The sequence below is a fragment of the Citrus sinensis genome, chromosome 8 (assembly GCF_022201045.2).
Source record: "Citrus sinensis cultivar Valencia sweet orange chromosome 8, DVS_A1.0, whole genome shotgun sequence".
NCBI classification, from domain to species: domain Eukaryota; kingdom Viridiplantae; phylum Streptophyta; class Magnoliopsida; order Sapindales; family Rutaceae; genus Citrus; species Citrus sinensis.
The window spans coordinates 8,832,517-8,891,256 of record NC_068563.1 but is presented as its reverse complement, the minus strand read 5'-3'; the positions used below and the strand labels follow the sequence as shown (position 1 = coordinate 8,891,256).

Here is a 58,740-nt window from a genome sequence, read left to right as displayed (position 1 = left end):
ATTGGGATATGGATGTACGATAAAAATTTTGGGAGAATATGGTTTGGTTGTCATAGTTTTTTACATGAATTCTATATCTAGTTGCTCATGATGGTCATATTTTTTCTTTAATAGAGAAGTTTTCATGTAAAATTTGTGTTGTATAACTAATGTTATTTTCTACGTTTATTTTATTTATATACTAGTTTGACATATTTTGCGGAGAACTTTGTGGGAACCAAAGGTTCCCAACATTATTCCTTTAAGACTTTTTATGAGTGAGATATTTTATTTTGTGCTTTTAGTTGGGATTTGGATCTAAGATAAAAATTATGGAAGAATGTCACTTGGTTGAAATAATTTTTGGCACAGTAAATTTTATTTGGTCATTTTTTATAGCCGTGCTTTTTTATGATGGAAAAGTTTTACCCTACAAATTTATTTCGTATGAATTATGTTATTCTCCACCTTTATTTTGTTTATAGAATTGTTTGACATATTTTTTAGAGAATATGGATGGGACCCAAAACTTCTTAGCATTATTCCTTTCAGAATCTAAGTAAGATATTTTTGTGCATGAAATTGGAATTTGATCTAAGATAAATATTTTGGAAGAATGTGATTTGATTGAGATAAATTTTCACACAGTAAATTTTATCTAGTTGTTCTTGATGATTGTATTTTTTCTCTGATAGAGAAGTTTTTTAGGTAAATTTATTTGGTTTGAATAGTGTTATTCTCCACCTTTATTTTATTTATATAATTATGTGAAGGATTTCTCTATGATATTATATGTATTTTTATAGTATTGATGGTGGGACTGTTGTAGACTCTTGAATATAAGTGTTTCAATTGTGCCATTCATTTAATGTAATTTAATATATGAAAAAAAAATAATTAATTGATTAAAAAGTTTTAATTTATTTAAGCAAAATTATCGATGCACAACCATTCTTTTGTCATATGTACATCTAACCACCTCAAAATTTTGACAGGTTCTTTGCACTACTTTTATTTTTAAGTTTGTATTAATAAACTACTTTGACACTAAAAACAATAACCATTTTACCCCGAAATTAATTGAACGACTATTTAATTCTACAAAATTTAGGAAAACAAAAAATTATAATTACAAGAATACTCCTAAATTTAATAAAATAAGTAAATCTCAAATCAATATGTTATTTTTTTATGATTATAATTTCATTTAAAATTATCATGTTAATTTTTTTAATTTTAATTTCGTTTAATTTATATAGGGAAGTTTCTTAATATTTATTATATGGAAGTTTACAATAATTATAGGGAGATTTTCTCTCCATGTTAATATTTGTAAACTTCTTAATACTTAATTTAATTACCAAAATTAAATAAAATTATAATTACAAGATGTTAATGTTTTATAATTCTAATTTCATTTAAAAATTATCAGCTTAGATTTTGAGATTTAATTTTTTATTGAATTAGGGGTATTCTTGTAATTATGATGCAGTGGAAGTTTAATGTTTAGAATACCAGAATAAAATAACAAATTAAATTCAAGTTGATTTAAAAGAATGCCACGAATTTAGGGGCTTAAGACTTATTGATTCCGTAGATTATTGATAATTAGCTAAACTCAAATACTCACACAAAGATTTGAAAATCTAAAAATATTATTAAACTCGAATCTCGAGTTTATTTCAAGAAATAATCAATAGCAAGTAATCAAGACCTGTTTGTAGAAGCTACAAAAGACACGTATTTATACTAGTTATGATTTATCCTAATTTGACTAGAAAAATCTATTTTAGTAAGACTCATACCTAGATTAGGAATATAACTCAAATAAGTTATGCCTAATTAATGAAACTCTATAGGAAACCTAATTAAACTAGAATACAAATTAATTAAATCATTCCTAAATATTATAAATTTCAATCTAATTAGGATTTTTTTTTAATTTCTTGCTCTGAATCATTCCCACCAGGATGGAGAAAATTCATCCTCAAATTTTGCATGTTGTAGTCTCTAAGAACATCTTCATGTGTATAAGGATTAAATTTCAAAACAAAGCTTCAATGTAGATAGCGAACTTTAAATTTTCCAACTTTTGTAATGATGTCCATCCAATCAATCCAATAGCGTAAAATAAAATCTTCTATCAACAATTTCTCAATAATACCTTGTCGTATTGTTCACGTCAAACTTCAACATAGTTGAGGAAAAATGATTTTTTTCTCATAATCCACTAACTGTTGAGAAATATCAAATTTTGTTTTGTCATCTTTTGGCAAATCTAGAGAACAAAAAGAGATTGTATCAGCAACTACCTCTTTTTGCTCCACAAGATCAAAAGATGTATGAACAATTACATGTTATTGTTCCATAATACCAAAATAGTCATTGAATTTCGGTAGATGATCCAAATCAATGTTTGTGTGTGGAGAATTTGTTGTAGACATGAATGACCAATTAATACTCTTCTTGGAAGGAATAATATTGTCAAGTGAAACAAACAAGTTCACAGTCTTCCTCATTTTCCTCACAGCATGCATCATCACGAACAATTTCGTCAAATCCATATATGTGCGTTATGTGTAAAGATTTTCTATTTCAAAATTTCTCTAAATCTTGAATAATTGAATGCAAAATCTTCAACATTCTAGTTAAAACATCTTCTTTCAAGATGAAAACGTCATGACAACGTTGTAGTTTCATGATTCAAATTTTTCTTTCTTTTATCTATTTTCTCTTTGTCTCCCTCTCACTCTGTTTTTTTTATCTTTTTTTTGGTGTTTGGGTGTTTTGATAAAATCATAAAATCAAAAGGCAATACTAAAATAGAAGAAAGTAATAGGCCAAAAGTATAAATAAGTAAAAGATGGGGTTTTCTGTGACAGTGGTCAAAAAATTGGATAAGGATAGACGGATCTGAAAGATTTAGGGTTGGTGAGTATGATTGTGGTGGTAGTTTGTCCGAAAAGGTGGTGTTTTGGCCAGAACTTGGAAAGAAAGGCGACGATTTAGTCTTGCTTTGATTTTGGTGATCGGTTCGTCAATCGGCAGTGGGGAATGGTGAGAAAGGTTGAACTCATGGAGGGGAGTTGATTGATGGTGGTCGTGCTGGCTAAATCGTTGTAGAAAAAGGTGAACAATAGTAGCAGCTTTCGTGGTTGTTTTGGCTACTTTCTGATGATATGTGGTCGATTAGCGATAGCCTTTGCTTAGGGTTTGATGGCCAGTTCTTTCTAGTTCAAATGGTGGTGGTTGAGACCGGATAGGTGATGGAAAATAAAAGTCGGCAGCCTTGGACGGTGGCCGACACAAGGCTGACATTTTTGTTTAAGTTTCTTTTTTATAAAGCTAAACGAAAAAATCACAAAGGAAAAAAAAAGGTTGATGGTAGATGGGGTTAGATTGGTAATACTGGGTTTTTACCTCTGATATCAAATTGATGCAGTGGAAGTTTAATGTTCAAAATATTCTGTTGATTATAGAGAATACCGAAATAAAAGAACAAACTAAATTCTTGTTGATTCAAAAGGATACAGCGAATTTAGGGGCTCAAGACTCATTGATTCTATAGAATACCGAAAATTAGTTCAACTCAAATACTTGCAAAGAGATTTGAACATCTAAAAATATTATTGAACTCGAATCTCGAGTTTATTTCAAGAAATAATCAATAACAAATAATCAAGGCCTGTTTGTAGAAGTTACAAAAGACACATATTTATACTAGTTATGGTTTATCCTAATTTGACTAGGAAAACCTATTTTAATAAGACTTGTACCTAAATTAGGAATATAACTCAAATAAGCTATGCCTAATTAATGAAACTCTATAGGAAATCTAATTAAACTAGAATATAAATTAATTAAATCATTCCTAAACATTATAAATTTCAATTTAATTAGGATTTCTTCAATTTCTTGCTCTGCATCAAATTATATTTTTTTTAACTTTTGTAGAATAAAATAGTCTTTTAATTTATTTAGGGATAAAATAGTTATTTTTAGTGTCAAAATGATTGATTGATACAAGTTAGAAACAAAAGTGGTGGAAAGAACATGTCAAAATTTTGTGATGTTTAGATGTACATATCACAAACAAAGGTGGTGTAGAAATAATTTCCCTTTATTTAACTAATCTGTATACGTCCACATTTTATTAGTAACATTTAATCAATTTAAAAATCCCTTACCAACTAGCAAATATGTAACCAAATAATTGCAAATATAAGTATTATTAATCCAAAGAAAATTAACTAATTACATCCAATCAATATCTAGCAATGCATTCAGAGTAATACACAAGTAAATTACTTAAACTTCAACAATTGAGAGAGCAAATACTAAGGTATTATGACAATGATATTGACACAAAATATTTTTTTTCTTAGTGGAATCAAATCCATTGCTCCTCTTCAATTGCTAGAATAGACCTCTTATTGTGCAAACCTTGATATAGGTCTTCTATTGATGTGCTAGTATGACACATGATTAATTACAGCTTCTAACTTTTAAAAACTAGTTTATTTTTCAATTATATATGAATATAACATCTTTATCCGAAAGAAGATGATGCATAAGCATTATGCAATGAAGCTTACTTGCTTAATGTCTCAAGAATTCAGTTTGAAATAAAAGAACTTGAGACATTGTATTTTATCGTATCTCTTATTATTTTTATTTTTAAAGTCAAAATCACTCTTTAATTGGTTTGTTAACTAACTATATTATTTTAAAAATAAATAAATTTTTTGATTAATAGATATAATATATTCTATTGATTCAATCTAATGGTACATATTTCTTACATTATTGATGGTGTAAAAAAATTACAGCATTGTAGAGGGACACTTATTTGACATATTTAGCAGAGAATTTGGGTGGGAAACTTCCTAATATTATTGAGACTTTTCTACATCAAAGAGTCTCACTTATACAAAAAAAAACAAAACATTGGGGAAATTCCACGAGCTCCTTCAAAACACTCTGACTCATGTCCTTCTAGAAGGAGGTCCAAGACTTTTTGAGCGAAAACATTTCAAAAATATTATACTTTCCTGGATTTTCTTATGAACCAAAGACTAATTTGAGCATCTCAGTGTTTTCAAGCAGATGACAGATAAATGGGTGGAGCTTAGAGCAAAAAAACAAAGGAGGACGAATTCCTGATTTCTAAAAATGAAAATTTCAGATTCCATCTTTAAGCATGAAAAGTGGTAATCTCCCAAGATAACCGTATATTAAGTTGAGCACCCTTCGTGGCCTAGCTCTACGTAAATCCTATCAAATTTATGTTCTCAAAGTGGAATAGAAAGTAAGTGAAAACAAACAGAGATGCTTCAAATAGAGCTAGGAATATTCCATTCTACTATTGATGTTTTGAATAAAGAGATTTCTATGCTACTTTGAATCTTAAAATTATTGAATCTTTACTCCAGTATTGTTGGATCCCAACGTTGGGCTTATATGTGAATAATTATATATTGTAAACTGTCATATAAGGTTAAGCTCAATTACAAGTGATCTATTAAGATTTCGATAATATGAGTTTTAATGCATCTGATAGGATGTGAGCCTTTAATGTGTAGAGGATTAAGGGTAATTTCTGTTTCTATGATGGGCTGAAATAGGAATACGTAAGACAACTGGAAAAGTTGTATATATAAGTGGTTATGATCCCAAATCACATGTATAATCTTATTCTTTCTAACGTCCCATCATCAGAAAAGAAGGATAGAGAAAGTTGAAGAATTCTCTAGGAGAACGTATTGATTTGGAATGCCAACCACACAACTTTAGAGAGAAATTTTAAATATTGCAATTTAGATACACTTTCACACATTTTGTTATTGATTCTTGGTGATATAACATAAATGTTCCTAACTTATAGGTGATGGTTTTCACCAAAGGATTTATTGTTCTAACAAAAATTAGAAGAAAACTTTGTTCCGATGACATCATCTCAGATGGCACAGATTCTTTGAATGAAATGTAGACAAACTCACATGGTACTAAAAGCAAAAATTAATTGTTCATAATTAATATCCTGGCCGGTTCTAACAATAACAAAGAAAGTTCAAACATCAAATTTTTCAGTAAGAACTAGCCCGTAGACCAAGCTCGCACTAAACTGCATCAGGTTCCAGAGATCTCACCCCAAGAGTAATTTTAGATCCTGAGTGAACCCTTAGTTGGTTGTCTAGTCAATTATGTACAACAAAAGTCAGATGGGCATCAACTTTCTTTGTCAAGAAACCACCTCTATTTCTTATAAGCTGAGCCGAGCAGGCCACTCAACTCTTGGCCTGTGGCCACTCTACGATATGAAAAATGCATTGATAACATAAGTTCACTTCTTCAGATCTGTCATCACGAAATGTTATAGAAATAAATTAACATGAAAATCTGTTAAGTTTATCTGACTTTATACTAACATCTCATAATTCTCCAGATAGTGAATGAAGCACCTATATATCATTCAATTCATTCATGTGTACCTTTAAATAAGAAAATCGTGTACGACTTGATACCAAGGTGAGGTCTTCTCCTTTTCCTTTTATCGAGTCCTCTCCGCATGTCTTGACATGCTCCAGTATCAGTCATTCTATTAAAAATCCATCAATTCTATGGCTTCAATCCAAAATACTTCAATTTTTCGAAAGCATCTATTGCTTCATTAACCTTCCCAGCTCTAAGCTCTGGCATATCTCCTAGAAATCACACCCATCGTATCTTTATTTAGCAACCCATTTAGCTTCATTACACTCACTACTTCCCAAAACATTTTAAATTAAGAAAAGTTGAATTAATTACAAGGCTATTTGTTTTTTTAACTTAATGACTTAATTGAATTAATTTTAATCAATTAAGTTATTAAGTCGGTCTATTTTTTCAACTTAATGAAAATTTTCTGTCATTAAGTTATTACGCCAATTTTTTTAGCTTTTAACTTAATTTAAAAAGTCTGAATGATATCATTAAATGATATTTTCTAAAATATCATTATCTAATTAATTAATTGTAATCCTTACTTAAATGAAATTTAATAATTGGCATTATTATCCATCTCTATAACTTGTGATAATATAATGGTGACTATTATTATTTTTATCTTTCTATTTTTTTCAAATTAGTATTATTTAACTTCATATCATAAACTACTATAAAATTAATTAATATAAACTAATTTAGAATATTAAAGAGTTGTATTCAATTGAACATGATTTATGTTATGATAATATATTATATTATTATGTTCTTTGAGATATTTATTATTTGTTTAACATTTATAATTTCTAAGGGCACAAATGTAAAAATACTAGTTTTTCGTATTTTTTAAGTTAAAAGAAAAACTTAATATTTATTTTTAACCATTCAAAAAAAAATAATTTGGATTAAAATATTTAGCTCTATTCAGATGTCATACTAATTCAAATCCATTCAAATTTTAAATAAAAAAAACAAATGCCACGATAAAAATTTGATTAAAAGTAAGCTTAAGCCAAGAATTTAGAAACACAGATGCAAAATTTCATTTAAATTTTGTTGGTACGTTACATGAAAGCCATCATACCCATTCGGAAGACTAATAAGTGATTAAATTACAAATAAATAAAAAAACTTAATGGATTGAACGAAAATATTAAAAAATAAATTAGAGAATTCAAAATAGACAAAAAAGAATAATAAATAAATAATTGATAAGGCGTTAGTTTATAATAGTGAATTTTCTTAAGAATTAAATTAATTATTAAAAAAAACCTTTAACTTGCAGAGAAAGAGAAGGCAAAAAAATATTAATTATAGAAGGGTAAAATTTTGAAATTGAAGGAAATAGACCGTTAACTTAGAGAGAACAGTCTTCGCGCGTGGCACTAACGGCTACCCGTATCTCTCCATTAAGGATTTAACCGCCTTCCTTTTGCTCTCAATTCCCACTCTTCACTCAGGAAAAAAGAATTATCAAGATCTATCTCTCAGCTCTCAATTGTTTATCTTTCAGTTTTCCTTCAACAAAAGCTCTTTCAATTCTTTCTGGTTGAAATCCAAGTAAACGATTTCTTTCGACATCCATCCAGTCGTTTAAGGCTTCAAGAGAAAAGGGTTTTGATTGAAAAAAAAAAAAGAAAAAAAACCTACCATTCTGTAGCCTTTGGATCTCAATTACCTACTCTGTTCTTAATCTTTCTGCAAGTTCTCGAAACCCTTTTCATATAATCAAAACTCACAAACTGTTCACCCCATTTTCTGAAATATTTCTTGCCTTCCACTTTCAAAATCAAAATGCCAACAATTGGTATGAAACGGACCTAAGGTGTGTTGTGCGCGGAATACGAAATCAAGCGCACCAAAAAATTACAGAAAAATAAAGGACACAAGAATTACGTGGTTCGGTAATTAAACCTACATTCACGGAAGCAAGAAAGAATAATTGTTTATTTAACAATTAATAGAGTACAAATATTTGAGTAACGAATCTCACTTCCCAAAAACCCAAATATACCCAATATTCTCACACTCTGCATGAAAGATAAATTCCCCAGACACACTTCTCTCACTTCTCTCAAAAGCTTAGAAACTCATAAGCTTAACAATTTTGGGATACAAAAGAATGGAAGAAGTGACATCTATTTATAGGGAAAATAATGGCACTATTGCACCAACCCCTTTACCATTCCACCTAACCTAAGCAAATAGTCAATGGTGTCCATTTGGCAAATTTGACAAATTTGCCAACTTTCCATTTTTCCTTCAAATGTTTGGTAGCTCTTTGAAAAATTGCCACATGCATGACTTTTCAACAATTCTCCACCTCGGCGAAAATTTATCCAAATCTGAGCCGACTACTAACCAATCATCATCCCCAAAGTGGTTGCATCTCTGTGACTGCCTACGTACCCAAAATTTTGGATCAAGCCAACCGTAGTTCAAAATTCCCGAAGGGCATAACTTAACACAATCAAAGGATTTGAATTAGTTTCAAGAAATGTAGAAACTTAACTCCAGAAACTACCTTCGTCAATATATCTGATGGATTATCTTTGGTATCGATCTTTCTCAACAACACAACACCGCTCTCGATAATCTCCCTCACATAATGATATTTCACATCTATGTGCTTCGTCGGAGCGTGATATGTTTGATTCTTCGCAAAGAATATCGCACTTTGATTATCACAGAAGACCGCAATGTTCTCCTAGATTACTCTCAAATCACCTAACAAGCCTTTCAACTAGATAGCTTCTTTTACAGCTTCAGTTGCTGCCATATACTCTGCTTCCATAGTGGACAGAGCAATTGTCGATTGTAGAATCGACCTCCAGCTAACCGGACCTCCACCCAACGTGAATATGTAGCCCGTTGTTGATCTTCACTTGTCAAGGTCTGCAGCGAAATCAGAATCACAATACCCAACACATTGTTGACCACAATCCTTCTTGAACAATAACCCAACATCAACTGTCCCATACAAATATCGGAGAATCTACTTTACCTCAAGCCATTAATTTTTACCCGGATTGTGCATGTATCTACTAACCATGCTCACTGCTTGAGATATATTGGGCCTTGTGCATAGCATAGCATATATAAGACTACCCACAGCACTAGCATATGGAACACGAGCCATGTAATCGCGCTCCTCTTGAGATCTAGGACATAAAGAAGGGCTTAATTTGAAATGAGGAGCTAGAGGTGTACATACCGGTTTAGTTTTGTCATCCATACCGAATCTTTCTAGCACTTTCTTCAAATAAGACTTTTGAGTCAACCATACGCTCTCATTCTTCTTGTCTATACGAATCTCCATCCCAAGTATTCTCTGTGCATCACCCAAGTCTTTCATCTCAAACTCAGAATCCAGTTGCTTCTTTAATCTTTCGATCTCATCTCTATTCTTTGAAGCTATAAGCATATCATCGACATAGAGTAACAAATAGATGAAAGCTCCATCTGGTAGTCTTCTAAAGTAAACACAATGATCGTGTTCACTTCTGGTGAATTTCTGCCCTTATATAAATTGATCAAATCTTTTATACCACTGCCTTGGCGATTGCTTCAATCCGTACAAAGATTTAATCAACCTACACACATGATTCTCCTTTCCAGCAACTCTGAAACCACAAGGCTGAATCATATAGATTTCCTCCTCCAAATCTCCATGTAAGAACGCCGTCTTAACATCCAACTAAGCCAACTCTAACTCATTTTCTACAACTAAGGCAAGTAGGATACAAATGGAAGTATGTTTTACAACTGGAGAGAAAACTTCATTGTAGTCAATACCTTCCTTTTGAGCAAAACCTTTTGCCACGAGCCTTGCCTTGTATTGAGGAGTTGTTTGATTCGGAGATCCTTGCTTTTTGGTGTAGACCCATTTATTGTCAATAGTCCTTTTCCCCTTTGGTAACTTTACAAGTTCCCAAGTCTCGTTTTGATGGAGAGATTTCATCTCTTCCTCCATGGCTAGCTTCCACTGATTACTTTCACTGCTGCGTAATGCTTCACCGAAAGTGTTGGGGATGTCATCATTAATAACTGGAAGTGCATAGGCTACCACCATATCTTTAGTAAGCCATCTGGGTTTCTTTATCTCTCTTCTTGGCCTCCTTGTTGCTATAAAATCATCATTATCTACATCATCAATTGTTTCTTCATTTTGTAGGACATCAGAAGAAACAACTTCTTCTTCAACTCTAGGTGTCACCTCCATAGTTGAACCCTTCTTTGATGTAAAACTAACTGGTACATATGGAGTTGCATCAAACTCCACCCGCTGCAATACCTCTTTGGTCTTGTTCTCCAACTGCTGAGAACTTAAAGCTTTCATCATTGAAGCTTCATCAAATGTGACATTTCTGCTACACACAAACTTTTTATCTTCGAGATCCCAAAGCTTGAATCAATTTACTCCACCTTTGAATCCTACAAAAATAGTTTTTTTAGCACGAGGATCCAGTTTACCATCTTTGACATGATAATAAGCTGGACACCCAAATATACGAAGGGAATCATAGTTTTGTGCATGCTTTCCAAACCACATTTCCATAGGTGTTTTACCTCCAATTGCAGCAGAAGGCAACCGGTTTACCAAGTGACTTGCGTAGCTCACAGCTTCAGCCCAAAACTTTTTATCTAAACCAGCATTAGATAACATACACCGTACCTTCTCCAATAAAGTACGATTCATACGCTCAGCCACACCGTTCTGTTGCGGAGTATGTCTCATCGTAAAATGTCTTTTAATACCCTCGTTCTGGCATACTTGCAAGAATGGATCAGAAGTATATTCACCCCCATTATCAGATCGTAATACTTTGATCTTTCTGCCAGTTTGAGTCTCCACCAATTTATTCCATTTCACGAAAATCTCTAGACCCTCATCATTTGCTCGCATGGTGTACACCCACACACGTCTAGAGAAATCATCAACAAATATAATAAAATAATGGCTTCCACCAATTGATGCAGTCTTGGTTGGTCCACATACATCACTATGAACATATTCAAGGATCTCACGAGTATCGTGATTAGTTGTACCAAACTTGACCCTTATTTTCTTGCCTACTACACAATGCTCACAGAAATTTAATTTACTGGTTTTGGTACCTTTTAAGAGTCCATGCCTCATCAGAGTTTGCAAAGACTTCTCTCCAGCATGTCCCAATCGTACATGTCATAGCTTGGTGGTGTCACTGTGCGCCTCAACAACATTTGTTTCATCAGTTGTACCTCCCTTCAAATAGTACAGATTGTGACGCCGAACCCCTTGCAGAATCACCATAACCCCATGTGTAAACTTCATTGTGCCATCTTCAATGGTAACCTTGTAGCCTTTAGCTTCCAAAGCACCCACAGAAATTAGATTTTTCTTTAAAGCTGGAACAAATCTAACCTTTTTGAGTTCTCTGACCATTCCATCAAACACTTTGAACCGAATTGCTCCTATCCCCATTGTGCGACAAGGTTGATCATTCTCCATCACAACTGCACCGGATTCCAGATTACGAAAATCCATAAACCATTCCTTAATAGGACACAAATGATAGGTTGCTCCAGTATCAAGTATCCACTCGCTCGAACTAGCCACGTATGCTGCAGGAGTAATACTTAGTGAATAATCAGAGCCCTCATCTTTCCGTGCCATGTTTGCTGCTGCTGATTTTTTCCCATCTCTTTTTTGAGCCTTTGGACAATCTTTCCTCCAATGGCCTTTTTTATGACAAAAGGCACACTCATCTCAAGCTATATTTCTGCTTCTCGATTTGAATCGAGAATTCTTTCCACCACGCTTCTTCTATTTCTCCATCGCCCAATCTCTGCTCACCAAAGCTTCAGACGATGCTCGTTCAGAATTTTTATCATTATTTCGAATCTCTAAGCTAGTCAATGTTGTGCAAACATCTTTAAAGATGATCACACTCTTCCCATATATCAAAGTAGTCACAAAATGGCTATATTCCTCTGGTAGTGAGTGTAACAGAATCATAGCCTTGACTTCATCCTTAATATCTTCATCAAGATTCTTCAAATCAGCAAGTAACTTTTCAAATCTTGAAACATGATCGTGCATTGACATCCCAGGCTTCATTCGAAAACCATATACTTGGCTCATTGCATGAAGACGATTTTCAGGACTTTTCACCAGGTACTTCTCCTCCAATGTACGCCACAAAGTCACCGCACACTCCTCATCTTTCACCAAGTATTTCACCTCCTTGGTCAAACAAGATCTGATATGACCACAAGCTTTCTCGTTCATACGATCCCAAATATCTTCATCATACAAGTGTCTTTTATTTTTCAAAACAACATCAAGATCGATTTGAATAAGGGCATCCATAACTTCGCGCCTCCACATGCTGAAGTTGATTTTCCTATCAAACTTTTCAACATCGATCTTCTGGCCTCCTATAACAGGTGTTGAATAGCGATTTAACAAATCTCGCCTCCCACCTGAAGTGTCTCCTAAAATAGTCTCGGTAGATCTCTCCCCAATTCTGGAAGTTTCACCTTCTACCAGTTTCTCAATGAACTATTTCCACTTGAAAAACAGTCTCTATGATGTTAATTTCGCGTGAATAAATGCACCAGGAAAGTTTTCAGGAAATTGGACGGAACTCGGTCCCAATTAAAAACCAGAAACCTTAGACTCTTATTGCCTTTGTTGACAGAACTTTCCTAGACATGCAAAAATAATCACTACTTACAACAGACTGTCTCCCAAGTACAAATAGCCGTCTCCACCGTATTCGTGAACAGTACCGTATGTGAACAGTACCGTATATGTGAATAATACCATATACAGGAATAGTACCGTATGCGTGAACAGTACCGTATCCCCCAAGTACGAACCGTCGGCTCTGATACCACTTGTTGTGCGCGGAATGAGGAATCAAGCGCACCAAATAATTACAGAAAAATAAAGGACACAAGAATTACGTGGTTCGGTAATTAAACCTACATCCACGGAGGCATGAAAGAATAATTGTTTATTTAACAATTAATAGAGTACAAATATTTGAGTAACGAATCTCACTTCTCAGAAACCCAAATATACCCAATACTCTTACACTCTACAGGAAAGATAAATTCCCCATACACACTTCTCTCACTTCTCTCAAAAGCTTAGAAACTCATAAGCTTAACAATTTTGTGATTCAAAAGAATGGAAGAAGTGACATTTATTTATAGGAAAAATAATGGCACTATTGCACCAACTCTTTTACTATTCCACCTAACCTAAGCAAATAGTCAATGGTGTCCATTTGGCAAATTTGTCAAATTTGCCAACTTTCCATTTTTTCTTCAAATGTTTGGTAGCTCTTTGAAAAATTGCCACATGCATGACTTTTCAACAAGGTGTCCTTGAAGTTGCTAGTCAAAATACTCCAAATCTCAAGAAGCAGAAAACATTGGGAGAAATTTCTTCAAATTCTGGTTCGAAAATGTCGGCTCAGTCAGAAACAAGATTCCGGACTGCAATGATCGGAACCAGGTATGCTGAGACTATCTTGAAATCCCAACAAAATATGATCCTGAATGAAAGCAACAAAACTGAGAAGGAAAGATTGAGAAAGAAAAAAGCTAATACTGAAGTTGAAATCAGAGCTGCTAAGATGGAGTTGAAGAAGATGCAAAGGCTGAAAGAAATGCAAATTGCTAGGCTTGAAATAGACAAGATTCAAAGAACTGTTGAATGGAACGACGCTTTGTATGTTACACGGGAATTTGAGATGCTTATTGGCGTTCGTACATGTCCTGTCAGATCATTTACGATTGTTTTCCGTGATAGCACTTGGGCAAATAGTGTTAGGGTTTTCTAGGCTGTGGAAAAATTTTGTTGATGATATTCTAATCTGTAAACACTTATAGTTTTCGTGTAAAGTTAACGTTCACAGTTTTCTAGGCTGTTGGAAATTTTGTTGATCAACAAGAGTTGATCCTTGACTTATGATCCTAGTAAAGTAAATCCCTTCTTTATTCATAAAATCAGAATCAAGGTAGTTTCATATCACTCGATAATGCGTTTCTCGAATTTTACTTATAATAGGCTCATTTAGTTCAATTCTTGCATATTTCATCAATCCATCTGTCGTTTGTCTGATGCACGTCTAATTGTTATGCTTCTACAGGGAGCTTCTGATAGAAAAATTAACATGCCACTGTCAAGAACAATGTCCAGAGCCTAATTTGTAAGTACCCTGACTGGAACCAAACTCAAGGTGCTGATCTTTCTTCTCTCACTAGCCATGGTTTTGGTGTGAGTGCTACAACCGTAATTCCTTTGCACGTAAAGAATTCAATTCGATTTCATGTGTTCACCACATTATTGTTCTGGTTTGGATCTATGCCGCAGAAGGATGTAGCACTCCCTCAATTTCTGCAGCTATTTGTTCTTTGAAGAAGATTCACACTTGGTACTAACTCAATATCTAAATTGACCTAGGCTCTATTTGGTATTAAGATGTAGTACCTTTTAAACCTCAACTGCTGTGGAAAAAAATTATAATTATGAAACAAAAGTTGATCATGTATAATAAATATAACTTTTAATTAAGGATCTCCCTAAGTTACATGCATGTAACTTAGCATTAGCCTTTAATTAATACTTTTACAAAAAATAACAAATATATTATAAGTTCTTAATCATATAATGTCCAATCAAATCAACTTAACTTACAAGTTACAACAGTTAGTTTTACCAAACACTTTAATATTATAGTTTAAAAGCTATAAGCTGCCTAACCTCAATGCCAAACAAACCATTGGAAATATTCATTGGCATAAAAAGAACTGATAAAATATTCTTTACTTACTTGTAGATACATTTCAACTACAATTTTTATTTTTCAAAAATAAAAAAAGGCGATAAAACATTAAAAAATTAATAATTAACATCCTATTTATAAAAGTAAGATATCTTAAACTATTAAAGAAATCAAAAAAAAGAAAATAAGCTTTTACTTGCAAAGAAAGAAAATAGACCGTTAGGGTAAGAAGCGGTAAGAAAGGGAAGGATAACAGTTTGGGGCGCCAAAATCTTAACCCAACGGCTCCTGGGCATTTATGATTTAACCGCGTCTTTTCTCTATTCTAATTTTTTTTGGGTAATAAATTAGAAATTTTGACGTCCTTTTATTTAAAAATAAATTTACATCAATACAAAGTACAACCCCTTGTATAAAAAGTAAAAACGTTAAATTAATCGAAATTGGTAAATCAAAATTTGAAGTTTTGACCGTTAGGCTTAGGGTTAGGTGTTAGGAAAAAGAACTGTCTTGCCGCGTCAAAATCTTGGGCTTAACGGTTTGGCATTGCGGTTGATTGATTTAACCGCGTTTATTTATTTATTTATTTTTAATCATCTTTTTCCTATCAATTTAGGAAGCTAATTTCTGTGTTAAACCGATTTTAATTAGGAAACCGGCTTCTCTCAGGATTATTATATATTTACATCCTCACTCTTCTGTTCTGCTCTGTGTTCTTCAATTCGCTAGTTTCCTGTTTTGTTTCTCTGTTTTTTGAATTTTGGGAAACCCACCTCACTTAGGAATTAAAAGCATCATTTTATTCGCATAATCATCTTCTGGTCCAAGCACTTGGAGAGCTTTCTGAAGTTGCTGTTCTTTGTTCTTTTTCCTGCTTTATTTCTCTGTACTTTTTATTCCTTGAATTTCTGAAGAAAGAATTTATTTGGAAGAGAAAAAGATGAAGTGGGAATTGAATTATGATGGTGGATCTTTCGACAGAATTTTGAAGGCGGCAGAGGAAGCTGCCGATGGTGATGAGTCCTTAAAAATGAGTTTAGTTACGAGGATCATTGTTCAACAGCTTGTTGAGAAACAAATGGCACAAAAGAAGAAATTTGACAATCTGGGGTTTGACATATATACCCAAAAGAGGAAGAGGTTCTGTTTCTGAAAACTTGACTAGAAGTAGAATGCCGTCATTAATACTTAAAATAAACAACAAGAAGATTGCTCTGAAGAGGTGCTTTGACCAGACTAATGACAGAGGCGACAAAGATGATGAAAAAGAGATCAGAAAGCCCAGAAAGCAGAGGGAGAAGGGAAACAAGAACGTGAATCAAGAAGAAAGCGTAGTTGCTGATATGCCTGAATCATTCGAGAATCGTATCCGGGAGGAGAATGGTACCGATTTAGTGTTGGTGATGCAGAAAAAAATCACAGAATGTGATTTAAGGAGTAATAATAATCGCCTGTCAATACCACCGACCAAAGTAAGAGATGATAACTTTCTCAATCCAAAGGAGAAGGGCATTCTTAATGCAAAAGAAGGCATAGAGGTCTTCATGATTCCTCCTTCTCTTAAACACAATGTTCCTTTGACGTTGAAGAAGTGGAGGATGGGTGATAATTACACTTATAATCTCATGAATACGTGGCATGCTTTGGTTGTGGATGATAAAGATAATGGACTTGAGTTGGGTTCGGAAGTGCAGCTATGGAGTTTCAGGAAGAACAATTCTGATTTGTGTTTTGCTTTGGTCAAGCTTGAAGGATAACAAGGAGGTGAAGAAAGATTATAGTGAACACTCTTCAGATACAAGAAACGTTGATGACATTGAGCTAGAAAAAAATTGTGTATAGGATAGATGAGATATGAAGATTACATTGAAATTTTGAACTGCAATATATCTTTAGAAGGTATTATAATTTTCTTGGTATGGTATTATTATGTTCTCCAATTATTAGCAGTACTTAGATTTTCATGTTCTTAATTATCAAAGGGTTTATTATATCTTCACCTCCTATAATCACTTGGCCAGCTTGGAGTTCAGCCTTCAATGACTGTCATTAATGATACCAATTTTAATTATCCTGCTAATAAGATCAATCAATAAATATCTGAAGTTATTTAATATGCATGAGTTGCCAGTGATTACCAGTATTCGTTAACTGGAAACGCAAACAGAAGTGTTTTTCATCCAACTTTATAGTTTGCAGTTACAACATGTTTTACATAAAAGTGTACATTTTATCCTTAATTGTGACTTCAAACCAAAGATTAGGAACTAAAGATTAGGGATCCATTTGTAGTCTCACATAACTTCATTTTTGTGAAGGTATAGCTAATTGTTGTTTTCAGTAATTCTGTTTTCCAATTGCTACATTCTTAATCTTATTTCGCTAGTGGATGCATTGTCCTGTATTCTGACCTTTTGACATTTAAAATCTGTTACAAGATCATCTGTTCTTCTAATGTATTATGCCGCATTATAAGTTTTCTCAATTTGGGATTGAACAAAGAGGGTTTGTGTTAGTGCAGTTTACTTTCTGATCGAAACCTGCATGCATCATTTTTCTAAGCCATAATCTGTAATGCTATGGTGCACCTTTGGTGACTTATGTATAACAATGTTGCTGTGGTGACCTGTGGTTGCGCTTGCCTCGGTGCAGCTGCAATGTGCTGTTAAAATTTGTCCAAAACCTGGAGTCTGGAATCCTCTATCTGGCTTGGGAATTACACTTTCATTAAGAGCATGTAAATCAAACTTCAAGGAGGCTAACATGTGATAATTTAGCTGAAAATCTAATAAACCCTAGACAATAAAGAACATGGAGCCTCCAAATAAAAGAAAATCATGTAAGAGAATACCAAGAAAACAATAGAACCTTGTAAAGAAACAATATTGCATTTCAATGTACTTAAAAGGCTACATCTTCTTCAGAGTTCATCTATCACATATACAACTTTATTCTTGCACAATATCATCTAACGGTTATAACAGTCAACAGATGATGGAATATTGTTGAAATTTCTGCTTAATATCATAAGGACCTTCTTCTCCTTCAACATTTAAACAATGCCTTGCACAACTTAGAAGAGTTTGTTCCTGAAGCTTCATAGCTGCACAGTCACACCTTTTGACAGTCCATTCTCTTTATTATGCACACAATCAGCCTCTACCGGATTGTCGTTTTACCAGGATCACACCCGTGATGATTTCAAAATTAGGCTCTGCTCATTGTTCTTGACAATGGCTGTCGTATTTGTAAAACAAGCTCCGTGAAATAAAATGTGAACAGGGTAAATGTAGACAGAATAGTTGAAATCAGGCTTTATATAAGTTGATTGGAAAAAGAAATTGCAGGATACAATTAAGCTTTAGTCTTTCAAAATTTTGAGAGTGAGATATGGTTTAAAAGTTCTGGGTCTGAGAACTAATGATTACAGAGCCTGATGGCATCTAAAAGCTTCAATGCTATTAGGATACTTAACTCATCAGAAACACTATCAAGGTGGCCAAACAGAGAATTATTGCAAATATTTATGCGATCGCAATAAACTACTTCTACTATAATCATCAGATACACTATCACAGCTTCCAATTAATTGGTGAGTTACAACAGGAGAAGAACTTGAAAATTGTATATTCACTGAATAACAATGGACTAAACAATACTGAAACTCGTTGAGTTCAATGCATAACATTAATTTAAAGAAGTACAATAAAGAGCCATGAGTGGTAAATTCAGTAAAAGTATTACATTATACACAAATGAATCAAAGAATGGCTTAAACTGTGGAACTGAAGATTTTTCAATGATCATGGGAGATAGTCATCTTCAGGTTGCCTACGCCAGAGGAAATAATAAGCATCTATCCACCTTAGATGTACCAAGAACTTCTTCTCTTTTACCAAGAACTTCTCATCTTGCTCTGCCCATAAACAATCCTCAGGTTCCGTAGAGACCAAATGCGTAACTGAGGAGTTAAATTACTATTGTGCACGTGGCTCCCCTCTCCTCTGCCCTTCAACTGCTTCGTATAAAACCCTAAAAATCGCTGAAAAATAAAGAACATCCCTTGAGAATTCACTACGAACTTTCGGCAAGTAAGTCCGAACATCTCCGCAGACACTGTCAAAGAACAACCGATGTATTGTTTTCAGAACTCTCAGAACGTTTGCCAATGCCTCTTCATTCTCACTTTCATCAGTCAATGTCTCAGAATAAGATTTGTGATCGCCGTTCAATTCTTTATCCCTAAAGTAGACATATTTTCCCAGAACTATCAAGTTCTCAGTGTGATCACTCCACACACTCTCAGTGTCATCAAGAATAACAATGCCCCTCTCTTGGCCACGCACTAAGTCCGGATTCTTCCTATCTTTTCCGTTGAAATCTTCTCGAGCAATGATCCGGGAACTGAAGTATTTGGAATCTAGGTCCAGTAGCTTGACAGCTGCCTCAGCGTAACATCGGGTACTCATCGTGCATAAATATATATCAACCAAGCTACTGGCTTGTTCAAGAAAAGTGCGGACAAATGGCCTCAACTTCACCAACTTATCATTGGCCATCTGGAATAAACTGCCAATGAAAGAATGAATTTGCTTCTTCAAATATTTCTCACCGGATGACAGGCTTTTAATATTTCGACAGTGGAGCAGCGTATGGTCTAAATTTAGTACAAGTTGGAGCTTCCTTTCCTCAACAAAGCCTTTGTGTTTCTTTTCATCAGACTCAAAACTTCTTGTTCGCTGTATCTTAATCCTCGCAGCATATAATCAAAAGATAATCCAAATGAATCATTCATGGCTTGGCTGCAAAAAATGCATCTGCTGCCCCGAACAGTAGTGTGTGCGCATGACAAAGACTGCTCTGAAAGAACAAGAACCCACACCACCAACAAACCCACCACATTTTCTCTTGATAACGAATTTTGTCTTGCCAACGCACTCTTTGCAACTGTATGCACCCATTTTGTGCGTTTTGATTGTTTGCCTGGAGAGGGTTTTGAAGAGTTGCAAAAAAGGATTTTGAAAGATTCAAAGAACAAAGAATAAGATGATGAAAAAATAGCATAACATGCTATTTTGAGGGCACATTTTGAGTGGGTTCCACTTAATGAAAGTGGAAAATATTGTGAGGTTCGGATTCTACTCCGTTGATACTTCAAAAGTATAATCTTATTTTTTCAAAATGGTGTTTGGGTGAATGAGAAATTGTCTCTCAAAGTTCACCCTTGAAGTTAGAAATTTGAAAGGAAATGAGACTTATAATGCACGTTTTTTTTTAATTCAATTTTGAAATCAATTCATTGAATTGATTTGGCTGTTATAACAATTAAATAAAACATATTGAATACAAAGCAGCTATTACATCCTCATATGACTATAAAAAGGCACCTCCTCTTTTGTTTTTGACACACTCAAAAAACCAGTGGGAAATTTACGAAAATAACCATAAATATTTTGTTATTTTCACAATTAACCCTCTCAAATTTTTTCTATCAACATTAGCCAAACACGAGCTTTTCTCCCCAAATTACCCTTCTTTACAGACCAAAAGCAACATTGTTTCACCCATATCGTCAAACCAAACACAGCTTTCCACTCTTGAATCATCAGCCAACGGCGACGGCAAAAGACAACGGTAAAAGTGAAATCTAATCATAATCTATCCGGATCCAACACTAATCGACATAACTTAGTGGTATGAGTTATTTTCTGAACTTGCTGAACTGAGTCGGGGGGTGAATCTGGCGACAGGGTGCCTGTCGCACCAAGTTTTGGTGCGACAGGCACCCTATCGCACCAAGCTTCGGGCGACAGGCACCCTGTCGCACCAACCCTTGTAGATTCATTAAAACTGTATTATTTTGATAGGGCTCAAATAATTTTTTTTTTTATAATTTCAGGCTTAATGGATTCAGTTGTACTTGGATTGTGTTACGATGGTTGGTGGGAGACATTAGAAGATGGTCGTATGGAGTATGTGAATGGTAAAAATCGAGCTTTTTTTGCTGGGAAAAATTATCTGTTTGATCAGTTATTGGCAAGAGTATACGAGGTGTTACAAATAAACCCTAATGAATATAGTATAACAATGAAGACAACTTTGAGGTCTAGTAACACATTATATCGTATATGTGCACTGCCCATAGATATATGTGATGATGAAATGGTGAGGGTTGTGTTGCATATGGCATCCGAAGTAGCTAATTTTGGATGCATTCCTATATTCGTGACCACATCACCTCGAGTTCTGAGCGAAGGTATTGAGCCATATGTCGATACAGAAACTTCGTTTAGAGCAACTATGTCTGGCCCCGATAATGATGAAGAGGTGTTGCCAAGTACAATATCGCTGCAGCAATATTACTCTCCAATCCATGACAATTATGACAACATTGATGATAATGGCGTTACGTTACAGGATGTTGGAGCAACGGTATTTCCAATAACGATGTCGTTGGAGCAACGGTATTCTCCGTATCACAACAATGATTTTTGAGACAATGATGATTTTCATAATGAGACAGAGGGGGATAATGTTTGTGCAGAACCTTCTAATAATACGAGGGGGGGCACTCATTTCAATAATGATGGTGATGATGGAGGAGCCGGTCCTTCGAATGTTCCGTCGTTTCAACATGAGGATGAGTGTGAAGACAATACTCCTGTGAATAACAGAGGCAATAGACCTATTCCTTCTATGGTTCGATCGAGAAGGAGAATTGACCCCCTTACAAGTCTTGCTCCAACTTTGCCTTCAAACATGGTTGCTCCAAGCTTTGTTAGCACTTGTGACTCAGATGATATCAATGTGGGTAAGCTATTTGCTGAGAAGAATGAGTTTATATTACAACTACGCAAGGTGGCCTTTAGAGATAAGTTTGATTTCAAGATTGCACGGTCTACTACGACACATTTCGAGGCTCACTGTTGTTCAGAATCATGTAAATGGCGTATTCGAGCAACTAGATGTTCGAACGAGCAAAATGTTCCTTAGATGGTGAAGAGAATTGATAATGTACACACTTGTCATAATGAGGTATTGGTTGATGGACGTCATCAAGTAAGGAGCCGGGTTGTCGGTCATATTATCGCAGAAAAATATATTCAAGATAAGAGAATTTATACTCCCAATGACATAAGAGCAGATATGCAACAGGAATACGATGTTCAGTTAACATACCAGCAGGCATATCAGGCGAGAGAAGTTGGTCTTAAAATAGTTCGAGGCAACCCTGCAGAGTCATACAACTTGCTCCCTAAATACTCTCACATACTAACTACAGCGAATGAGGGTACAATCACTCACCTCGAGCAGGATGGAGATGGTAATTTCTTGTATTATTTTGTAGCACTCGGATCTTCCATCAAGAGGTTTATGCAGTACATTCGACCTGTCATTGCTGTAGATGGTACTCATCTGAAGGGACTATATCGTGGAAGCATGTTCGTGGCAACATGTCTTGATGTTAACAATCAATTGTATCCGTTAGCCATTGGGATCATGGATTCAGAAAACAATTATGCTTGGGAATGGTTTATGATGAAGTTACATGGAGTGATTGGAGATAGACCTGAGTTGGTAATTATATCTGATCGATGCACTACCATAAGGAGAGCCGTTCTTAAAGTATTTCACAATGCAACTCACGGCGTTTGTTTTTACCACGTGAAAGGTAACATTAAGTCACAGTTTAGAATGTCAAAAGCTTTTTGGGATCAATTTGAGCCTGCTTTATTAATGCAGCAAAAGCATATGGCCACAAGGAATTTAAGAGACAATTTGAATGGTTGTGGATGATCCACTCGGGTGCGGCTGATTACCTAGAAAATAATGTCGGTACGTGTAATTGGGCAAGGTCTCAGTTTGAAGGTAGGAGGTACAGCATACTTACCACCAACATCGCAGAGAGTGTTAATTCTTTCATGAGGGAACCTCGAAAATTTCATGTTACTCACCTTGTTGATCACTTTAGGAAAACATTGCAGCAATGGTTTTATGATAGAAAAATTGTGGCTGAATCTATGACTACTCGGCTAACAACATGGGCGGATGAAATAGTCACTAAGAGGAGAACTATAGTTGAAAGAATGATAGTTCGGCCGGTGTCTCCGCATCGATTTTAAGTTATAGGTGGTGGGCTTAAGGAAGGTTTGGTTGACTTGCAAAAGAGAACTTGCTCCTGCAGAGTGTTTCAGCTTGATCAGCTTGTGTGTGCTCATGCAATTGCAGCGTGTCTAACACACCGGGTGGATTTTATTAACCTTTGCTCGGACTTTTACACTACAGAATCGTTGGCGATGGCTTATGCACAACCAGTGGAGCCAGTTGGTGATGTGGCTGATTGGGAAGTTCCAGATGAAATTCAGGAGATGCAAGTATACCCACCAGTTGAGGCACCACCACCTGGCCGTCGTAAAGAGCTCAGAATACCTTGGCTGGCGAGGACATTAACCGGTGGACTGTAAGATGCGGGCGGTGTCATGAATTGGGCCATAATCGTAAGCGATGTAAGAATCTCATTGCGTCGACTGGAAGTTAGTGGTATTTTGTGTGTTATTCGTTGGTTAAATCTCGAAGACGCCATGGGCTTCCATTGCAGAATGCGGGGAATCTTCTTCTTCGTTTTGACGACCTATGTTGATGGCAACCCTCCGATTGCTTCGTAAATCCAAGCCTACAACAACCAAAGTGAAAAATCAAATAAAACAACTATCAAATATTTAATACTATAAAACTTATTAATAAACAAAAAAATGCACCTGAACCCCGAACGTAAAGCCGTAAAGATTGTATTTTTCAATATTATAATCTGGATTTTTCAACCGAGTCTTCTTAAATTTCTCGTCTTTCTCGAACAGTGCATTGTCAAGACTCTCGTAAATCATTTCCCATGACAATAGACCCCATGGACGCTTTCGAAAGTACTGTATATCATCAACTTGGTGAAGCCAATCGAAATTGATTTGACAGTGATTTTTTCTTGCATTTAGTACTTTGTCCGCAAAATAAAACAGCGCAATCTTTAATGCGTCTATATCGTCCATTTCCTTGAATTTTAACTTCTTAAATACTGCATCGAATTCGTTCACATTAATCTTACGATGCACACCACCAAAATACGTATTCCGTAGCCTCTGCTCCATTTCATCATTTTTTTATTGGTATCAACACCAAATGAAAGTCCAGTAACCAAAAACCATTCGACAATTGACAAGCGAATCAAATACTCACCAATTTGAAACCATAACTGATCCTCACGGCTATCTTCTTCATGGGCCACTTGCCTCAGTAAAAGATTGTGCAAAATTACCCCACTAAATGGAAAACTTCGACACTCCAAGAAATGCCCAAATATATCCTTTTTGAACATACTCAACTGTCGCTTTGTTAATTTTTCCTCGATGGCTTTTACGACCGAAGATAACTTACACATGCTCGAAATTCGACTAGGAAAGTGATTGGCATAACGAAAATACATCTTGCCTACTTCGATATCCAGTGATTCTGATTTTGCTATGTATCTGTAATATTTATAAAATTATTACATTACATTTACAGGAAAAAAAAATTGACTCGTTTAAAAAAAAGGCCACTCTAATTTTTGGTGCCACAGGCTCGCCTGTCACACCAGAATTAATGCACAATACTCCAAAATCGAAAAACAATACTCCCAAACACCACCAACCACCACAAACACCACCACCACCATCAACATTATTCTCAAACTATAACTATTATTATTTTAAAATTTCATTTTAAATTAATGAAAATAAGAAAAATGACTAACCTAGGTTTTGTTGAAGGTTGTAGATCGTAGATCGGATGCCGGTGAGAGATGGAGCCGCCGCCGACGAGGGTTGATGTTGCCACCGATGATGGGAGTTGGATCGGTTTGGGAGAGATGAGTGAAAGGGAGTGTTGGGGGAGAGATGAAGGAGAAGGGTATTTTGGTCTCAAAGGTTGTTTTATGGCTAATGTTGATAAAAATATTTTTGGGGGGTTAAGATGAAAAAAATCAAAACGTTTTTGGTTATTACTGTAAATTTCCCAAAACCAGCACACTCGTTTTCCTTCCTCCATCTTTGTCGTCTGTTTTCTTTGATCGAGTTCGCTGTTGTGGTTCGCCAGAATTTCCAGCCTGTGCTTAGCTGGAAATTCGTGCCCGTTGTATCCTGGGAAACAGATACCAGCAGACCTTAAGCACTACAAGAGGTGGTAAATCTGTTTTAAGGAAACTATCTTGTGCAGGCCTCGGGTTTATATTTCTCATTCGGTTTCTTTTCTCTTCTGTTATTCATTTCTTGTTTCCGATTACTGGTTTACATTGTTGTTTAAATTGGCTACAATTTAAATTGTTATCTCACTGTGTATTGTTTTTCTTACATGAGAAGCCCTAAATTGAATGAATGCTGCTAGAAATTATTCTTATTGGGTTTCAATCAGAACGAATTATGAAGAAGAAGACAGTACAGTTGTAGAATTTCAAAGAGATTTTGTTGGAAGAGAGTTGAGAGTTAGTGATTAGGTAAATGTAATTCTTTTCCTGCGTGAAGTGGGAATTGAGAAAAAAACGTGGTTAAAACTGATAAAGGGGAGATACGGTAGTCATTAGAACTCGAAAGACTTTGGCACCAAGACAGTTCTCTGTCTAACCCTAAGTTAACGACCCATTTTCTTCCTCTGCAAGTAAAAGGTTTTTTTTTTAATTAGTTTTGTTGTTTATGAAAATTCACTATTATAAAATAAAGTCATTAATAAATTTTAATTTCTTTTAGTTTTTGTCTATTTTGGATTTTGGAATAAGAATAAAATTATTTTTATCTTTTTGGATTCTCTATTTTACAAGACAAGATTTTGATCTCGATATCAACTCTTGCGCTATTTATTTTCAGAAGGGAACAGAAGAATTTGCTAAGAATGAATGAGGTTACACGCAATTTTCTTGTAAAGTTGATGTTCATTTTAATATATATAAGTTTTGTTCTTAGTATATTTCTTGTTTTCCAATTGGTTCTGATACCAAGTTGAAGATTATAAAGTGTTTGGTTGACAGGAAACTTTCTTAAACTACAGAGAGAAAATATTTCAGACTGAATTCATTATTATTAATATGTAAATGAAATGATGGATTACAAAACTTTATATACACAAGTCTGGAAGATTCTACAGCACAGATGCATGTGAATCAACCTAACAACCTATAACAAATTATTAAAGGGAAAACATTAACAAACTCTGAAAACTGTTTTGGCATAAGTAACTGAAAGCTGACGTGGCTGCTGACTCAGCTACTGACATGGACATCAGGATTTATTCTTAACATTCCCCTTTAAGCTCAAGGTCTGGGACAGACATTGAGCTTAGCTCTCATATAAGCAAAATGATCAAAGCTAAGTGGTTTAGTAAGGACATCTGCCAACTGATCTGAGCTTGATACATGTTCAACAGCAAATTCCTTCTTGACAATGTGCTCTCTCACAAAGTGTAAGTCTAGCTCAATGTGTTTGGTTCGTGAATGGTATTTGGGGTTACTTGCCAGAGCTTCTGCACTTTCATTATCACAGTACAAAACAGGTGTGTTGTTGAGCTGCACTTTGAGTTCCTACAACAGATATGAATCCATAGCACTTCTGAAGATGTCAAGGCTAATGCCTTATATTCTGACTTAGCTAAAGACCGAGAAACAACATTTTGTTTCTTGGATGACCAGGACACAAGATTGGACCTAAGAAAAATGCAGTAGCCACCAACAGATCTTCTGTCATTAGGGTCAGAACCCCAGTCTGCATCTGAGAAGGCTGTGAGAGAAAGAGATTTTGAATTATAAAATTGAATCCCATAATCAGCTGTACACTGGAGATACCTCAGAACCCTTTTACAAGCTTGCCAGTGAAGCACAGTAGGAGCAGCTATGAACTGACTTAGCTTGTTTACAGTAAAGGCTATATCAGGCCTTGTCAGGGTTACATACTGAAGAGATCCAATAACACTTCTGTAAAGAGAAGGATTCTCAAACAAAGTACCCTTATCTTTATACAATTTATCAGCAACACTCATTGAAGTATTACAGCCTTTGCTATCAAGCATATGAGCCTTCTGTAAGATGTCTCCAATATACTTAGTTTGTGAAAGATGTAACCAGCACTCGATGGAGTAACCTCTAACCCAAGGAAATAGTTGAAGTCACCCAAGTTTTTAAGAGCAAACTCAGAACCAAGCAGTGTAATAATTCCCTCTATTTGTGCACTGCTAGAGCCAGTTACTAGGATATCATCTACATAGATGAGAATAACTAAAACATCTGAACCAGTGTGCTTAAGAAACAGAGAAGTATCTGATCTAGAAGTCCGAAAACCCCACTGTAATAGAGAACCCTTTAATCTATCATACCAAGCACGAGGTGCTTGCTTAAGACCATACAAGGCCTTATTTAACTTACAAATATAAGTTGGATGTTGAGGATCAAGAAACCCCTCAGGCTGATGCATGAAGACTTCTTCATTTAGTACACCTTTCAGAAATGCATTATTTACATCCAGCTGCCTTATGGTCCAATGATTCATCACAGCAAGGCGCAGAATAATTCTAATGGTACAAGGCTTTACAACAGGGCTGAAAGTCTCAAAGAAATCCACACCATAGGTTTGATGAAAACCTTTTGCAACTAATCGTGCCTTATACTTAGAAATACTTCCATCTGGGTTATACTTAACTCTAAACACCCATTTATTTCCAACAATTTTGGTGGCTAAGTCAGCTGGCACAAGACTCCAGGTTTTATTATTCTTCAAGGCATGAAACTCTTCTGTCATGGCCATAGACTATTTTGGATTTGCTAAGGCTACTTTGACACTAGTTGGTTCAATGTCTTGAGTAGCTGTAAGGTAGGTTTTGGGTTTGAAAATTCTTGCTTTGGCTCTTGTAAGCATTAGATGAGTATGAACTATTGATAAGGATGGTTGAGGAGATGCTACTGATGAATTTTGGATAGATGCATGAGAGTGACCATTTGAGGAGATAGGTGAAGAAAAAGTGTTTATTTGGGGCAAGGAAAAAGAATTTGGAGATGGTTGCACTGCTGGAACTGATGATGATGATGGAGATTGCTGTATTGAGCTACTGTCATGAAGAATATAGAATGAAGGAGAAGGAATTTGGACTGACTCTGATAAAGAGCTAGAAGAAGGAAACAATTTGAAATAAGGAAATTCATGTTCATTGAATTTAACATGAATAGCAATGAATACTCTCCCTGTTTTATCCAAACATTTGTAACCCTTGTGAAGGGGACTATAACCTATAAACAAACACTTTTGAGAATGAAAATCAAGTTTGTGTTGATTATATGGTTTAAGTAAAGGATAGCAAGCACTGCCAAACACTCTAAGGAAATCATAATTTGGCAACTGCTGAAACAACTTTTGATAAGGTGATTGATTGTTTAAAACTATGGTTGGCATTCGGTTAATGAGATAAAAGGCTGTGTGAAAGGCTTCCCACCAGAAAGTGACAGGCATATGAGCTTGAGCAAGAAGGGTTAACCCTATTTCAACAATATATCTATGCTTCCTCTCAACCACACCATTTTGATGATGTGTGTGAGTGCAGCTGTGCCTAAGTTGGATACCTTCTTGGTGAAGAAAAGAGGTAAAGGCTTTAAACTCTCCCCCAATTTCAGATTGTAATGCTTTAATAGGTAGACTAAATTGTTTTTCTACCAGGGCTTTGAAGTTTTTGAAGGTACCTAAGGCATCTGATTTTAGCACAAGAGGAAAGATCCAGCAGTACCTAGTACAGTCATCAACAAAATAGATGTAATACTTATAACCTTCCATAGAAAGTACAGAGGCTGGTCCCCAGAGGTCTGTATGGATTAACTCAAGAGGATTTTTCGATTTGATTTCAGTTGCTGAAAAATGAAATTGATGTAGTTTACCAAGTTGACAAGCATTACAGAATTCAAGCTTTTGCTTATTATCAGAAGAAATGTTGATACAACTGTTTCTCAAAAGAGTTTGAACAACATGCTTACTTGGATGACCAAGTCTATTATGTAAAAGACTAATATTGAGTGTTAGAAAATGCATATTTATAAAAGAGAAAATCGTCATTTTACATTTCAAGTCTTACTAACAACCCTTACTTTTATGTATTTAACTTTCTTGTGATTTAATTACATGTGTTTTATTTTAATTAAGTATTTTATGTATTTTAGGGGCATTATAGTTATTCACAATAAAGGAGAGATCAGACGGCAAAACGGACATCACTTTTGAACTCAGGACGGTCGAAAACCATAGGAGGAGCATAAAAGGAAAAATGGCACTATTCACATGTACGGTACTGTCTATGTTACTATTCACGACACTGTTCACATAGACGGATCGATGACGTGGCATTGACCGATGATGTGGCATTGACTGATGAGGTGTCACGATCCTGTTGGACTAAAATTCTTATGTACTATTGATGGTGACGTGGCAGCATATCAGTGGACGAAAAATCTCGCGTACGGTACATGCATCATACAGGATTATTTTCAACCAAACCGCGTTACTGTTCAACCCGGGTCAAACCGTGTTACAGTTCATCCGCGTGGTCAAACCGCGTACTGTTGACTGATGACGTGGCGCAATCCTGAGCGTCCAAACTGTTTTTAATCCGATGGCCATGATTTACTCCATGTATCTATAAAAAGGGGGCCTTCCCCCCCCCCCCCTAATTAGATAGCTCTAAATCCATTTTTGGACTCTATTTTCTGTAATTCCTTCTCCATCTTGTATTTTCTACATATTTTAATAAATTTTCATTTTGCCCCTAGTTCAATTATGAGTGGCTAGTTTTCTTTGAAGCTTGGATTGAAGGTAAAGTCTCAACATGTGTCATGGGCTTTATTTGGTAAATTTATTTTCTTTTCCCCTCTAGTTTTTGTGGATGTTTTGACTTCTCGTCGACAAATAATAATAGTCTTGTCTAGTACCGCCCTGGTTTCACTAGCTCCCTAGTACAAGGTTATTATTATTTGGCACGATAAACCCTTAGCACCATATTGATTAGAGCGTGGTTCATGAGGTGTGGATTTCCCTCTCATGATTTAATTGGCATTAATAAGGAATATTTAGCCCATGATGTATATTGATACGGATCCAGATACCCAAGTACGTCATTTCAATAGAATTCTCTTCAATTTATTCTCGCCATTTCAATTTTAATTTTAGAATTTATTCTCGCCATTTCAATTTAAGTTTTGGCATATTCCAAATCATTTCCACCACAAATCCAATTACCCATTTACAAAATTAATTCTACACACAATTAAAATCCACCTCTTCGTGGGATCGACACTCGTCACCATTGATCTATACTACAATAGATTCGTGCACTTGCGAGTTCAATAAAATTTGCACAACAACTAACTGTAACATTGCTTGAAGCATGAAAGTTTACTGGAAAACCAAACTTTATTTGCACAGACAAAGGATCAACACAAGTTTGATGAGAAGAAAAGATTGACACCATAGAACTTGGTTGTATGACTTTTGAATCAAAAGGAAGAAATGACTCTTCATATGACAGCAGCTTATACAGCCCTCCTTCAACAATTCCCTGAGCCAGTAGTGTTCCCTTCACCTTGTCCTTTAGAAAACAGACATCAGATGTAAATTCAATTGTAATGTTACTGTCAACAAGAAGCTTGGAAACACTTATAAGGTTTTTGGTAATTTTTTGAACACATAGGGTATTATGAAGATAAATGCATGAACCAACAGAAGTATGTAAACATGCATTACCAACATGTGTGATTTGAAGACCTTGTCCATTGCCTACAAGTAAAGCATTTGTGCCAAAATAAATTTTACCATCAGTTAAGTTCTGAGCTGAGTTGGTAAGATGGTGAGTAGCCCCACTGTCAAGATACCAACCTTGATCAGCAACTCCCTCAGATGTAGCCATGTAAGCTGATTTTGGTCCCTGATTTGGATGGTAGCCCTGAACTGGAAAGCTGGGAGCAAAGTTTCTGTTAAACTTGTCTCTACAATCAGCAGCAGTATGGTTATACCTGAAGCAAATCTGACACATAACTCCTCCTTGAGCAAAGTTCTTTCTATTACCGCCAAAACCACCTCTGCCAAAGCCACCAGCATTAGAGTTTCTATTATTAAAGTTACCAGCGAAACCTCCACTGTTAAAATTGCCACCATTATTAAAACCACCAGTAAAGCCTCTACCAGCATTAGGATTTCCATTCCAGTTACCTCTTCCTTGACCTTGATATCCTCCACCTCTACCAGCATAGTTTTGATTCCAGTTTCCACCTCCATTTTTATTCCAATTATTCTGATTATTACATTACCTTTCTTTTGAAAATTTCCAGTTTGAGCTACATTAGCCATATAGTTGCTTTTAGCTTCTTTATTGTCAACAATCTTACTATTTTCAAGTCTAGCCTCATGTGTCAGCAACATAGCATAGGCTTCACTCAGATCCATAGTCAACATATTTGCTTCAATGTAAACAACTACAGGATAGTAGGAATGATCTAATCTAGTGATAAGATCAATGATTAGATCAATGTTACTTAGAGGACTTCCAGCCAAAGCAAGACCATCAGAAATTGTTCTAAGTTTTGTGAAATATTCAGTCATAGACAAGGATCTTTTTCTTAGGTTACTAAGAAGCATTTTAAGATGAACCTTTTTAGCCATTGATTCTGATCCAAATTGTTTTTCCAGATTCTTCCATAACTCAAGAGTAGTTTGTGAGCTTACCACGAGACTTAGAATCTCAAGACTCATTAAGGGCATGATCCAGCTGAGCAGAAGCTGATCTTGACGTTTCCATGCAACAAAATTTGGATTTTCACGATCTTCTCCATTTGCTTCACCAGATCCAGATCTATTAGAAAGAAATCGCTCTAGACAGAGTTTTGATTCATCGATGTAGCTCTCGAGACCATTTCCATGAATTGAAGAGAGTACTTGTTGTTTCCAGATCGTGTAATTTGTGCGATCAAGTTTGATTGGTGTGGTAAAGGTAAATGATGCTCCAAACGGGACATGAGTTGAAGAATTAAAGCTTGAAGAAGCCATCACGTGGCTCTGATACCAAGTTGAAGATTATAAAGTGTTTGGTTGACAGGAAACTTTCTTAAACTACAGAGAGAAAATATTTTAGACTGAATTCATTATTATTAATATGTAAATGAAATGATGGTTTACAAAACTTTATATACACAAGTCTGGAAGATTCTACAGCACAGGTGCATGTGAATCAACTTAACAACCTATAACAAATTATTAGCGGGAAAACATTAACAAACTCTGAAAACTGTTTAGGCATAAGCAACTGAAAGCTGACGTGGCTGCTGACATGGACATCAGGATTTATTCTTAACATTCATATATCTCGTCAGATATTAACAATGGCTTTCTAGCATAGTTAAAATGTTTTCGTTATAGTATCTGCTTGTATAATGTGGTTTAAGATAATACAAATTTGCTTTCTGTGAGCCTCACTGAGGGTGGAGGATGATAGCAGTACAATCTGATTTCTGATTTAACCGCATTTTTTCTCCATTTATGTACTAGCAACCCCCCAAAATCAGAATATCAAAGAGAGTGGGATCCTTGGCTAACGATCCTACCAAAGCACATCTCTTCTTTATTCAAATTAGTCTATAATACCTTGTTCAAGTTCACTTTTATTAGCCTCATTTAGTTTAATTTTAGCATATTTCATCTATCTTTCTATCTTGCGTCTGATGCACGATTGTAATGCTTTTGCAGAGTGCTTCTGACCATATCACTGTCAAGAAATATATCTGTCCAGAGCCTCATAGGCAAGTACTTTTACTATAATCAACTCAAGGTGCCGATCATTTTTTTTTTCACTTGTTATGTTGTTGGTGTGAATGCTATTGAAGTAATTCCTATCCTCGCAAAGGATTCAATTTGAACGGTGTGTTCACCGAATTATGGTTCTAATAGTTCTGGGTACATACCGTATATTCCACCGAAGTTCTGCTGCCATTTGTTCTTCTGGCAGCTGGAAATGGCAACATGCAGAGTCAATCAGATATGGTAGTTACTCATTATCTAAATTGACTGAGAAACTATTCTTTACATGCTTGATTATACATTTTCAACTTATTGTTAGGATCCTGGATTTTCAAGATACCTTCTAGAATGCCTTTTGTCAATAGGAAAGAACAGGTTAGGGACTCTTCTTCATAATATGATAATTTGAATTTTCATTTCTGAAGTTATCCAGAAGCATGTAGCTTCTATACTATCTTGAAAATTATGAACTGATGCAATCTGCTGAAGATTACGTTTTCAAATACAGAGCATGAATTTATATTTCTTAACATTAGGCATGAACTATTGACATTCTCAAACCCTCTAAGGATGTGGTTCCTTGATTGAAATCGGTCATTTTACATCACTTTGCTTCAACAAACAAAAAATGCTCTTTGCACACAACAAATCTTTAGAACTGATCTTTCATTAGAACTCGAAAGACTTTCTGGCGAAGCCGACGGTGGTCGGGCGACCTTCCGGCGAAGTCCGGCGGTGATCCCGGCGACCTTCCGTTGATGTCCGACGGTAATCCGGCGAGGTCCGGCGACTTTCCGGTAGTGGTCCGGTGACTTTCCGGTGGAAGTATATTTATAATATTAAATCAATAAAATAAAATAATAATTATTAATGGTATTAAATAAGTTTAAAAATTAAAAAGTAATTTTGGAAACTTTAGTTTTTAATATAAGAGGAATTTAAATTTTTCACTAGTTAACATAAGAGAAAATTAGATTTTGTTGTTTTTTTATTTTAGTTTAATAATATAAATTTTTTTAATTTTAAATGGATAAACTAATTAGATTTTGGATATCCATTAAATATTCATACCCATCCAATATCTAATTAGATATTTTTAAAAATATATATATCCATATCTAAGATGATTTTGGATAAATATTATCCACTTCAATTGAATTAGATATATAAATATCCAATTTGAATAGAACAATTTGCCATCCCTGGGCTCATTGGAATTCATAAACTTTTATTTCCCGAACAGACATCATAGGGGCATGGACGGCCAGACCGGTTTGACTACATTCCCGTTTTTTTCTAAGTTATTTCACAAACAGACCGACCTGGTCAGTCAATTAGAATTCAGAAACTTTCAGCAGCTTTTCCAGAAAGATCAGAGCTTTTCAGGTTTGCCACTGGCTGTTCTGCTGCTTGACTGCACACACTAAACAGTGTCAGCTTGAACCACCTAACCTCGTCAACCATGCTGCTGAATTCAGAAACTTTCTGTATTTTTCATATCCCAAGAGAACAAGGTTAGGTTTCTCTTTTTTTTTTTTTTTTTATTTCATTTTATTTTTCCCAAAAAATCTCAAATTTATCTTGAAACTCTGTTTTATTTTGCTTTTCTCATAGCCCACCTTGGAAGAGAGAAAACTACTAGTATTTGTAAACCCAGCCACCGCCCACAGAGCCCTTCTTGAGCTCACGCTCTCTGGTAATTTCTTTTACCTTTTATTTTTGTAAGTTTTGTATTTTTTTATTCATTTATTATTTACTAGTTTAGTTCTTATTTATATAATCTTTCACGCTAAAGCTCTCACTCTCTTCCCTTCACAGACAGTAGTTTTATCCCTCACTGTCTTTGAAGAAAGAACAGGTTTTTACTCTCTCATTTAATCTTTAGTTTTACTTCACTGCCTAAAGTTTCAATTTTGTTTATATTTACGTGTAGAATTTGAAATACATAGTATACACTTACGAGTGGCACAGGCTGTTTTCTCAAAGTGTGTGTTTATGATATCTACTATCTGGGTTGTGTTCATTTGACTCAAGTTCTGTAATTTTGGTTGGATCCTTAGTAAATTTAATACCTTGGTCTCGTTACCAGCCCATATCTTTGATTTGAGTTTACAGTTCTTTGTGTGATGGCAAAACTCGGCGTTACATTAAAATGTGTTTAGATCACTATTGTTTGTTGATAGCAAGCTTCTGGTTGCTTTTTTCTTGGTTATGATGACGAGTAGTGCTAGGTGTAGAGAAAGATGAGAGACTCTCTCTTCCTTTTTCTTCTTTAGTTCTCTCATCTTTCTCTACACCAAGCATTTTCCTATGATGATTATTTAGTTGATTTCTTTGTTTCCTTGTTCTGGGTTGTCTTTTGTTGCTTTATTGAATTGCTTGTCACTGTTTCTACTCTTGGCTTCAATGTATCTGGCTGGAAAAGTATTTCAAGTAAAGTAACTTGGTAATGCTGATAGATGGCGTTGCCTATTCGTGTGATTGTTAGATTTCTATTGAAACTAAATAAATAAGTGGCCTCTCAACCTATTTTTGACACAAATAAGGGTCAACAATAGAGTGTATATATAGTTTGTTGACATTGATCTAAGCCTGGTTTTAGCTCTCTACTTTTTTCTTTAATATTAAATCTTTTTACCTGAATTTCCTTTTGTCTTCCTGATGCCAATCTCATTTGTCTGCCTTTAACATTTGTTTTAAAACCATTTGGTAGCTTCACAATGCATCTGCTTCTTTTAAATTGCCTTGATTTGTGGCATGCTATATGTACTGAATGCTCGTATATGCAGATAGGGAGTTCTCAGAAAAAGAGTCCAAGTCTCACATAGGGTTATAGAATTTCAGTATGAATCTCTTTATGTGGAATTCAACCATTTTGTTGAATCACGTTTTGTGTTTTTTTTTATGTTGAGGTTACATTCTGTCTCTTCCAGGTTGTTAAATTTTTGAGCTCTATGATATTTTCCTTTAGTAAAAAAGGAAGTTTTACTTGAAGCCAAGTAGCATCTCTAGGGAACCACTTGGGCTTAGCCCAAGTGGCTAGAGCCACTCCCTCACACAAATGTGAGGGAAGGGGTTCGAACCTCCGCAGACGCATTGCAGGAGTTTAATTTAAATGTCCTTCCTTGAAGTTCCAGAGCTTGAGTGAAGGCAGTCTTTCTCCCAAGCTGGGAGTTGACGTCCCTCTAATATTTGAAAGGGTTAAAAAATCTGAGCGGTGCTATATCAGCATTGATGTCAACAGGTCTCAGTATATATATATGATTGTACATATCAGTTATACTCTTATGTAATATGAGTTGTAATTTGAGCAATAGTCTCATGTCATAAAAAAAAAAAAATAGCATCTCTAGGGCATTAATAGAAAGGGTAATTATTATAAACCTCTCCTGAGTTTTGGTGTATTCTCAATCTGATATATTGTATTGATGTATTATCAAATACTTCCCCTGACGATAGTATACCATCTTGTATTAATTAGGGTGGTGAGGATAAAATCGTAAAAGCTCCCTTCAATGATAAAAAAAATTCAAGCAAACTTGAAATTTTCACGTTGAGTTCTGTAATTGGTCTCGACTTTGTAAATGTCCAGTGGCTAAAGAACAAAAACGAGCATTACCCCACAAACATTAACACCTACAAACATAAACACCCACAAAAAAAAAGAGGAAAAATGGTCCATCTCTTTCCTCCATTCAAATCGAAGCATGAACCACAACATCCCTTTCATCTTCTCCAATGCTTTGATTAAAAAACTTGCCCACGAACGGGAGACCATGACACTGAATCCGGACACGCCAATACCAGAGATGACTGATTCACGACGGTGATGTGGAAGAATACCGACCAGTGACTTTCGCCGTCGACCCACAAACAATCCCAGTGTTTTTGAGCTGCGATGAGGTATGAATCAGAGTATTTCCTTGCATGTCAATTTTATTGGCTGAAATTAGGGGATTTGGTAAAAAAAGAATAATGGGTCTCGAAAATTTTTTGACAATGTTTCTGTTGCTTCCACTTTTTTCCATCGATTAGTGATAGGTGAATAATTCCTGCAAATGCATGTTCACTTGTGATTTTTTATATTGCCGTATCGTTGATTGAAAATGAATTTGAAATTTTTTTTATTTGTTTAAGGTACTGCTGCTGATTATTGAGCATTGATTCATGCTAATTTTTGTTAAATTAAAGATGGGATTATTTTTAAGGAGACGTGCAAAACCTTCTCCGCAATAGATTTGGCTTCTGGCATGCCTACTTGGCTAGAGATAATTGCTTATATGGTCATTGCTGCCTATATTAGTCAAGAATATTGATTAGGCAATGTACTGGGGTAGAGATCGGTGGGATTTTGGAAAATTGGTTATAGATGCAGTTTGATTGTGGTCTCAAATAGTGTGATCCGTCAATTAAACTCCCTGAAAATAGTAATACTTTAGTCAAATCTTCTAGTAATGTAGCTTCCAAATATTGAGATCGGTCATTTATGGATTGGAGGACACAAGCTAGTTTTAAGAGGTCTGTAGAAACTGAGATAAGGTGTTTGGGTCATTGGCCTTGTCTTTTTCTGCATATAGAGGTGTATAGAACTGAGATAAGAAGGTGTGTCCAGTCACTAGCCTAGTCTTTTCATATGCTATACTAAACCAACTGTGCACTGATGTGATTGTTCTTCCTTTAGATCTATTGAGGATACTTGATTTTATATTTTATTTTGATCATGATATTTATATGTATTGGGTTGAAAAAATTGTCATGGTTTGCTGTATTCTTTCTTGCTGGAGCAGTGAGTTAAACAATAGAGTCTGCTTGAGTGCTTCATTTTAGTTGGGTATCTATTATAATTCGAGTAAAATAAGCTTCAACAGTGAAGATACATCAACGTCTTCACTAGTTCATGCTCTGAAACGATAATGTAATGGTTATTGAATGTGAAAAAGTAGATTGGTTTAGGACATAGAAATTGTTTTAACCTCATGATTAGCATTAAAGTATATTAATGAATTTTAAATGAAATCATTTCACATTGTTTTCTGTTTCATTTATTATTTTATACTGACCATATGCAATGGCTTTAACCTTACAGCTTAATTTACATGGACATAGAGGCTGTTGTGGGTGGTAAAATGGTTAATGTTGCACCCGTGATTCCAGAGTAATACACATTGAAGAAGTTGTGGGAGGATGTGAATGGGTGATAAGTTTGAAAAATTACAGCACCATAGTTTTTAAGAATTTTTAAAAAGATGTAGAAGAAGAAGAAAGTGTGCTATGGTGATTTATTAAGCCCGCAAAAGGCTCCATTTATAGGCCCTACTGCTGAAAATATTACTGTTTATTTACAACGGTAATATTGGCAGCACAATGTTAATTTTTTTTAGGTATGCAATTTTTTTTAATCCATTGGATTTTTTTGTGGGAATTCTATTACCCATCAATTTATCATATGAATAAAATATATTTTGGTGGTAAGGGTATTTTTGGAATTTCAACAGTCAACTGACGGTCCACTTAACAGAATACTAACATCAGGGGATGTCCCTGTAATTACATGGATGCTTTCTATCCGCCTGTCAATACACTAAACCTCAGGAGAGGTCCCTGAAAATTACCCTTCATAGAAATTTGCATCCCTAGTTTTGAAGAATGCCCATATTGATTTTGGAAATTTTTTTTTTTTTTTTTTGGAAAATCAACTTTATGTTTTTTCAAAAATATTACTGAAAATGATATCGGTTTCACCTTGTCTGATAATATGTGTAATATGTCCATTATCTATTAATATAAATGTTCATAAATTTATTATCAAAAATAAAAATAAAAATAAAAATAAAGTTCCGGAACTGTTTTGATTGAATTAGTGGCAGGGATTGATGGTCTTTGTGTCTTTTTCTTGTGATAGGAGCTAAAACAAACAGGTGCTGTTGACCATACTATTCAAGTGTTCAATTGGATAAAAAATCAGAACAACTATTGGGCACAGGGGGTATCATGTCTAGTTCAGCTGCGGAGACTTCCTCAATGTTCTACAGTATGATCCTTCCTTCCACCATCCATAACAAGATGCTAGTAATTTTCCGGACTTCTATATTCTTATTTTCCAAAGATTATTGTTGAGAATGAATAGATTTTCATTATGTTTACTTGTTTGCTGAGCAAGATACCCACATTTTATAAATAGGCTTTATTGTTTCTCAATGAGCAAATAAATCTTCCAAACTGGCACCATGGTTTAGGGTTTGCATGCACTGAACATTTTCTACGGAAACAAAACAAATGATGTTGATGCCGCACTATGTCCATGAAAAGTTTAGTACTCCACCATTTAGTTGAAATACATGTCAGCTAATGTACCAAAGATACCCTCTAATCCATTGAAGAAATTTCTGTCACGCAAGTTTTTCATGTTTCCTTAAATCATAGAGTGATTATTCATCTATTCTATGTAATTATTTTACTGTTATGTGCTTGATTTCGGTTGCTGGATTGCTAATTACTTTACATGAATTATGAAGCAAAAATGATGATGATGATGATGATGATAGAAACAAAGTAGACTTGTAGTCAAAATTTGCAAAGGGGTGGTGATAGGGTCCAACTTGTGGGTGTGATATGTCGAATGAAAATTACTTTGAAAATAATGATGAGTTCCGATGAAAATCTAGATGGTTTAGCATATGTTTGCTTGACAACCTACTCCTCTTAATTGCAAACTATTCTTCCCCTGTTTGCAATATTTTTGACATCGATTGCTGCCTGAAAGTCTGAATTTTATATTTAAATAGTAAGCTGATTGCCTAGTATATGAGAAGATGACATCAAAATCTGGTTCTTTGGGTTTTTTAGTGCTAGCATATATCTTCTTGTCTCTATGGCAATAATCTATGCTAACTAAAATTTATGACGTAGACCTGTGCCGATTAGATTCATGACTGCAACATGAAAGCAGTTTTCTATTTAAATATTGTTTTTGGGATGATTTGCATTTGTTTTTTAATGGCTGATCATCTGACTCTATTTGTACAATTGTAGAGGATTCCACCAAAGTTTGTGGGACAATTTGGAGATGAACTCTCTAGTGTTGCTAAACTCGCAGTTCCTGATGGTCGGGTTTGGCAAGTGGGGTTAACAAAATTTGGGAGAAAGATTTGGTTCCATCAGGGTTGGCAAAACTTTGTAGAAAGTCAGTCAATTTCTGCTGGTTACTTTTTGCTTTTTAAGTATGAAAAGAATTCGATCTTTCGTGTTCTTATATTTGACATGACTGCTTGCGAGATTGATTATCCATTTGAGGATGACATGGCATGTGAGATGTGTGTTGAGATAAGTGAAGAGCAGTTTAAGCATGAGGCTGAGCTGCTAAGCAGGAAGAGGAAAATGGAAGATGGGCTGGAGAGAGATGAACCAAATGCTGAACCTGATTTGCTTGTATCACTAAGAAAAAGCGGAATATACATTACTGAAAAATATAAAGAACTATATTCAACAGAAGAACTAGAGAGAGCAGTTTACATTGCAAGAGCTTTCAAGGCAACAAATCCAAAACCAAATCCTTTATTCATGATAATCTGGAAGGCAAATGACAAACCTTGCCGTGAAGTGGTGAGCCTTCGGACAAGATGTGATTATGATGTTTGCTTTTTTGATTTTGATATTTTCTTATGTTCACTTATAGAAGTTCTTTTTGTTTGTGCAGTATGCTCCAGCGAGGTTTGCATATCAGTATGTAGATGAAGATTCTAAATCTGTCGAAGTACAAGCTCCTAGTGGAAGAAAATGGTCTCTTGGAATCCATTGGAGGGCGACTGGTGGTTTCTTTCTTGCCAAGGGATGGGCTGGCGTGTCTGATTACGTGCATTTGACGGAAGGTGATATTTGTATCTTTGAGCTCGTCAAGCATCCGGATGTTGTTTTCAAACTTCATGTATTTCATCAGTGAGTGATGCTTAAGTTTATAGTTTCCAAATATTTTATCATATTCAAGTTTTAAGGCAAAAAAAATGATGTGAGATTACGTTCATAAATCTTTTAAAACACTGTTGTTTTGAATCGATTGAAACGTTTTATCTTTGATTTCCAGATGTAGCAAGATTACAAGCTGGCGGGAAAAATTCAGTTTGGTCTCTATAATTTGAGATTAATCTTCGTTTAATTTTTACATTTTAAAAAATACCTCAAAATATTCTTTTTAAAAAATTAATTCCAATGCAGTCGTTACTTCTTGTTACTTTTGGTTTTTTTTTACAATAACCAGTAGCGGACCTATAGCTGGGCTAGTCCGGGCTGTAGCCCGGTCTAGTCCAAAAAAAATCATTTAAACCCCCTATCTTTTAATTAATTTTATATAAGGAAAGAATTTTTACTTTATTTTTATAAAAGTCCCTAATTCAGTTGCCTTTATATTTTTATCAAATTTTATAAAACAATAGAGTTTTTACTTTATTTTTAAATATGTCCCTAATTCATTTATATTTTTTTCCCAACTGAAATTAATGACTTATTTTATAAAATGATTAAATTATATATTTATTGAATAGATTGAAAACATTAGGGGGTCTAAAATGTTATTACTAGTTTATTTTTAAAAAAAATTAATTTAAAAAAGTATATCGTAATATAACATTGTCACTAGTATTAAAAATACTAAAAAAATATCTAATAAAAATTATTAACAATTTCATAAATGTTTTATGTGAATGTTGGGATTTTATTTATTAATTACATTAACTAAGAGGATAAGTTAAAAAATAAAATTTGAGTATTTTGATCTAATTTTTTAAAGAGAGTCAGAGTGCCATGACAAAAAAATAACGGTATGTAAATACGTTTTTGCTATGTTAGAGTTTAGTTTATTATTGAAACTCTTGATGACTAATATTTTTATAATTTAAAAAGATGAATAAATTTTAATTTTTTAATTTATTTAAGCTTGGTAATTAAGTACTTTTCAAACATAAAGTTCTATTTACAATTTTTAATTTATTATAATTACATGTATTGATTTATTCTAACTTGAAATTCTTAATTGATTTATTAATTCTTATATAATTAGATATTAATATATGTTGCAATGTTATATGCCATAATTAGAAAATAGTATTTTTATATTTGAATTATCTTTTGTTTTCTAGTCTTTTTGTATAATTATTTTATTTAAAGTACATATTTATAAGGTTTTTTGTGTCCCCCTTATTTGATATACTTTTTTTTTACTTATGAATGTTTATGTTCACTTTAAAATATAAAACTTTTAATTTAGGCCGGGGTAATATAAAGTTCTAGGTTCGCCCCTGACAATAACATCCTGTTACATTTTTTTTAAGACATTAACCAAAAGAGAGAGAGAGAGAGAGAGAGAGACATATATATATATATATATATATATATATATATATATATATATATATATATATTTTCTCCATAAATTGTGTTCTGCCTTTATTTTTTTCAAAATTTGACATGATATCTGGTTTTTGGCAGATTCTAATTCACCCTAAAGACCGTTATAAAACTACATTTACTGTTCCTTTTGGACAGTATGAATAGACTGTAATGCCATTTGGGTTAACTGTTTTCCTTTGGAATTGGCTTTCTATCCTAGTCAACTGTTTTCCTATCGTTTTTCCTTCTGGTATCAGAGCCAAGGGGAAGTATATGTGATATAGTTGTAAAGAATCTGTGTTGTTTTAAATTGTTTTCTGTGTGTGTGCTGAATTTTTACTGGTAGTAAGTCCCGCTTTAGGATAAGATTTTCCGTTTAGGGCTGTAAAACCATACCTGTAGGCATTCATATAGATTTTAGTTTTAACACCATGGATTCTCTACTCTGTAGAGCATCATCTTTCTCTAGCTCTTCTTCTGGAAGAACTAGTGATTCAAAGAATGTTGTTAATTCGGAAGAATTTGTAATCGAAGACTTCAATAAAGCAATTGATAATTGGGAATTATCAAAAGTGAATAAAGAAATGATTTATAAAACAAAAAAGCTTGATTTTTTAAAAAATGATTATGTTATAAAGACTGAAGAACGTGACATAACCCTTTCAAACCCTTTTGAAACGATTCACTTGTTTTCAGAACAATCTTTAAAGAAATTAAGAGAAAAAAATTTTAATTATGTTCACATCGGCTTAATACAAGTTGGCATAAAACCCCTCACTAAAGAAGGCCTTAATACTTCTATTCTTGTCGTACTAAGAGATGGTCGATTCATCTCTTTTGATGATTCCTTACTAAGCAGTATAGAATCAAGTCTGTGTAAATGACCAATTTCATTTAATTGTTATCCAAACATAACAATCTCTTTAAAAGACAAAAATATTTTAAAAAGTATGATTTTACAAATCAAGACCCACAATTATGATATGATTGAGGGATCTATTCCTGTAGCCTTAATTTATAAAATTTCTTACAAAGCCATGATTTTTGCGTTTAGCACACAACATAAATTCCAGTCAAAAAGAGATGAGACTCTCCTCTTGCAGACTGACTTGTCTAAAGCCAACACTGTTATTCCAAAACCTATTCAATGGAAAGATGTCAATCTTCCCGATGAATAGGTTCTTGAAGGAGCCACTGCACCAGTGATTCCGAAACAACTTGAGCCAAATACAGAGTTGCAAAAGGTGACTCAGTATTCAGATGGTAAAGCAAAACTGTCCTTCAAGAGATCTACTTCAACTAGATTTTCCGATAAAGATTCTTGCTCAAGCATTCCTTCACTAAAAAGAAAATTTACAAAAGTTCATTCCGTAATAAATCTCCCTTTTCAACAAGTACAAAGTCAACCTAGGTTTTCCACTTCGGATATACCTAGTTCCTCTATACATTCTGTTGATTATACCACTAGTGTTCCTCACCCAATCTACACTAGCAGTCAACATGAACAAAGACAGGAAGAGAAGGAACATTCTCCTTCAACTTCTCTTACGTTTTCTGCAGTCACAGAAAATGTTATAAATGTCATTGAAAAAAATTTTGAACTGGATAAAACACTTCTCCACAATGATTTATATTCAGACAGTAATAAAGAAAAAAGACTTTGGTTTTTAAACATTTTCTAAATCAAAGAAAAGAAATTCAAGAGACATATTATGAGTTTATAAACTCACATAAAATTCATATATTGTTTTTTGATTGGTTTGAGATATATTCTTCAAATAACAATATTTCTTATCCTTTTAAAGAGTCAAACCCTATTACTATTAGGAAGAAAATTCCTGAGTAGAAACTTTCTGATAGTGATAGAACCGTAGAATCTGAGCATCCACCTCTTAGGAGTTTAATTGTTGATCATGGTGAACCTCCTGTCCAAATTAGAGCCTTACCTTATAAAATCCCTAAACCAAATGATTCTGATGCGAATTTAAGTAGTATTATTCAACAGAATAATTTCTGTAATACTAACTTAAATACGATAGGAAAACAATTGACTAGGATAGAAAGCCAATTCCAAAGGTCAACTATAGTTGTTTCTCCTATTAGCACAAAATCGGATTCTGACAAAAAGCTTAAGGAACCTATTTTCAAACCTTTTCAGGTTTCGAAAACTAGCTAAAAGCTTGTTCAAGAGTCAAAATCAGATTTTGCCAAAGCCATAAGAGACCAATTAGATAAAATAGAAGCTTCTTCTTCTTCCTCTAAGGTCCAGATAGCCCCAGATAGTGCCCAATCTAGCAAGATTAGAGTACTAGAACGTGCCCAATCTAGCAAGATTGGAGTACTAGAACATGACAATGTTTCTATAGCCTCTTCAGATATAGAAGCATTTAAAGATGGACCATCTTCTCCTAAAGCCAACAAAATCCATTGGGAATTAGCATTACCCACTGTCAAGACTCCACCAGATCTAGCTATAGATAATAGGCCAAGTGCTTTAAATCAATAGCGATTTAACTCATCTTCTGTCTATGAGTGGAATATTGATGGCATGTCTGAGTATAACATCTTAGGATTGTTGCAACAAATGACCATGGCAGCCAATGCCTATAAAACCCAGGCGGGAACTTCTGATAGAGCCATAGCAGAAATTCTCGTTGCTGGTTTTACGGGTCAACTTAAAGGTTGGTGGGATCATCTTCTCACTCAACAGCAACAATTAGATGTCCTAAATTCTATTCAAGTTGATGAGAATAGAGCCCCCATTCTTGATGAGTTTAATAGTCCAATTCAGGATGCAGTTGCTACCCTGATTTTGACTATATCCCTTCATTTCATAGGTGACCCTTCGCACCTTAGAGATAAGAACGCTGAGTTACTACACAATCTTAGGTGTAGGAAACTTAGTGAATTCCAAAGCTATAAAACCACTTTCTTCACCAGACTCTTCCTTAGGGATGATGCAAATCATACGACTTGGAAAGAAAAATTCATTGCAGGTTTACCTACCCTTTTAGGAGAGAAGGTTAGAAATTCCATTAAAGCCTTGTATGACAACCGTATTCCTTATGACGAGCTTACCTATGATGAACTTGTCAGTTTTGTCAACAAAGAAGGTTTAAAGATTTGTCAAGATTTGAAGTTACAGAAACGACTAAAATGGGAGCTTAGAAAATCTAAGCAAGAATTAGGTAGTTTCTGTAAACAATTCAATTATGACCCCTTTAAAACTTCTATTTCCAAAGATTATAATGGTAAGTGTTCTTCAAAACCTTACAAAAAACATTACAAATCAAAAAGCTATAGGAAACATTTTCAAGATTTTAGAGAACTTTCTTATAAGAAACCATTGAGGCCTTATAAAAAACCCAACTTCTCTAAAAAGAAAGGGTTTAGAGCCAAACCAAAAACCTCTTTTAACTACAAAGAAGCCACATGTTACAAATGTGGAAAGAAAGGCCACACTGCAAAATTCTGCAGAATGAACAGAAAACTCCATGAGCTTGGCCTTGATGAAGAAATTCTTTCTAAAGTAGCCCCTTTACTTGTAGAGTCTTCTGACTCTGAGTCTTCCATGACGGGAGATAGTGACTCTCTCCAAGTAGACGAGTTAATTGACTCAGATACCTCTGCATCTAGCAGTAGTGACTCTGATTCGGAATCATATTTTAAGAAAATCAATGTTTTGACTAAAGACCAAGAGACTTTTCTTGAACTTGTTAAACATATTTCTGATACAAATCTTCAAAAAGAATACCTTGATAAACTTTTGAAAACATTGGATTCTAATAAAGCAGAAACCTCTAAAGTTCCAATTGTTAAAAAGAATTCTTATGATCTCACTGAAATTTTGGGTAAAAAGAAAATAAAGGAAACAATCCCCAATATCCAAGACCTTCAAAAAGAGATTAAAGAATTAAAAGAGAAACAAAAGAATGATTCTGAAACTATTCAACTTCTCTTACAAAAAAAATTAGAAGATAATTCTGATAAAGAAGTTGAATCCGATGGTGATAATGAACAAAACCTTGAAAACATTGAATATGTGCCCAATGATTTTCTGTTTGTTTTAAAACAAATCACCACCAGAAAATACTTGATTAAAATCACTTTAAATTTTTCTAACGATTTTGAAATAGACACCGTTGCCCCTTTTCGACACTGGTGCCGACTTAAACTATATTAAAGAAGATATTGTTCCTAAAAAATTTCATGAGAAGACTAAGGAAAGACTGTCAGCCGCCAATAATTCAAAACTAAATATTAAATCAAAGGTTGATGCCTCAGTACATAATAATGGTTTTGAATTCAGAACTTCCTTTCTTCTTACTAATGACATACAGCATACTATTATTTTAGGAACTCTTTTTATAAATCTCATTACTCCTTATACTGTCAATTATGATAGTATATCTTTTAAAGCAAAAAACAAAAAACTTATTTTCCCTTTTATTGAAAAACCAAAAACAAGAAATTTCAACATTGTTAAGGCTTGTTCTGTTTACCAGAACCAAATTAACGCCATCCTTAAGTCCAAACAAAATAACTTGTTTTGCTTAAAAAAATATTTGAGTTTACAAAGAATTGAGAGCCAATTACAAAATGATTTTGTACAAAGAAAAATCTTTGATTTTAAAAAGCTCATTGAAAAAGAAATTTGCGCTGATTTACCATCTGCTTTTTGGAACAGAAAACAACATTTGGTAGATTTACCCTATGAAAATTCTTTTGATGAAAAAAAAATACCCACTAAAGCCCATCCAATCCAAATGAACATGGAACTGGAACAACACTGTAAAAATGAGATAAAAGATTTAGAAACTAAAGGACTCATTGTAAAATCTAGATCCCCATGGTCTTGTGCCGCTTTTTATGTAAATAAAAATTCTGAAATTGAAAGAGGAACACCAAGACTTGTAATAAATTACAAACCCTTAAATAAAGCATTAAAATGGATTAGGTATCTCATACCTAATAAAAAAGATTTGCTCCAGAAATTGTGTTCTGCCTTTATTTTTTCAAAATTTGACATGAAATCTGGTTTTTGGCAGATTCAAATTCACCCTAAAGACCGTTATAAAACTGTCTTTATTGTTCCTTTTGGACAGTATGAATGGACTGTAATGCCATTTGGGTTAAAAAATGCACCCTCAGAATTTCAAAAAATCATGAATGATATTTATAATCCTTTTTCTGAATTTTGCATTGTCTATATAGATGATGTGTTGATTTTTTCTCAAACAATTGATCAACATTTCAAATATTTAAAGACTTTTTATCTTGCCACTAGGAAGGCTGGTCTAGCCATATCTAGTTCTAAAGTTTCATTGTTTCAAACAAAAGTCCAATTCCTTGGTCATTATATTTCCAAATGAACAATTACCCCTATTGAACGATCCCTTGCTTTTGCAGATAAATTTCCTAATAAAATTCTTGATAAAACTCAATTGCAGAGATTTCTTGGTAGTTTAAATTATGTTCTTGATTTTTGCCCTAACATCAATAGGATGTCTAAACCATTGCATGATAGGTTAAAGAAGAATCATGTTGCATGGACAGACGAACATACTAAAGCTGTTAGATTAATAAAGAGTTCTATAAAAAACATTCCTTACTTATTTCTTGTAAATCCTGCATTACCTAAAATTGTTGAAACAGATGCATCTGATTTAGGTTATAGAGGTATATTAAAGCAAAAGGAAGATAATAAAGAACAAATAGTACAATATGTTTCTGCTCACTGGAATGAATGTCAAAGAAACTATTCTATTATTAAAAAAGAAATTCTTTCCATTGTTTTATGCATTTCTAAATTTCAAAGCGATTTATTGAATCAAAAATTTTTACTTAGAATTGATTGCAAAGCTGCAAAACATGTTTTAGAAAAAGATGTTCAAAACATTGCATCAAAACAAAATTTTGCAAGATTGCAAGCTATTTTAAGTGTTTTTTATTTTGATATTGAATTTATTAAAGGAGATACAAATTCTGTCCCTGATTTTCTAACCAGGGAATTTCTTCAAAACAGATAATGCTGCCAAAGAAAAAAGACAAAGGGAAAGGGGTTCTCAAAGACCCTGTGTCCCAGACTCCTCCTAAAGACTCTTAATCCTCTCCTCCTAAAGAAAAATTACTCTCCTCAGCCATGCCAATAAAATCCTGGATTGACATGATTGAAGACGAAGAAACAAAGTCCAAAGCCCTTACCACAACAAGAACAGGTAAATCAATGGATGAAATCCATTTCAAATTCTCCTGAGCTTATGCTCGCTTTACAAAGTTTTTCTCAAAGTCAAAAATCTTCTAAAGAAATTTCTGAAAAAGAAAGCCCTAAAGAAATTTCAAAAACCTCCCAAAATATTATTGTTTCTGGTGAAAGTTCATCACAAATTGTTCTTTCCCAACCAACATTCTCAAAGAAAACTTCGGATTGGTTTGATAAAATTCATTTTCAAAACATTTTATCTATGGAAGATGGTTTTTATCACACTGACCCTTTTCAAGCCCTTTCAAAGTTTTTCCCTAAAGGCTGGTTTTTTAAAGCATGGGACTTAACAAAACCCCAGCCTTATTACCAGAGCATTTTGGAATCCACTGAATCCGTTAAATTCAAACATTTTTATCTCAGTGATTCTCATTCTGAGCCGGCCTACTCTACGGCCACAATATTAAAGGTTTTGAGCCCAAAACAATGGGGTGATCTACTCCACAACCAAAAGCGATTTCCCTCCAACTTTCAAATGCGTTTACCACACTGTTTGACATATTCCTATTGGGATTATCAACAAGCCTGGTTTAACACATTCTTTTTACAAAACCCAAAGAAAACCCACTCATGGTTATTTTTCTTCAATTCAAAAATAACCGTACAAAGCCTCCCCAATTGGTTTCAACAATGGTGGAACTATTTTGGCCCCATTCCAGATATCCTTACATCTAATGCCATCCACTGTTTAAATTTGTTCAAAGCCCATTATGTTCCTTCTGAATCCGAGAAACGGTTTCCTCCCTTTCTCTGTTTCTGTACAAACTTTTTTCTTCCATGGGTATGGATGTGGAACCTCAGAGATCATACCCAAGAAGCCCAACTTATTCTACAAAGAACCTTTAAAGTAAAATGGTGGTCAAAATTTGATGAACAATCTAAATTGACCGACACCATTATCCAAAACTGGCTTTGTTCCAAAGGATATCTTGAACCAACCATTAAACATTCTAAAGCCCAACAAACATTTCTTACTCAAAAATCCAAAGCTCAATCTCTTTTGGCCAGTGCTAAAACTGAAGAAGAATGCTTTAAAGTAATGCAGCAACTTTTTGCCACCAGATCAGAGACATCTGTCGCAAGTTCCTCTTCAAGTACATCTGGAGATGATGAGCCGTTTATTTCCCTTGGGGATGAAAATGAAGATGACTGCTTCGGGATTTTCTCTCTAATAAAGCATTAAAGCTTATTTAAAGTTCAGTAAAAAAAAAAAGTAAATTTTCATTTTATTCTACTCTACCATTGTAATTATTTTTCCAGTTGTATTTTCGGTATTTTCTTTCCCATATATGTATATGTATGTTTGTACCTTCGGGTGGTCCCCTGGACACAAGTGAGAGCGCACATGTCTCTTCACCCGATTTATCCTTGTATTTTAAAGAATATTCAAAGACATCTCCAAAGACTACAGTTCCGCTACACTTGAGAAGCTACAGTTTCGCTACAGTAGAGAAGCTACAATTTCGCTACAGTGGAAAAGCTACAGACTCGCTACAGTTTTAAAGACCCATTCTATGTATTTAAAGAAGGAGGAAGACTTAGACTCCTCAGATTTTTTAGAATTCCAATTTTCTTTCTTTCTTTCTCTTCTCTCTCTCTCTCTCTCTCCCCCTCTCTCTCTCTGGGAATCAAGAATCCGAAGACGACAAGGAATTTTTCTGTCTTCAGATTAATTTCCCATTTCTTCTGTACTTTTCTTTAAAGAAAAATAAAGCAAAGAAAAACCAAATGTAAGATTTGTAATTCCTTTTAAAGTTTGTAATTTTAAAGTTCTGTATGTTTAAATTTCTACAATTTAATTTCCGTAATTTATTTTAAAGCATTTAAATTTCAGTAATTTAAATTTTATGCATGCTTTGCAGACTAATTTTTATCAGATCTGCCATATAACTGCTACGTTCCTCTGAGGCAACGAGACCTGATCTCTATCCTCAGTTGTATTTTCTTTTCTCCCTCCATCCAATCAGAGTGCTATTTCTGAGATCCAGATCTAGTACTATCTATGAGCCTATAGATTTGTTGCTAGGCTTGCTTAAAGAATCTAATCAATATTTGGTAAAGCAATAATTAAAAGGGTATATCGACTGGAAAACCTGAACATGCGAGATATTGATCTGTTCTAAGTCAGATCTGGTTCCAAAGGCAGACTAGTCTCTGCACTGATTAGGGTTCAACAACGCCACGTACCAATTTAATTATAGTTAAAAGCAACCAACCGCGTACCAAAGCAGATCCATTAATTTCTTTTGTATTAACATCCTTCCTTCGATCATATTTCCTTCTGATATATATATATATATCATGATTACTCTCATTCTTTCTTAACCAATGAGCTCATTTCTCACTCATCTCTTCCAAATCTCCATCCGATCCGAGACCCACCGAAACTCTAAACCGTCTTCTTATCACTTTTCAGATTCAACTTTCCTTTTCTATGTAATTAAATTTTGTTTTCCTTTTGTTATCATCATGTTTTGCATGAATGAAGTTGATCATCATATGCAGTCTTCTCAGCACAATCTGATAAATGCTTTTGTCAATTTTATGGAAATGCAGTCATCAAATTGTTCCCTAGTTATTAATCTTGACAAGTTAATGCTTTTATCTGTCGTGCTTATCTAATGCAGTTGATACGTTATTTCATTTTTTTTTCAAGATTATCAGAGTAACTATTATAAAATAATATTATGTAAAATAACATCTACACTCTCAAAATTTGAAAAAATGAACGGAGACCGTTAAGTTTTAAAAAAGTGGCACTAAAATTCCTTTTTAACCATAATTAATGCCCTTTAAATATGTTAACTAAAAAATTGACTTTATAATTTTAATAAATAAAAATATTATATAAATAATGTAATATATCTAGTAGACTAATAATATTAAAATACTTTAAAATTTAAATATGTGAATTATGATTTTTATTTTAATAATATGTTTGTATTTGTTGTAGAGACTTTAAATAAATATTTGTGTTAAATACGTTATACAATTAAAAAAAATCTCATAGTAAGAAAGTTAAAATTATTATTTTAAAAATTATTATTTTATGTAATATTCAAAATAATTTAAATTTTAATATATTTATTTTAATATTATATTTCTATTTATTATAAAATATATCTAACATATTGTAAAATATTAAAATATTGTAAAATATTAAAATATTGTAAAATATTAAAATATTGTAAAATATTAAAATATTTTAAAATATTAAAATTATTTTAAAATATATATTATTACATTTATTTTAATATTATATTTTTATTTATTATAAAACATTGGAGTCAATTTTTATTTTTATTTTTCTGAAGGGGATAACAGAGGTAATGACTATTATAGTTAAAAAGGAGTTTTAGTGTCTTTTAAAAAAAAAAAAAATGGGGACCATTTCTCAAAACTTTGAGAGTGTATATGTCTTTTTTCCTAATATAATTCATAAAGGTTGATATTGATTAGCAATTTTTTCCCTTCTATTAATGTCCCAAAAAAATGTAAAAATGTATCATTATAAAAGTAATAAAAAAGAAATAAAAAGTAACAACAAGGATTTCATTAATTTAACAAAAATGATATTTTGAAGTATTTTTCAAAATATAGGAGGAGCTAAACAATTATTAACTCCAAATTATAGGGACAACGGAATTTTACCTATGTATGCCTAATGGCAAATAAACTTACATGCTTTTCATTTGTTGTCTGTAATATATCCAAAGAAAGCATGTATTTTCGACCTTGGGGTATTTTATGTTATGTATGAACAGAAACTATCAGCAGGAGAACATAATTTGTATACAATTTTGCAATTTCATAGGTTTAATAGTATATTTACCGTTGCGAAAATCAAACTGATACATAATAATTTCGGTGGATTATTGTACCAAATTTTTATTAATATTAGACTCTATTAATTTGTAAAAAAAAATTAAAATTATATGTGTCAGTACTAGAGATCAATAATATTAAGCATAATTTTTAAAACAATTGATAGGACAGCATTTCAAACAAAATTTTTATACTATTATATATGAAATGAATGAGAATGTATTAAGTTATATATTAAACGCGGACATTTTTCAATCTATGATTTGAAATTTGTTAAAGTCGAGGAAAGTTATTTAAGCATTTAATGGCATTATAATATTAAATTATGGCAACTCCTAAGTTATGTTTTGCGTGTAATATATAGCTTGGCAAATCTTGAGCATTCAATGTGCCTAAATCTAATCTAACGGTCGACATTAAATTTATCAGAAAGTAGTAATGAGTGATACACTGGCTGAGCTGGTTGTTTCAAGCGATGGGCTACCTGTCATTGTCTTTCTCTTACGAATTTAAGTAGAATCTAACCAGCGAAGAACTTAACTTTGAAATCGACGAGGAAGGACCGGCCATCGGAGATGAAATAGAGGTGGTGACCTCCCAAGCAGCATCGATTTGTTGAAACTCAATGAGACACTGATTCACTACCACACAATTACATAGTCCATCTGCATCAAAAGACCCTTGGTTTGTAGAAAAGTCGGTGGCAGATTTTGCGGAGGATGGTCTTGGAGGAGACGAAACTCCTCTTCCTTACCGTTTTGGGTCTTCTTTTTTATTTTTTTAAGACAATTGCAAATATTTGTAATTCATTTCACTAAGATCCACTACAAAATCCTCAGATCTCCAATACCCACTTCTTTAGGGAGATCTTTCACTTAACCAATCACAGTAAAATGTCTCTATTTAAAGTTCAGGAAAGGCACAACCGCACAAGGGAACATTGAACATAACCAACCACAGGAAAACCAGTTTTCAATTAAATGTTTAAAATTCAACAAAGATAATAAAACATCACTCCTTCAGGGATTGCATCCCTTTTCAATCATTCTTTTCTCCACGCATAGTTGAACCTGAATATGTCATTCAACACATAAAAGCTTCCTTAAGGTGTTGTCATCAAATGGAATATTTGGCTGAAGTTGAGAGGGCATTGTTCATCGGTTAGTTGGAGATTTCAGGAGACAAAACGAGCATGCCGCCAGCGGGACCAGAGGGCTAGTAATCGACAATGGTGATGGAGTGCTGGCACTGTTGGAAGGGAACACTAGTGAGCTTAGCAGCGAGCCTGCCTCTCTTTTCAAATTTTGCATTTGGTCGAGACTCGCGTGAACACGAGAGAGAGAGAGAGAGGCGTCCTCTTAATTTATTATTTTGAATTTAATTGAGAAACGACATCGTTTTTCGTTTTGCAACCACCTATAGAAAGTAGCTCTTTGGTTGACTCTTTTGGCGATCGGACTCCAACAATTTCAGTCAGTTACAATTTATTCAGTGTTACGTAACACGTTACATAATTTTATTGGTTGACTAGTTAAATCACAGGCTGTATCTTACCGAAAACGTAACTTAAGGGATCCTTAAATTATATGGTTTAATAACTTTTCAAGAATTTAATAAAGACTAAGAACCTTGACCAAATGAATACTATTATTAAACATACTTAATACTTTAAAGATATAAACAAATAAAAATACAAAATGTAATCTTGATTTTGAATACTAATCAATATGGACCACTGGATTCAACTTAATTATTTGAATACAACGGCTCATATTGAATTCAACTTACTCTTCTTTAATATTTTATTTGTTACATTCTAGTCATGACATTTTGTTATGATTATGAAAAACAATAATCTCTTGGTTCTTGAATAGTGTCCATTTTCTTTCTTTTAAAACCACCAAGATGGTTGCATAGGCTGGCTCATGGGGCAGTGAGCTGGGAAAGTAGCTAAGAAGCAAGTGTATTATGTTGATGATGATGTGCATAGGCTGGCTCAATGGGGCAATGAACTGAGAAAGGCCTAAGTTTGGCTAGGTTAAGTGCAATGTAGATGCAGCTGTTTTTGAATCACAAAGAAGGTTTGGGTTAGGTTGTGTTCTTCGTAACTCAGATGGTTGTTTCTTGGCAGCAAGGTGTGTTGGCAAACTTGGAATGTTTGGAGCAATGGAGGCAAAAGCTCTTAGTATTCAGGAGGCTCTTAGCTGGCTAAAGGAATTGCAACTCCCCTGTGTTGTTGTTGAGATGGATTGCCTTCAAGTTTTTCAAGCTTTGACTGAGGGTTTTTCAGGCCCTAATGGCTTTGGTCTCATCATTGAGGAGTGTCGGGAATTAGCTATATGTATAGGAGAAGTGAAATTCTCATTTGTTCATCGATCTGCGAATTTTGCTGCTCACACTGTTGCGAGGGCAGGAAGTTTTATGTCAGATTATAGAGTGTGGAACTTAGCTCCATCCTTTTGGTTATTAAATAGTTTGTAATTGATTTTACTTAATGAAATTCCTTTTAAAAAAAAAAAACCACCAAGATGGTGGGGGAAATATTTTAGTTATGAATGGGAACACACTTGTTGAAACTTGAACCCGAATAATGTCCATTTAATTTCTGTGTAGCGGATTGATAAATTGGCAATGATTCGCTTCAAGTTAAGACCACGAGATGCAAGCTGAAAGGTCCAAAAAGTAAGGATGTAGTAGTTTGGGATTGGGCTCATTTAGCATTGCAGATATCGGGTCAAAGCTCCAGAAAATTTAGTTGCTGGCTCGTGAGCCCACAGGACACGTAATGTAGTGGCGGTTTCTTTATTACCCCACAACCTTGGAAAGGAGCCTATAAATGATTTGGTTGTCTCCAAAAATACTAGTAAACTGAAGGATGCGCTTTTAAATGTTAGTTTTTGTTATCACAATGAACTTATGGAATGTTCTGGTGCGTTCACTTCATGAAATGTGAATGAGCTGGGAATGAGAATGTGTTGAAATGAAAATGAGGAATGAGAATGAGATTCTAATGTTATTTGGCAAAAATAAATGGGAATGAGAATGTGCTAAAATGTCATTAGTGTGTTTACTTGGCAAAATAAATGGAAATGAAAATCAATTTACCAAAATACCCATAATATTAATAATTAATAAAAATAATTAATTTATTATTATTAACAATATTATCATTATTGTTGTTATTATTATTTTTATTAAAAATAATAATAACAATAATTAATAATAACTAAAATAATAAAATTAATAAAATTTATTAATAATAATAAAATTTCCTATAAGGCTATGGTTTCTGCGTTCAGTACACAACATAAATTTCAGTCAAAAAGAGATGAGACTCTTCTCTTGTAGACTGATTTGTCTAGAGCCAACACTGTAATTCCTAAACCTATCCAATGGAAAGATGTCAATCTTCCAGAAGAATGGATTCTCGAGGGAGCTGCTCCACCAGCAATTCCAAAACAACTTGAGCCAAATACAGAGTTGTAAAATGTGACTCAATATTCTAATGGTAAAGTCAAACTATCTTTCAGAAGATCTAATAATATTATTAAATTTTATTAACTTTATTATTTTAGTTATTATTAATTATTTTTAATATTATTTTTATTAATATTATCATTATTAACATTTATTATTATTATTATTATTAAATTTTATTAACTTTATTATTTTAGCTATTGTTAATTATTGTTAATATTATTTTTATTAATATTATCATTATTAACATTTATTATTATTATTATTAAATTTTATTAACTTTATTATTTTAGTTACTATTAGTTATTGTTATTTTTATTAATATTATCATTATTAGCATTTATTATTATTATTAATTTTATTTTTATTTTTTAATTAATATCATTTTTATAATAATATTTATACATGTATCTAGATAATGAAAATTACATTATTATTATTATTATTATTAACTTTATTATTTTAGTTATTATTAATTATTGTTATTTTTATTTTTATTATTATTATTATTAATGATAATATTGTTAATGATGATAAATTGATTTTTTTTAATTATTATTTTTATCATTATTTTTATTGTTAAATAATGATAATATTAATAATAATAATAACAATAATTTATTATTATTATTAATGACACTTAAAATAATAAAATTAATTGTGATTTGAACGAGGGTAATTTGAGAAATATGAAAAAATTAGAGGGATACAAAAGCAAACATATATTTCATTCTGATTCCCTCATTTTCATTCCCAACCCTCCATGGGAATGGAATTCACATTCCTTATTCCCAAATTGTGTGGGACCCATACATTTTATTCTTATTCCCAAATTATATTTTACCAAGTAAACATAATTTTTATTCTCATTCCTTCATTCTCATTCCCTAAACGGTCAAGTGAACACACCATTCAAGTAAGGCTAAGAATAAGATAACATGACTGACCAAGGAAGAAAAAGACAGGTGGCTGAACAATATGCGCAAATCCAAGTGGTTTGAAAGACACTGTATCTGTCGCTATAGTACTCGATGAGTGGCCTAAATGGGCTATGAGAAAGTCTCGTCATTTTCAAGTTCTTATTTTTGATTAGTTACTGTAGTTATTTTATATAACTGTTTTGTTTATAGTATTATTTTATCTTATTCGGTTATTCTTATTTTTTAATAGCACCCAAAGGATCTAAATGGATTAATGTAGGCAAGCTAAATGATGATGATAAATAAAGGCTCCATTTGGTATTAATGTGCATTAACTTTTAAACCACAACTTAGAGATAGCAATGGATTGGATCTGACCCAAATCCAATCGAATCGGCTTTGGGTCGGTTTAAAATGAATTTGGATCGGATTTGGATATTGATGTGCGGATCTAAGATGGATCGGAGCAGGTTTGGATCTATCTTAATATTTAAATCCATATCCATATCCATATCCACCCATCTTTTAATTTAATTTAGTTTCTTAACAATTGTGAAATTCTAATGATAATAAATTTTATTCATAGCATATTAGTGGTATTTACCATGCATTTAAACTCTTAAAACTTAAAGGTTAGTTTTGTAAATTTAAAGGTCAGTCAGCCCCAAAGCATGTACATGCAATATTTAAATTGCAAGTCAATTAATACAACCAAGCAATTTATTTTATTATATTGGCTAAATAATTTTTAAGGAATATAGTTATTCATATATTTAGTCAAATATGGTCATAATAAAAATAATAAAGCACTGAATATAAATAATATTTAATTTATATGTCATTATCTAATGTTGTAGGAATGAGAGTGAGTGTGTCGTGAATATTAAAATGATGAAGAAGAAAATAGAATAATAGATTAATCTTACTCCTGCAATTACTTTTGAATGATATTTTATTATCTTTCTTATTTGTTGTTTTGGTGTAAAAGTATAAGTTACAATATTTTATTATATTTTTGAGAAAATTATATAATTTATTTGTTTTCAATACATTTTAGCCATCAATTTTCATTCTAAAAAATTATTACTTTTTTATTACTGAATTTTAGAATTCATGGCGGATCTAGAGCAGATTTGAAATTTAATTTTTTTCGGATTTAGAGCAAATATAAATATTTATTTCTATTTTGGATCTGAATATGGAGCGAAAAATATGGATTCATGACAGATCTAGAGCAGATACGGATCTTGATTTTTATTATGGATCTAGATTTGAAGTAGAGTAGATTCAACCCATATATGCCCCATTGCCATCCCTAACACAACTACTATTGGGGAAAAAAATTATAACTATAGAACAAAGTTTATAATTTATAGTAAGCATGACTTTTAAATAATAATTTTTACAAAAATAACAAATATATTTTAAGTTTTTCATTATATAATTGTAAAATCAAATCAACTTAACTTTTAAGTCACAACAACTAATGTTTACTAAATAATTTAGTGATGTAACTTAAAAGTTACAGCTGTCCAATTTAAATACCAAACAGACCCAAAATCGATCACAAATCCCAAAAAAAAAAAATTGCGGGGAAGAAGTAGATAATGGAATAGTGTCAGTTTCTCTTCTTGTTTTAGGCATCAAATTCACTCACTCTTTTTTATGTGCTTTCCAAATCTCTACATATTTCATGCGTGTTGATGCTTTATGATTACAAATATTATGGCGCTGGGATATAATCCTTGTATATCATCATGACTTGACGATAAGATTAATGTGCCAAAATAGGATAA

General features: G+C 33.7%; 3 protein-coding genes across 3 annotated transcripts; 2 read left to right on the top strand and 1 right to left on the bottom strand.

The window, feature by feature from the left end:
- The first annotated feature begins 16,414 nt into the window (after positions 1-16,414).
- LOC127899277 (B3 domain-containing protein At2g32645-like) lies at positions 16,415-16,999 on the top strand. The gene has a single exon (XM_052432622.1). The coding sequence runs from the start codon at positions 16,415-16,417 to the stop codon at positions 16,997-16,999; it is 585 nt and encodes a 194-aa protein (XP_052288582.1).
- A 2,220-nt stretch (positions 17,000-19,219) lies between these two features.
- On the bottom strand, positions 19,220-19,801 carry LOC127899276 (RNA polymerase II C-terminal domain phosphatase-like 4). The gene has a single exon (XM_052432621.1). It carries the CDS (start codon positions 19,799-19,801, stop codon positions 19,220-19,222), a length of 582 nt encoding a protein of 193 aa, XP_052288581.1.
- Positions 19,802-36,892: 17,091 nt separating this feature from the next.
- LOC102629791 (B3 domain-containing protein LOC_Os12g40080-like) lies at positions 36,893-41,535 on the top strand (the record flags this gene model as incomplete). Its single annotated transcript, XM_052432939.1, has 5 exons — positions 36,893-36,982; positions 38,982-39,110; positions 40,112-40,681; positions 40,755-41,014; positions 41,160-41,535. Coding segments are annotated over 5 exons (1,104 nt in total), but the record flags the coding sequence as incomplete, so codon positions are not given.
- Between the last annotated feature and the right edge of the window lie 17,205 nt (positions 41,536-58,740).

What these genes read in the sequence shown, in the direction of transcription:
- LOC127899277 (XM_052432622.1), top strand. Translation starts at nt 16,415, where the DNA reads ATGCCGTCATTAATACTTAAAATAAACAACAAGAAGATTGCTCTGAAG.
- LOC127899276 (XM_052432621.1), bottom strand. Translation starts at nt 19,801, where the DNA reads ATGGCCAATGATAAGTTGGTGAAGTTGAGGCCATTTGTCCGCACTTTT.